We start from the raw sequence: 72,089 nt of genomic DNA, 5'->3' as shown, positions 1-72,089 counted from the left end.
GCCGTATGCACGGAGGCTCGAGAAGATCGGTTAGGTTAAGGCGACATGCCGACAAACCCTGGGTATTGTAGTCTGATGATTGCTTGGACCTGTTGCGTGTTGGCATTCCAGTCAGATAACTAATTGGGCTATAGTATTCCAATCTGATGAGTGTGAGCCTGTTATGCATGATAATGCGTTTGTTGTATCGGGTATTTTTGGGGAAACTCACTAAACTTTGATGTTTACCCAGTTGTTTATGTTTTCAGGTTCTATCGTTGATCGTGAGAAGGCGAATGCATGACTGTACACACTCATCAACAGTATTGAGGATTCCGCGTTTCTTATATTACTCTGATTTTTGATAAATGTATTTTGAAATAAACGTTTTTCTTAATAATGGATTTATAATTAATGAGTTTTGCCTTAGTTAAAAATGAAAATTTTTTGTTGTGAAAATGAGACGTCATACATAAACATCAACAGCCGCACACTTCATCAATGATTGTCCCACGTAAGATGTCGTGAAAAAAAACTAAAGAAATCATTCATAAGTACTGAATAAGTACAAAAACAAAAATGACTTATTTTGAAACAAAAAAAATATTAAGGACTAAATGTGTACAAAAATATTAAGGACTAAATGTATACAAAATAAGAAATATATCACCCTATTAAGTCATTTTTTCAGCTAACCTAGAGTAACCGGTCATAAGATTTGAATGTGTACAGTTTAACAAGTTGAAGGGGTAAATGTAAACGGAAAAAAAAAAAAAAAAAAAACTCAATGACAAAATGTATACAGATCGAAAAATATATTGCCCTTTTAAATCATTATCCCTAAAAAAAACTGACCTCCAAGATATTTGTTACGTTATGTAATAGGTATAAAAAAAAAAATGGAACTTGAGGAGGTCAGAAAATTTGGGACCAAAGAGTACATAGTTAAACGAAATACCATTCCCTTGGCCCTTGCCCCTTTGGGCATGAATTCATGCAATGTTCAATTTTTAATGAAGCTTTAACAAATCTCCCGTCATAAATGTCTCTTTTAAATCATAATTTGAGTTTTACATAGTAGTTGTAATTGTTGTTTCTTATAAAAACACCATATGTCATGAACCAATAATAACTTAAGTTGTACCAGAGTAGTTGAAATTATATCTTATAAAAACATCATGTTATAAACCAGTTATACTCATTCAACCTAATAGGTAGCTAGTTGTTTCTTTTGGGATAATGACTTAAAAGGGTTATATATTTTTGATTTGTATACATTTGGTCATTGAGTTTTTTTTTCATCCACACTTATTTCAACTTGTTAAACTATATACATTTAGTCCTTATGATCGGCTACTCCAGGTTAGCCGGTAAAAATGACTTAATAAGGTAATATATTTCTCATTTTGTACACATTTAGTCCTTAATATTTTTGTACACATGTAGTCCTTAATATTTTTTGTTGCAAACTAAGTCATTTTGTTCTTGTACTCATTCGGTATTTATGAATGATTACTTTAGGTTATTTCTCACGACATCTTACGCTAGACAATCATTAATGATATGTTTTGGGGCTTTTAATACTTATGTTCATCGCGATCTCGACTACTTGGTTACTTAAGTCATGTGTTCTGAACGTCATAACTTCTTCATACGGTCTCGGGTTATAATGGTTTTTATATCCATGCATTCATATTTTAGTCTACTACAACTTTCGTTTAGATTATTCCCGTTAAAAAGTAATATATTTTTACTTACGGTCTTTATATCTATACGTTTTCTTATGAATACATGTATGGATGTTTTTTTTATAAAATCGTAAGTAAAAATATATTACAGTTTAACCGGGACAATCTTAACGAAAGTTATAGTAGACTCAAAAAACGAACACGTGGATATAAAGATCATTAAAATATGATATCGTATGAAAAAGTTACGTCGTTCAAAACAAAATACCTAAACCAATCCATAAGACCTACGCAACCAAACAGTTGAGATCGCGATGGACATAAACATCAATAGCCCCAAACACATCAACAATGATTGTCACATGTAAGATGTCGTGAGAAGAACCTAGAGAAATCATTCATAAGTACTGAATGAGTACAAAAACAAAAATGACTTATTTTGAAACAAAAAAATATTAAGGACTAAATGTGTATACAAATATTAAGTACTAAATATGTACAAAAGGAAAAATATATTACTCTATTAAGTAATTTTTGTCGGCTAACCTAGAGTAACCAGTCATAATGACTGAATTTGTATAGTATAACAGGTTGAAGGGGTAATTGTGAACGAAAAAAACTTAGTGACCAAATATATATAAATTGAAAAATATATTACCCTTTTAATTCATAATCTTTTCTTTAATTATGTTATTTATAAAAAAAAAATATGTATAAAATAATAGCATTTTTATATTTGTGATCTATATTTTTCATTCCAATAAAATAATAGTGTTTTGTTATCTTGTGAATTGTGATCTATAACTGCATATGCATTTTGATATATTTTTACCAAGTATAAGTTTAAAAAGGTTAAGATACTTTGTTTGATAGATTTTTTTTATAAAATATTTATTAGCTTATGAGTTATTAAAATACAATTTCATAAAAAATGTTGGGATTATCTTAAACCTTAACAGATGTCAAAACGTAATAACCTGATAAGCATTTGTAACATTTGATCATGGTCGGTCCAAAAACGTATATAGGGCCCGGGACGAAAAAAAAAGCTCTTTAAAGACAAATATCATAAAGATTAAAAAAAATGTCATTTATTCTTCACTATAAACACGTACAATTAGCAATAACAAGCAAGTCAAATTGTTTATCTTTTGAGCTGGTTTGAGTTTAAACCAATTTTAAGCCCTAAAAATCATTTAAGTATATATATATATATATATATATATATATATATATATATATATATATATATATATATATATATATATATATATATATATATATATATATATATATATATACCATAGCCCAAAAATTTTGGACCTCCTAAAGACGGTCGTCTGAATTGTCCACCGTCTGGACCGGCTTTACCTTTGACAATTCTCTTATACATATAAAAAGACCAAAAACGACATAATAAAATGGTAAATTTGTATATTCATCGTCTATTAAAAAAATTGAAGAAAAAAAAAAGGATGTTGCGGTACATATAAAACTTATGGTTAAAACATTAGTATGAGTAAATTGGGTTTTCATGTATAATACAGTACTCACTTTCAAATAAATTAGAAGGAAACAACTTATTAAAAAATATATATTTAACTCAATAAATAGTTTTTATTTAATTACATCCAAACACTTAAATAAATATTATATAATCCGCTAACAAACAACAATAAATTAATAAATATATTAAATAAACAATCTAAAACGTCATTAAAGATGTTTTGATAATTGTAAGTATGCAACACAATTTTATTTCTTCAAATACGGTTTCTAAAACTATCAAAAAGCAGAAATAATAGTGTCCCCTTACATGACATCCTATTTTGCAATACACCTAATTTCAAGATAGTTTTTGATTAAATCAATGTTTAATATTAAATATTCACTACCAAAATGTTCAATTTGTAAGTTTTTTTTTTCATGGAATAATCATGAAATGCACCCAAACGGCCAAACCACACTAAAAAGGAAATATTTCCAAGCGTAGGCGGTAGGCCTACCCTCACAATGGAGTGAATGCACCGATGACTATCCTATTCCTATCTATCAAAAATCAATAACTAACTATATATAACTGTAGTTTAAACGTCGATAATATTTTACTTATTTTAAACGAAAATATTAATATGGGGAAGTTATTTCAATGAATTATAATACAAATATATTAAATCATTATTACTTAATAATCAAATATTTTTTATATAAAGGACAAATTAGAGGTTTAAATTAAAATTATCAAGAACGATATATGTTTTCATTCAATCAATCAAGGTCATATATGTCCATGCTCATTGTTCAATGAATCTGATGAGTCAATAGTGTTACACATAACATCATTTATTGAACCTAGAAAACTATGTGACATGTATGTGTTATTAATTTTCTTTAATTATTAGAATCCAATAAAATAAAAAATATTCTTGAAAATAAAAAATTCTAAGAAAAAAGAAAGAAATAAGGGGATTGGGAGTGGGAGTGGCATCAAATCATGGGGGTGAAAGTGGGAATGTCTATTCCATGGTGGGCGTTACTCCAATCACTGTGGAAAAAGTTATTTTCTTTTGCTTCCTCAAGTAAAGCTTCAATAATGGAAGACTTAAACACAACCCAACCAACCTAGTGGCCAACTCACCCTTGGACTTAACCATATATGGGAACCTATGTTTAGCCTACTTGGGAACCTACTTCTTTTTTTTAAATAATTTCTTCAAACAAAAGGTGTATTCATACATCTTTATGGAATGGGAACCATCTAAAAGGAGCATATTTGCTCTTATGAAAGGGTACATGGCCATGTTATGGGCATATATGCATATACTTTTTTACAAATGAAATATTGTGCTTGATGGTTTGGTCCATTGTTCAATTAAAAAATCTTGCTTTTTTATCTTTCTCATGTAAAGTATCTTAGATAGTTTTGAAAGATTCACATGATCTAATCATAGATTCATATAATTTGAATTTTTGCATTTATTCTATAGAAAAACAACATTTTTTTTCTTAAGTTTTGGTATTGTAACAAGGTTCAGAGGTGATCAGGATTGGTCTAAGCACATGTTGGGTATGCGACCGTACATGACCAGTGTTGTAAAGACACCTGAAATTTTAGTCTGTCGTTAAACAATTACTAATCTGTCGCACACTAATCAATTGTTATCTGTCGCTAACCCATAAATATCCGTCACTATCTGTTGTTAATCCAAAATTTTAGTGGATCATTTTATATTTTTCGCACAATGCCTTTAAAACAAAAGAATCGGATGCTGCTAGTTGCTATTGATTGTTATTGTTTTGCACATTTTAGTAGTTGCAATTCTTTTCATAAATATCATAAAAAAAATTTGTGATTTTATGTTTATAAGTTTTAGAAAAGACATGAGTAATATGGACTTCCGGAGACCATATTAAGGTTCAAGTTTTGGGAAGAAAATGTTAACTTGTGATTTGAAGGGTCCACATTACTCTTTTTAAAAGATCAATCAGTGTCCTTTAGAAACATGCTTTTTGAATGGGTGGTTTTTGACAAGCGATCGTTTTCTTTTGGCGTTGAAGGCATTAATTTACACGAGAAAATGATGGATTCTAATTCAAAAGGTCAAAAGATATAAAAAGTTTATGCTTTTAATGGTAAAGGTTAAAAGGTACAATCAAATCACTACAAAAACGCAACTCTTTGAATGAAGTACCACCAAATAAGTAAGCACGACTTTATTTGGGCTTGGAAGCGCAATAATAACCAATCCATAAATTTATTGAAATGTAGAGTTTAAACCTTTGTAATAGTTGGCCTTTTATACTATGTAGTATAAACTTTTAAAGCTGTAAAGGCTAAAAAGCCCAAAACCCCTGTCAACTGATTTCAAAATTGATATAATTGGAAAAAAAATTCGTTTTTAACTTTGGATTTTTGAGCTCAGCGACCTTCAAATAACTTTTACAATAAATCAACTAAAGAAAAAGTTTTGTTCGAATTTATGATATTAAAGTGTTTAGTTTAAAGAAAAATACTTTAAATCCAAATACTAATTTAAATAGCTTTTAAGAACTTTAAGAAGCTTTTAAATCTTTTAGTTTTTACATTTTATGTTATCTTACACCGTTCAAAAACTTATATTTATATTTGTCATACACTTCCATACAAATAAACAATAGTTTCTATTTTCAATTATTAGCTATTTTGTCGAACACGTCCTTTCTATGTGGTTACATTTCCATACAAATAAACAATAGTTTCTATTTCCAATTACTAGCTATTTTGACAAACACTTCCTCTATGTGGTTTTACATTTACAATATTAAAAGGTAGGTTTGTGAAATATAAGTAGGAGGGGCTTAGAAACACGAGACTCTAGTGACATTATGTTTATATGTAGATTGGTATTACTGGTATAACTTTCTAAATAAAAACATCATATTTTTTATATTTTATTAAAAGTAAAAAGCTTGTAAAGATTATTTTCAAAAGACCTGCGTCTTTTACATTATTCTTTATTAAACCAAAAGTGTTTAATTTACCAATTAAAACCACATTGCCTGAGATTTCAGTTTCCGTGTCACCTTCCAGTAATAAGGGATTTTTTTTTCAGAAAAAGTTCAAAGATAAGTGATCAACTAAATCAATTGTCAAAAACCACTGTCAAAACTCTAATTAAATCAAACGTTAGCCCTAAGATAAGTGATCCATTCGTTCTACAAGATATTGTATGGACACGAGACATGGATACGGATCAATCTCATGGTCCAAGATTTTGCATCTCGATTTCCCGATTTATGATAATGTCATTAGATTACAAATTGAACATGTCAACTTAGTCCCTGTTGGACCCAACATTATAATGTCAACATCAAATCACTGAAGAGCCCAAATATATCGTTTCTCCTTAAAAGGCGAAATGAACGAATAAACTTTGACTATATGATCATACCTTTTACTCATCATGTCATACTTGAAATTACACTTTATGACATTCAGTTACGAATGTGTTAATGCAAACTAATGTGTAACATATTTATAAACTATGACTTATATATCTTTGTTTTAAGAATTAAAGATATTATCATCATAGAATTACTCATGATTGAATCAAAGAAGTAATCTCTAATCGCGGGTTTAATCAATATTCAAAATCTCCATTTTTTAAGTACTCATGAATATTGCAGCAATCCCTATGCAATGTCCAATCACCATGGACAATCTACAGATATTCCATGAAAGTCTTAAATAAATACCTACTCTGTAAAGTACGACTAACTATGACATTTCAAATAAATTAATATTCAGGAAGTAAAATATTTATAGCGAAACATCGGAATAAATTAATTGACTATGGTACTCTTTGAGCATAAATAAATCTCTATTACTAATCACCATCCGGTTACAATTTATTGTTGTTACATTGTTTCAAAACTACCAACTAACTACTAAAATCTAGAATTTGATATCATCCCTTAGCCTAATGCGTCTAATATGCTTGAAGTGCTTGATCTTGCTTAAACCTTTTATGAGAGGATCAACAGGATTCTCTTCTAATTATACATGATTCACCATGAGTTTTCCTTATTCAACTTGATGTCAGATATAATAGTATTTTCTTTTAATGTTCCTTGATCTCCTGTGATCCTTCAATTCTTTAGTCAAAGCAACCACACCTTCGTTGTCGCAGAAAATCTCCATGGGATCTTGGATTAATGGAACAACTCCAAGGTCACCAATGAAATTCTTTAACCATGTTGCTTCCATAATCGCCTTGCTTGTTGTAATTTACTCTGATTCACAAGTGAAATCAGCCACCGTTCGTTGCTTGGAATTCTTCCAAGTCATTGCTCCACCATTCAATAGAAATAGCCAACCAGCTTGTGAATAACTATTCTCTTGATCCGTTTGAAAATTGGCATCACTGTAACCACTCACGTTAAGCTCATCTTTTCCACCAAAAACTAGGATCATATCTTTTGTTTTTCGCAAATACTTAAATATGTTTTACATTGTTGTCCAATGAGTTGTGTCACGATTTCTGTGATATTTTGCTAACCATGTTCAAAGCATAAGCCACATCAAGTCGAGTACAAGTCATAACATACATTATTGATCCTATAGTTGAATCATATGGGACTTGACTCATTGCATATATTTCCTTATCACTACTGGTACATTGGGCATGACTCAATTTAACAGTATGATGTATGGGTATATCCGCTTTCTTGGAATTCTCCATATTGAATCATTTCTATATTTTATCCAAATAAGTACTTTGGCTAAGCCTAAGAAAACGTCTATGTTTATCTTTATAAATCCTTATTCCAAGAATGTATGTTGCCTCACCTAGATCCTTCGTAGTGAAACATTTCTCAAGCCAAGACTTCACCTCTTGCAAGGTTGGAACATTGTTTCCTATAAAGAGTATGTCAGCAACATACAAAACTAGAAAGATCATTACACTCCCACTAGCTTTGATATACATGTAAGACTCGTCCTCACTTCTAGACAATCCAAACTCTTTGAACTTTTCATGGAAGCAAAGATTCTAGCTACGAGATGCTTGTTTAAGTCCATAAATAGACTTCTCAAGCTTACACACCTTATTAGGGAATTTGCAATGTTCAAAACCATATGGTTAAGCCATGTAACACCTCGATCCAGGTATTTTTCGTTTATACCCTTAGAATGAAATTACATTGCAAATTTGGTCCATTGGCTCACTAAGTGAAGTCGCGTGTTTTTGCCAAGTACGTTGGACGTACTCAGCGTGCGCAGGGCATATATGGGGGGTCAAACCCTAATTCTTAGGGTTTAAACCCTATTAAAACAACATTATCTCTTTATGACCTCTTCCCTCATCAAACTCCATCTCTCAAATCGTCCCTTGATAATCCTAATCCATTGTGTGAGCATTTTGATTTTGAAAGTGTGCTTTTGATGATCTTGAAGGAAGAAAAAAGAAGTGGAATCAACTTGGAAGCTCAAGGTATCTTGGATCCAGAAGTATCTTGCCCTCAAGCATCATTTGGAGGTACAAAGCTTGGATCTTTATGTTTTATTTGCTTAGATCTTGTTAGTCTAGAGTTTGTATGCAGTTTTGGTGTCGTAGTTTGGGCTAACGGAATATTAGTTACTCAAGGTCCTTGAAATGTAGTTTCCCATAGTTTAGAGCTCATAGATTCATAAAAATGAGAGCTTGGACACTCTCATCGAGCCATGTAAGAGTATTGGGACTTTGGTGTCGTAGTTTGGGCTAATGGAATATTAGTCACTCCTATTTTTACCCTCTTGGATGCATGCAAATGGATAAAGTCATAGACTTAGCTGGATAGGGTCTGTATCTTATAGATAGCTGAGTGCGGGTGAGGCCCGTATCTCGTAGCATTATTTGAGTATGGATATAGGACTGATTTATAGATTTGATTACACTTGTTGTCCATGTGATACTTGTGTTGGATTAGGTGTCTAAGCCCATAACTATAATTGGTATGTACTTGAATTGATAGCAGCACAGTCCTTTTGGGTTGCCCTCAAACCTAGCAACTGGACAAGGAAATTATGAAAGGAGAGATATTAATTTATTATAAATGATTTATTAATATGTTAAAAGATTAATATATTGATTATAAATCATAATGTTGAATTAATAGTTATCCAGAAATTAATTAGAATTAATTTTCGGGTTAAAAGTATTAATTATAAGGTGCAGGGACTAGTTTGCAATTATCAGATAGTTGAGTGGAAGGCTCCAGAACCTCCTTGGAAGGAGGTGGACGAAATCTATAGGGGAAACCCTAAGGATTTCGTCCAAGAGGTCTTGGATAAGGCCTTGGATTAACTTAGGCCCCAAGCAAAGGAGTATTAGGGTTTTCCCAAAACCTTAGATCCCTCAGCTATATAAGGAGCCTCCCAGCTCCTAAAATCGGTCACTCCTACCTTGGAAGAAACCCTAGGTCAACTTTTGCATACCCTACCCTCTCTCTCCTTCAAGTTTCCTTCTTGCTAGTTCTTGGGTGTGATTCCATTAGAGGCATTACATTTGTGGTGCTAGGCTTCCGAGAAGATCACGTTCAAGAGCCTCTCTCCTCTAGGGTTCTTGTTTGCAATTCAAATTTATATGTTCAATAGTTAAAACATAGATCCAAAGTAGGTTGCATGTGAACTTAGGAATTGTTTTCTAGTTTATTTGTTTTACCTAAAACCCATCAGTGGTATCAGAGCCATTGTTTTTTTAAATTGAATTGCTATAATAGTTGAATTGCAATTAGGTTTTATAGCTATTAAACCCTAAAAGGCCAAATTTTCGATTTCTAGGGTTTTTTTTGGATCAAAGGGTTTTTGAAAAACCCTAGCCTCCATGAACCCTAATCGAAATTAGGGTTAGGGTTTTGGAAACCCTAGCCTCCTCCCTTGATTTTTGAAATATGCTAGAAGAATTAGGGTTTCTTTGTTTTGGATAATAGTTGCCTTATTGGATAATTGAGAAAAATAAGAAAATTATCCTATCCCCATATTTTCAAAATCTAGAAGGGATATGGATTAGGATTAAATTAATTGTTTAATTTAATTAGATAATCCTTATAAGATTTTAATTAATTAAAAGTTAATTAATAGATAAATATTAAATCTAGTTATTTGGCTTATTTTAAATTTGAAATTAATATCGTAATTTTCGAAATTTATATATAAACCCTAAAGTTTTAAAAGTTTAAAACACACCTTATATATATATATATATATAATATATATATATATTATAATTAAAAGTTAAATATTATATATGTATAAGACTATGGTCAGTGAAATCGCTAGTATGCCTTATTCACGAAGCTAGTCTATAAGGGGGGTATAAGGAAACTGCCTATAAAATGGTAGTTGAATGGGTGTCCACTCTCACCCACCGCTTCCTTTATTGGTGGAGGGTCGTTAGCAGAATGGATTTGATAGGACAACTACATCTCATTAAAAGTATAATGTTATTAAAGAAAGTACTAGAACATTATTTTACAAAAATCCCAACTCTAGTTACTTTAGGAAAAATGTGAAAAGTATGCTAATCCTTGAAATTGCACATTATGCTTTATTAGTCGTTAGTGGAGCGTGTGTGTGGATTACCAGCACACTAATAGGCACTAATAAAGAGTAGTAATGGGTATCTCATAATTATCATGTTGATGGAGCGTGTGTGGTTTACCGGCACATCAATAGTTAATGATAAAGACAATGAGGTTACCAAACACATTTGCATGGTTATTCACATCTAATTTGTGATCCTCGGTATCCCAGGCACAAATAGAAGAGCATAATCCGATATTAAAACATGTCATTGAGTAGTCTCAATGTATCTCAAAAAGAATTAGGAATTTCACTTCGTTTATTTTGTTTGATGGTGGAATTGGTGAATTGTCATTCACCTACCTTTTTGAAATTTAAGCTTGGATCTCGGCATCCCATTTCTAAGTTGTAAATCTTCATAGTTGGATCCTAACCTTGATATGATATCTTTGGGTTATTATATTGATGTGTCTTGAAATCTAACTAAAACTATCTTTCTTTTCAGATGTCTACTCCTGGAAACACTTCTGCTTCATCCTCCAGCCACAACTCCTCTTTACTCAACATTTGCTCCAAAGTCGTTATGGATGGCTCTAACTATAATGATTGGATTCGTAACATCAAGATGGTGCTTGATTCGAGGACAAAGAATATGTCCTTGAAAAGGGGCTCAAAGAACTTGATGAGTCCAAAGCCACTCTTGAAAAGTATGATGCCTACAAGAAGCACTATGATGATGCTACCAAAGTGGCATGCATCATGGTCACAACCATGTCCCCAGAACTGCAAAGGTACTATGAGGACTACTGGCCTTTTGAGATGAACAAGGACCTTATGGAAAAGTACCATAAGTGAGCTCGTCAAGAAAATTTTGAAGTAGTCAAGTCACTCATGGCTTGCAAGATGAAAGAAGGGGGGGTCGGTTGTATCTCATGTGCAAAGAATGCAACACTACATAGAGCGTTTGGTCAAGCTCAGCATTCATTTTGATGAGGAATTGGCCATTGACATGGTCTTGAACTCATTGCCTGATTTTTATGGTCAGTTTATCTTAACTTACCATTTGAACAACACTGAGCAGACACTGGCCCAATTGCACAACCTGTTGCAGACTGCTGAAGCAGGGATGAAGGGTAAAAGTATAGCCTCCATTCCTACAAGTGCTCCTGTTCGAGCTATTGGACAGGGAAAGGGAAAAAAGAGGAAAGGTCCTCCTAAGTAAAACTGGAAAGCAAAGGTCCAGGTCGGGTGATCTAGCGGTGGCCCAAAGGCTAAGCCCAATGCTTCCATTCCCCATGTTTCTGATCCAAAGGAAGTTGTTTGCTTTTATTGCAATCAAAAAGGGCATTAGAAGAGAACATGCCCACAATATCTGCAGGATATCAAAGATGGAAAAGTGAAGCCATCTTCGGCAGGTATTTACACTATTTCTTCTAATAACTCATTATCTTCTCGTTCATGGGTCCTTGATACAGGATGTGGTTTTCACATCTGCTCTGATTTGCAAGGGCTAAAGGAAAGTGAGGAGATAGAGCAAGGAAGGATAAACTTGATCATGGGAAACAATAAGTCTTCACCAGTGACCAAGATCAGAGTTTATCAACTTTTGCTTAGTAATGATGTTAGATTAGATTTATTGAATTGTTGCTATTCGTCTGCGATGACGAGAAACATTATTTCATTTCATGCATTGTTCAGACAAGGTTTTAAATATTCTTTTAATGATTTGAATGGTTCAATTTCTGTTTATAAGAATGGTGTTTTTGTGTTTGAAGCTTTACTTTGTGATGGTGTGTATGAAACAGTGACTTGTGTTGATAGCATAGGAAATAGTGTGTTTAATATTGACTTGTCTAATAGTGTAGAAAAGACATGCTTATGGCATTGTCGTCTTGGACACATTAACAAGAAACACATAGTCCAACTCCAAAAGGATGGAGTGTTGGAATCATTTGACCTAAAATCAGATGATGTGTGTGAATCTTGTCTTTCGGGAAAGATGACAAAATCACCATTCACAGGGTCTTGTGAAAGAGGTGAAGGTTTGTTGGACCTCATACATACAGACGTTTGTGGACCCTTCAGATCAACCACAAGAGATGCTAATCGATTTTATGTGACTTTCACTGATGATTATAGTAGATATGGTTATGTATACTTAATCAAACATAAGTCAGAAACCTTTGAAAAGTTCAAAGAGTTTAAACATGAGGTCGAAAATCAATTAGGCAGGAAAATAAAGATACTTAGATCCGATAGAGGCAGAGAGTATCTTAGCATTGAGTTCAATGACTATCTAAAGGGATGTGGGATAGTCTCACAATTGACTCCTCCTAGGACACCACAGTTAAATGGTGTAGCCGAGAGGCGTAATCAAACCTTGTTAGATATGGTTCGTTCTATGACGAGTCATGCTCCACTTCCAATTCATTTATGGGGCTATGCCTTAGAAATAGCCGTCCACATCCTAAATCTTGTCCTAACAAAGAAGGTTGCCAAAACACCTCACGAAATGTGGACAGGGAAAGTTCCTTTGTTAGCACATATTAAAGTCTGGGCTTGTGAAGCTTTCGTAAGACGAGAGACTCACGACAAGCTAGCAGCAAGAAGTGAGAAATGTGTTTTCATTGGTTACCCAAAACAGTCTTTTGGATATTTGTTCTACAGACCTAGTGAGAACGTGGTTTTGTAGCACGAAGAGGAGTCTTTATAGAAAGACAGATCATATTCAAAGAGGACAGTGGGAGTACCATTGACCTTGAAGAGATTCAAGAGTCAACTAATGAAGGAACCTTAGATGACACTAGCACTCAACCAGAGGAAACAGTTCCTGTTGAACCAGTTGATAAATCATTACCTCTTCGAAGATCCACTAGGGTGAGTGTGCCACCTGAGTTGTATGGTTTTCATATTACTTCAGACGGTGACACATTCATCAGTGATAGGACACTGGTGAATTTAGATGAACCAGTCTCTTATAAGGAAGCAATGGCAGGCCCAGAGGCTTCCAAGTGGAAAGAGGCAATGGAAAACGAGATAAAGTCCATGTATGACAACCAAGTTTGGAATTTGGTTGATAATGCACCGGGTCGTAAGAAAGTTGGGTGCAAATGGATCTTCAAGAAGAAGACAAACATGGATGGGAATGTACACACATTCAAGGCTAGACTGGTTGCGAAAGATTTCACACAAACCCCAGGGGTAGACTATGATGAAACATTCTCGCCAGTAGCCAAGATTAAATCTATCAGGATATTGCTTGCCATAGCTACCTTTCATGACTATGAAATCTGGCAGATGGACGTCAAGACTGCTTTCCTTAACGGGAAGCTGGTTGAGGATGTTTACATGAATCAACCAGAGGGTTTTGTCGATGCAAAGTTTCCCAATAGAGTGTGTAAGCTTGAGAAATCCATTTATGGATTGAAACAATCATCTCGCAGCTGGAATCTTTGCTTCCATGAGAAAGTCAAAGAGTTTGGTTTCTCTATAAGTGAAGATGAGTTTTGTGTGTATATCAAGGCTAGTGGGAGTATAGTAACTTTTCTGGTGTTATATGTCGATGACATATTACTCATTGGTAACGACATTCCAACCTTGAACGAAGTTAAGTCTTGGCTTGGAAAGTGTTTTGCCATGAAAGACCTTGGAGAAGCTGCCTATATTCTTGGGATTAGGATATTGAGAGATAGAAAGAAGAGACTAATTGGACTTAGTCAGAGCACATACTTGGATAAGGTACTAAAGAGGTTTAGTATGGAAAATTCCAAGAAGGGAGAGCTGCCTATCCAGAGCAACAAAAAATTGAGTAAGACTCAATGCCCTAGTACAGATGAAGAAATAGCTGACATGAGTCGTGTACCTTATGCTTCCGCTGTCGGATCGATCATGTAAGCTATGACATGTACTCGCCCTGATGTGGCCTTTGCTTTGAGCATCGTCAGTCGATATCAGGGAAACCCAGGCAGAACTCATTGGATAGCAGTAAAGAATATACTCAAGTATTTGCGAAGAACGAAGGACTGGGTCCTTGTACTTGGTGGCAATGATACTTTGAGAGTAGATGGTTATAGTGATGTCAACTTTCAAATTGATAGAGATAACTTCTGTTCTCAATTTGGCTGGGTATTTCTACTAAATGGAGGAGCAGTTACTTGGAAAAGTTCCAAATAAGATACGGTGGCTGATTCTACTTGTGAATCAGAGTACATAGCAGCGAGTGAAGCATCTAAAGAAGCAGCTTGGTTGAGGAACTTCATCGGGGATCTCGGAGTTGTTCCAACCATCCAGGAGCCTATGGAACTGTTCTGCGATAATGAGGGAACGGTTGCCTTAACTAAGGAACCCAGAGACCATGGTAAAACCAGACATATCGACAGAAAGTACCATTTCATCAGGCATAGAGTAGAAGAATGCCATCTTGTTGTAAAGAGGGTATCATTTGAAGATTAGGGATGAGATTTAGAACTGGAAAACCGGACCGGAACCGGAACCGAACCCGTTAGAACCGGAATATATAGAACCGGGTCCGGTTCCGGGTTTAAAAATTGGCTTTATCCGGGTTCCGGGTAATCCGGGTTTGGGTCCATTGGGTCCGGGTAAACCTGGTCTAAAATACGGAACCGGTTTTTGGAACCGGAACCACTTTTAGGGCCGGAACCGGTTTTTGTGATACGTTTACAAGATGCATATCTTATTCGTTTCAACTCCAATTGACATACGGTTTTTTCCAACATGTAGTTTAGAGTTTGTACATGATTCTAAACTATAAATTTGTCATTTTAGTTTTATATTCATTGACTTACAGTCCTCAAAAGTCGAGATATCAAAGCTGAAAGTTTTTAGTTTTTTAGTTTTTTTGTATTCGGTGAAACTTTTAAAACATACATATCTAATTCGTTTGAAGTCGGATTGACATGTGGTTTTTTCCAACTTCTAGTTTACAGTTTGTACATGAGTTTAGACTATAATTTTGTCATTTTTGGTTTAACATTCAATGATTTACAGTCCTCCGAAGTCGGGATATCAAAACTGAAAATTTTCAACTTTTCAGCTATTTGTTTTTGTACTTTGTATTATGTGAAAATATTAACACAAGCATATCTCATTCGTTTAAAGTCGGATTGACATGCGGGTTTTTCCAAAGTGTATTTTAGAGTTTGTACATGATTTTAGACTCTAATTTTGTTAATTGTGGTTTTGTATTCAATAAGTTACAGCCCCCCCCCCCCAAAGTCGGGATAGCAATATGAAAATTTTCAAAGTTCAACCCACTAAGTAGTAAGTAATTACCAAAAAATTCCGGTTTTTTCGGGTTTTCCGGTTCTAAACCCACTTTATCCGGTTCCAACCTACCCACTTTGATGTTTCCGGGTTTTCCGGTTCTAGACCCACTTTACCCGGAACCATACCCGGAACCGAACCGGAATCGGTTCCTATATACCGGTCCGGTTTTCGGTTCTATAAAATCCCGTTAACCGGTTCCGGGTTTTCCGGGTCCAGGTCCATCCGGTCCGGGTTTGGACCCACTTTCATCCCTACTGAAGATAACCCAGTAGACCCCCTCACAAAGGGTCTGAGTAGGGCTAAGCATATTTAGCATGCTCGAAGCATAGGGCTGAAAGATGATATTAGTTTTAGTGGTTAGATTAGTCTAGTTCAGAAACTTGTTACAAAGTAAATGTAATTGGCTTTTGGTGATTAAATAATAAAGTATTATTTATGAGTTTGTTTATTGCCTTTTGTCAATTGTTTATTATTGTGTTTCATATTTTGCATGTTTTACTTTCCGAATAATATGATTGTTCAAACTCCACAGTCGCTCGTACTTTTGGAAGTAAGTAGTGAATTAAGACTGTCATGAATTGGATTGTAGATTGTCTAAGGATAGACATAGCAATAGAATTGCTGCATTGTTCATGAGTACTCAGAGAGTGAGATTTGAGTATTGGATATACTCACACTCAGAGTATTACTTCATGGAATTCATCACGAGTAATGCTTATCTATGATCTTGAAACATAGATATATGAGTTGTAATTTGCAAGTCGGCCATACATTGGTGATACGAAAACGCATCAGTAACTTGGTGTTATAAAACATATTGTCATGTATGGTTTGATGAGTAAAAGATACAAGCATATCAGTCAATGTTTATTCGTTCCTTTTGCCCTAACGAGAAAAGCAATATATGTGGGCCCCTCAATGATTTGGTGTTGACTTAAGTGTTGGTCCCAGCCAGGACTAAATTGATGTGTTCGATTAGAAGTCCTATATCATCACAAATCAGAAATCGGGAAACATAGAATCTGGACAAAGAGATTTATTGTATTCCATGTCTTATGTATAGGGATATCTAGTAGAACGAAGGGTCATGTGATCACTTATCTTAGGACACGTAACTGACTGGGTCAGAGTTCGGCAGTAGCTTTTGGAAGCTACAATTTGGTGGTCAAATTTAGAAGTCACACTAGCAATTATAGTTACAGACTTATCCAAGTGGGAGACTGTTGGATTAGGTGTCTAAGCCCATAACTATAATTGATATGTACTTGAATTGATAGCAGCACAGTCCTTTTGGGTTGCCCTCAAACCTAGCAACTGGATAAGGAAATTATGAAATAAGAGATATTAATTTATTTTAAGATTAATAAATTAATATAAATGATTTATTAATATGTTAAAAGATTAATATATTGATTAGAAATCATAATGTTGAATTAATAGTTATCCAGAAATTAATTAGAATTAATTTTCGGGTTAAAAGTATTAATTATAAGGTGCAGGGACTAGTTTACAATTATCAGATAGTTGAGTGGAAGGCTCCAGATCCTCCTTGGAAGGAGATGGACGAAATCTATAGGGGAAACCCTAAGGATTTCGTCAAAGAGGGCTTGGATAAGGCCTTGGATTAACTTAGGCCCCAAGCAAAGGAGTATTAGGGTTTTCCCAAAACCCTAGATCCCTCAGCTATATAAGGAGCCTCCCAGCTCCTAAAATCGGTCACTCCTACCTTGGAAGAAACCATAGGATGAATTTTGCATACCCTACCCTCTCTCTCCTTCAAGTTTCCTTCTTGCTAGTTCTTGGGTGTGATTCCATTAGAGGCATTACATTTGTGGTGCTAGGCTTCCAAGAAGATCAAGTTCAAGAGGATTATCAATTGTTTACTATAACAATTGAAAGGTATGTAACTCTTAAACCCTAGTTAATCAATTTCGAAAATATCCTCTCTCCTCTAGGGTTCTTGTTTGCAATTCAAAGTTACATGTTCAATAGTTAAAACATAGATCCAAAGTAGGTTGCATGTGAACTTAGGAATTGTTTTCTAGTTTATTTGTTTTACCTAAAACCCATCAACTTGTATGTATGTTTAGTAGTTGAGTGTGGGCGGGGCCCATATCTCATAGTAACTGAGTGTGGACAGGGCCCGTATCTCACAGTTAGCCGAGTGTATGTGGGGCACGTATCTCATAGTCAGCTGAGTGTGGGCGGGGCCGTATCTCATAGATAGTGGAATGTGGGCGGGGCCCGTATCTCCTAGATTATCCGAGTGTAGGCAGAGCCCATATCTCCTTGAGTGTGGGCGGGGCCCGTGTCTCCTAGTAGCATGATTATGTATATGGTTTGTGGTAGTTTGGGGAGACTCATTAAGCTTTGTGCTTACAGTTTTCAGTTTTGGTTTCAGATACTTCCGCTAGCAAAGGGAAGAGCTCGGGATGACTGCAGTGCACACACCATTTGTTTAGCCTGGGATGTTTTTACTATGATATGTGATATGATGAGATACTCTGATTTGATACTTTGACTTATGTTTTTGGGATGGAATGTTTTTGATAGAAATGGTTGTTTTAATAAATAAAAATGAAATTTTTGGTCGTGATTTTTAGGATGTTACATATTGATTATTATTATATATGTCGACATGTTATAGTTCGTTGGGTTGAGGTGGTCCTACTTTGTGTTAAAGACCAATATACCCAGGGCGGTCCTGATAGATTGAAGGCCTGCAAGGCGGTCCAATCAGGCCGAAGGTCGGGAGAGCGGTCCAGATAAGTTGTAGGCCCTTCGAGGCGGTCCATTCTAGCTGAAGGCTAATATATGAATGTTGTCTCTCACGAAAGACTCCTCTTTGAGCTACAAAGATCATGTTATCAGAAGGTCTATAGAACAAGTATCCAAAAGACTTATGTGGATAACCAATGAAAATACACCACTCGGCTTTGGATTCAAGTTTATCTTAGGTTCCGCATCTGACGAGAGTCTCACAACCCTAGACTTTGATATGTATGAGCAATGGAGGTTTCCCTCTGATACACCTCTCGACAATGGGATTAGTAACAACTTTAAGTAACTAAAACTTGGGCTAGTTTACTCGACAATATGGATGATTTGGAAAGCCCGAAACGATCTTATTTAAAAAAAAATTATGGTGCTCACCTTTGAGGACGACATATGATATCCAAATTATCTCGTATAAGTGGTTTAAGCATCGTGCTAATCTTAGTTATTCCAGAATGCTTAATGTTGTTCTCATACTTTCGCTTGTACTAATACTATGTAATTCTCGCTAGCACCTTACTGGTTGTTTATTTTTAATCATATTTCTGTCATTCTAAAAAAGGATATGGTCTCTTATTTTGAGAGGTAAATAAGTTTGTGTGATATTAGGTATATGTAACATCCCAAAAATACGAGCCAAAAATTTCATTTTTAAAACATATTCTTAGCAACCCTTAGAAATTAAACGTTCACTGATCATATCATTTCATAAAAGTTATCGCATGTCTTGAAAAACATTTCATAAAAACATAATAAAGTAAGAGTACAAATTCCCAGGAGGATCTCATAATGCGGAATACAAGGCGTGTGTGTGATGGGCCGCTACCGCGCCAACTCCTTCCCCTTCGAAGAAGAGGTACCTGAAACCAAAACTGAAAACTGTAAGCACGAAGCTTAGTGAGTTCCCCCAACATACCACATACCATACAATCACATATCATACATACTGCCGGACAATTCTGGGGTGCCGACCTACCCGGTATAGCCATTCTGGGGTGCCGACCTACCCGTGTCAAGCCATTCTAGGGTGCTGACTACCCGTCGGTCCTGACAACCGATCCTCGGGGACTATTTCACCCCCTACTGTTACTATCACATATATTGTAACATATTATCAGACATATCTGGGGAGTCCGATCTACCCTTCGGTCCTAACGACCGAACTTGGGGACTAATCCCCTCCTACTACCACTATCACATATAACATACCATGCCAACATACAACATATCAGGTAGTAGCAAACTAGATGATATCACAAATAGAATCATCTAACATATAACTCCTACTGGTGGGCCGACATTGTGGTCGTAGACCCACCGCTACTGGAATCAGACTGCTGAATCAGAAATCATCCGGCTATAAATCATAAACATAGGTTAGAGTCTCATTCACACCTTTAGGTCAGATGACTGACCCTCCCTTTGACCAAGGTCAACTCCTTATTCAAGGTCAACTTCCAGTTGACTAGACTCGCCGAGTCGTGGCACCGACTCGCCAAGTCCTTCTCCACTAACCTGGTTCCACTCTACAAGTCCCTTCTTCCCACTCACTGAATCGTCCTTAACTCACTACTCGGGACGATAGGACCGGCTCGCGATCCGACTCGCCGAGTCCATGAACAACTCGCCGAGTCCATGCGAGCAGACTTCCCACTCGCACCCAGATCCTAATCCGAACATCCTTTATGAGGATCTGGGGTTTCTAGGACTAACGGAACACGTTAGATTGCTAATCCTACGTGCAAACACGAAGGGTTGGACTTCTGACACTTAAAACCTTTGTACACAATAACAGTTCATGCAACTCGCCGAGTTTGAAGAATAACTCGTCGAGTACCAAGCAATCTTCATAGGACTCGCCGAGTTGTTCATCCAACTCGCCGAGTTTAACGTTCATCTTCATGGAACACGCCGAGTTCCACTTTGGGACTCGTCGAGTCCCTTGACCCATTTCCCATATGAGCCAAATCTGAGACATGCAACTCTTCAAAACCACAGATCTATGTTCCTAGGGCATGCCTAACACGTAAAGTTGCAAACTTTACATGCATGCATGGCCCTGTAAGCTCAAAAATGCAATTCCAAGCTCTTAAAGAGGTCATGCACTCCATGGGGTCCTCAATCACTTCAACCACAACAACTTTATGCTTCTAACACGTCCATAAAGTCTAGATCTGAAGTCCTTTCGGATTATTAAGCAAAAACACATGGAGTTTGGTGTTTTAGGGCTTGAAAACCACCAAATTGGGACAAAATGGGATCTAATGAACTAAAGATCAAGGTAGAGACTTTACTACCTGAATGAAAGCTTCTGCCAAAGTAGATTTCGGATCTACTCCCTCTCTTGCACTCTTCAAACTCTTCTTTTCTTCTTTTAAGCTCCAATTCCCTTCACCAAGCAAGAACTCACTCACAAGCACAATATGGGGGACTAGGGACTCTCACAACAGCTCTCTGGAAGTGTTAAGGACAAGGGGCCGAGTTAATGTGCTTAAATAGGGTGACAATGCTTGGGTTAGGGTTTTTGCCCAAACAGGGCCTACTCGCCGAGTCGGGAGACCGACTCGCCGAGTCCACGGCTCGGACCCCGTATCCCATCCCGCTCCTACTCGTCGAGTTGGTCCTTCATCTCGCCGAGTCCAAGGCAAAAATGCAAGAATTTAGAATTTAAAATTACAAGAAGTACGTACCGGGAACCAGGTGCTACAAATCTCCCCCACTTATTTCAGACTTCGTCCTCGAAGTCTACTGATCAATCCTGAAATAGCTCGGGGTAGTGCTCCATCATCTCTTCCACCAGTTCCCAAGTCTACTCTGATCCTTTCCAATGTTGCCGTTGCACCTTTACGAGTTCCACCCTCTTGTTCCTAAGATCCTTCGATTTCCGGTCGAGGATTGCGACTGGGCGCTCAATGTAATCCAGGCTGTCATCAACCTGTATATCCTCTAGTGGCACTACCGCTGAATCATCCACTAGGCATTTCCACAGCTGGGAGACATGGAAGGTGCTGTGGATCTGTCTGAGCTCGACTGGCAGATCCAGCCTATATGCCACCTTGCCCACCCGGGCTACAACCCTGAGCGGACCAATGTATCTCGGGCCCAACTTGCCCTGCTTCCTGAATCGAATGACGCCTTTCCAAGGTGACACTTTCAGGAGGACCATATCCCCGACCTGGAACTCCAGGTCTGATCGACGCTTGTCGACGTAACTTTTCTGACGACTCTGCGCAGTCTGAAGCCTGCTCCGAACCTGCTGGATTCTCTCGGTCGTCTTGAGCACCACCTCGGTGCTCCCCATGACCCTCTGGCCAACTTCACCCCAACATATCGGGGTCCTGAACCTCCGTCTGCACAACATCTCGAATGGAGGACGGTCAATACTCGCATGGTAGTTGTTGTTGTACGAGAACTCAGCCAAGGGAAGATAAGTATCCCAGCTACCACCAAAATCTAGCACGCATGCCCGCAACATATCATCCAAAGTTTGGATGGTCCGCTCGCTCTGACCATCCATCTGCGGGTGAAAGGCGGTGCTAAAATGCAGAGGAGTGCCCAACTCATCATGAAACTTCTTCCAAAACCTGGAAGTAAACCGCACATCTCGGTCTGATATCACTGACACTGGCACCCCGTGCCGCGCCACTATCTCCCTGATATAGATATCGGCCAACTTTTTGGCCGAGATACTCTCCTGGATTGGAATAAAATGGGCACTCTTGGTCAATCGATCCACGATGACCCAAATCGAATCTACTCCTCGCGCGGTCCTGGGAAGCTTTGTGATAAAATCCATCGTAATATCTTCCCATTTTCACAACGGGATGTCCAACGGCTGCATCTTGTCGTGCGGTCTGTGATGCTCAGCCTTGACCTTTCTGCAGGTCAAACACCGCTCGGCGTACCACGCCACATCCCGCTTCATGCAGGGCCACCAATAGTCTAGACGAAGATCCATATACATCTTCGTCGCCCCTGGATGAATAGAGAATCGGGATTTGTGCGCCTCCTCTATCAAGATCTGGCGCACGCCCCCGTGATACGGCACCCACACCCTACGGTGTAGTGTCAATAACCCTCGGCTATCTTAATCGAAGGAGGTGACTTGACCCACTATTTGCTCACTCTTCTGATGTTCCTTCTTCATAGCCTCCTGCTGAGCTTCCCGAATCCGCTCTAACAGTGGAGTCACCACCTTCATCCTCATACACATATCCCTGATCGGTGCCGCCTTACGGCTAAGCGCATCGGCCACCACGTTGGCCATCCTCGGGTGGTAAAGGATCTCGCAATCATAATCCTTCACCACGTCCAACGACCAACGCTGCCTCATGTTCAGATTCGGCTGATCCATGAGGTACCTCAAACTCTTATGGTCCGTGTAAATGGTACAACGAACCCCGTAGAGGTAATGCCGCCAAATCTTGAGGGCGAGGACCACCACCCCCAACTCCAAATCATGCGTCGGGTAGTTCGCCTCGTGAGGCTTCAGCTGCCTCGAGGCATAAGCAATGACATGTCCCCTCTGCATCAATACTGCACCTAAACCTGAGATAGACGCATCGTAGTATACCACAAAATCCTCCACGCCCTCGAGCAGGGCTAAGATTGGCGCCTCGCATAATCTCTGCCTCATAATCTCGAACGTTGTCTGCTGCTCAGGCCCCCATCGAAAGACCACGACTTTCCTAGTCAACCGTGTCAGGGGTACGACTATCTTGGAGAAATCCTGAATGAATCTCCGATAGTAGCCTGCTAATCCTAGGAAACTCCGAATCTCGAATGGAGACTTCGGAACCTCCCATCTCATCATGGCCTCCACCTTGGTCGGGTCCACTGAAATCCCGTTCTGGTTGACGAGGTGCCCAAGAAACTGCACCTCGTGCAACCAAAACTCACATTTGGAGAACTTGGCGTACAAGCTCTCCCTCCTCAAGGTCTCCAAAACCTCTATCAGATGCTCCTTGTGCTCCTCCTGTGTCTTGGAATAAACCAAGATGTCATCAATGAAAACTATCACAGACTGATCCAGCATAGGTCTACACACGCGGTTAATGAGGTCCATGAACGCGGCAGGAGCATTAGTGAGCCCAAACGGCATCACCACGAACTCATAATGGCCATAACGCGTCCGAAACGCGGTCTTCTGTACATCCTCCTCTCCGACCCTTATCTGATGATAACCTGAACGCAAGTCGATCTTGGGGAACCAAGATGCTCCCCGTAACTGGTCAAAGAGGTCATCAATCCTCGGGAGTGGGTAACGGTTCTTCACCGTTACCTTATTCAGCTCCCGATAATCTATACACATCCGATGTGACCCGTCCTTCTTCTTCACAAACAGGATCGGGGCTCCCCAGGGTGAACTGCTCGGTCGAATAAATCCCTTGTCTAGCAGCTCCTGCAAATGCGTAGACAACTCCTGCATCTCGGGAGGAGCCAACCGATAGGGTGCCTTGGCTATCGGAGCCGCACCAGGAACTAAGTCGATCCTGAACTCTATCTGACGCTTCGAAGGTATTCCAGGAAGCTCCTCCGGGAACACATCGGCGTAGTATCGCACCACTGGAACCTCGCTCACCGTCGCCTTACCCGCATCTCGGGTATCCATAACGTACGCGACATATCCCGCGTAACCCTGCTGAAGGTAGCGCCTAGCTCTCGCTGCTAAACATACTGTGGGTCTACGCTGTGGCCTCTCGCCATGGATCACCAACTCTCCCCCACTTGGGGTCCTGATCCGCACTAATTGTTGCGCGCAATCTATCACGCCCCATTAGGGCTCAACCAATCCATGCCTATAATCACCTTGTTCCCCTGCAAAGGGATGGGAACCAAATCCACCAAAAATTGTTCCTCAAATAACCTTAGGACACAATCCCTGAATATTGCTGACGCTCGCACCGATCGATCATCGGCAATCTGTACCTCTAAAGGGCAATCCAGCATGCCCGAAGACTCAGTAAACCTCTTGCTAAGCGCAAGGGAAACAAATGATTGGGTGGCACCTGAGTCAAACAACACTTGAACAGGAATATCGTTCACATGGAACGATCCTAATGCATATACACAGAGCACATATCAATATCATAACATCATAAAAAAATAGAGGGAAAGAATCATACCCGTCACCACATCGGGTGCGGCGCGATCCTCCTCGGTAGTCAGCAGAAACACCCCGCTCCTCACCACTAGAGCCTCTGCCTTGACCTACCGGCCATCTGTAATCCGTAGGGTAGCTGGAGTTGGCGCCTTAACCGGAGCTGATGCTATCAACTGGGGCCAATTGGCCTTCTTGTGGCCCCTCTGGTTGCAGTGGAAACACAGCAACTCCGATGTCTGGATCACTGGTGCAGGGGCGGTACAACCCTTGCTGAAATGCCCCATCTTTCCGCACTTATAGCAGCCCGACGATCCCAGCCTACATGCCCCCTCATGAGGCCTGTCGCATTTCTTGCAGCAGCTCGGTCCTGACTGGCCTTTCGGCCTACCATCTGGTCCCTTGGGATTCTTCCCCGAAGCCCCTCCTGCCTGTCCCTCCTCTGTCTTCCTCTTCCGAATGTGCTCCAGATCTATCTCTCTCTCCCCTGCCCTGGCAATCATAGAGTCTAGGGTAGGGCAAGCTGAAAAACTGACATGGTCCCGAATATCAGCTCGTAGCATGTCATGATAGCGGGTCCTCCTCATATCCTCTTCACCCGCGTACTGGGGCACCAGCAACGCCCTCTCCCGGAAATTGGCGGTGATCTCCGCCACAGTCTCCGTCGTCTGTCTCATATCCAAGAACTCCCTGGCCAGCTGCTGAAGCTCGACAGCCGGCACAAACTCTGCCCTGAACTTAGTCGCGAAGTCTGACCAAGTCATAGCCTCGACAGTCGAGGCTCCTAACAAGTCACCCACAGACTCCCACCAATCCCTAGCTCGATCTCGTAAACACCCTGCTGCAAACCTCACCTTCGACCCCTCATGGCAGAAGCTAATCATCTGTGCAGACTCAATGTCTGCAATCTATCGTCTGGCAGTTATGGGGTCCTTCGCCCCGTGAAAATACGGCGCACCACTACCCCGGAAGTCCTTGAAGGAAAGTGTGCGAGATCCCGACTGGCCAGATGCTATGCCGCTCCTGAATGCCCTGAGGCGATCCTCCATCAACTCCAATATCCCTTCCTTGATCGACCCAAAGATAATGAGGGTCGACTCAAGGATGCCTCTGGTGATCTCTGACGCGATGAACTCGCGTAGCTCCTCATCTACTGGCTCGGAACCTGATCCCGAACCCGATCCCTCTCCTGAACTGCCAACTGCTGGCCTCGAGCATAGTACCACCATTCTGAAACACATAAATAATAATCGTCAGCGATACCGATACCTCTGGAAGGATCACACCTACTACAAGTTCCTTGGTCTTATCTTGTCCTTCCTCAGTTCGCGTACGGATCCTCTGCTTTCAGTAGTACGGGCCCATACTACCTTCCACATCTATCCATACCTTCTCCAAGGATTGCCTTGACTCCACCAGGTCCCTTTCACTACTGCTGATCACTGCTATACTCATACTGGGCTTGCCCTAGGAAATCTCTAACTCCACCCTACCCGGTCCTCAGCTGCTGAAGGCCTCCTTGTAGTGCCAGTTAGCCATTACCTGAATACCATCACATGTGGTGAGGCTCAGATAATCCTTCGAGTAACAGACTAGGCTCTACAACGGTTAGACTCACACAAGAGCTGCGCAATAGAGCCAAATCCAGCACTCTAAGATTATTCAACCTTGATCACATGTGACGTGACGTATTCACCTAATGTCTTACTCCCATCACTCAGAGTCTCACGAAGCACAAAGCAAGCATCATTCAGACAAAAGGGAACAATCTCAAGAAAATCCATTCTCATAGCGAGAAACAAAACTAGCATACAGTGCTAAACTCATACTATCAGGCATAACCTAAACAGGCTATCCTACTGCTGTCTACTCAATCCTAGCATGCAGTTTTCATACACTGAAGCACATAAAACAAGCACATAAGGCATCACTCCTAGATCCTTAGTCCTAGTCCAGCATGTTGTTCTACTGAAACTGATAAACATAACATAAGCTTGTATGGGTACTTTGGGGAATACTTACTTAAGCTCGGCCGGTTGCGCACATCACACACTTCGTTCCTTCTTAAAACTCTTTACTTAGCTTTCTAGAAAATATTTTCTTCTTTAAAATCTTTTAATCCCTCGATTTGAGTTCAGACACCCCCGAAGGTGTGTCCGAATCCCTCAAACCAGGGCTCCGATACCAACTTGTAACATCCCAAAAATACGAGCCAAAAATTTCATTTTTAAAACATATTCTTAGCAAACCTTAGAAATAAAACATTCACCGATCATATCATTTCATAAAAGTTATCGCATGTCTTGAAAAACATTTCATAAAAACATAATAAAGTCAGAGTACAAATTCCCAGGAGGATCTCATAATGCGGAATACAAGGCGTGTGTGTGATGGGCCGCTACCGCTGTAACGCCCGTAGATCCGGGCTAGTCAATTTAGAGATAATAGGGGTCGAAAACGACTTTTCGACAAAAGATTATTTAGAATGAATAATCTTAACCAAGTTTTAGTATATGTTACAAAGTTTCCGTACATATAAAGAACGCCGAAATCCGAGTTATAACGAAGAAGTTATGATCCGTCGAAGTTTCGCGACGGAACCGACACAATACCGGGAAGCGTAAATAGTGAATTTACGATAGAGTGAGATTTAGCCTTAGCAATCTAAACAAAAGTCATAGAATACGTTAAACCGAGAGCGTCCATAAAAAGAACACCCAAATCTGACTTCGTATGAGGAAGTTATGATTTTTCTAAGATTTAGCATAGTAGTGCACAACCCAAAAATTCGAATTTTAGATCGGTCGATTTTCAGCCAAAATAATCTAAACAAGAAATGAAGATATCATTAATAGGAGTTAAACGATAAAAAGACAGTAAAAAACGGAGCTCGTATGCGAAAGATATGGACGAAGCTTAGTCGCTACTCTTCGAGCGCGATAAATTCGATACAGTTTTATAAATCCGAGATAGAATGAGAATTAGCCAACAGGTTCTAAATAAAAGTTGTAGTACTCGTAAATACCAACACGCGGATATAAATAAAGTCGGAAACGGAGCTCGTATGCGAAAGATATGGACGAAGCTTAGTCGCTACTCTTCGAGCGCGATAAATACGATACAGTTTTTGTAAATCTGAGATAGAAGGAGAATTAGCCGACGAGGTCTAAATGAAAGTTGTAGTCCTCGTAAATACCAACGCGTGGATATAAAGAACGTAGAAAAAGAAGCTCATACGCGGAAGATACGAACGAAACTTAGCGGCTACTTTACTATAAATTCCCTATAAATAAAGGGTGAACCCTTCATTATTTCTTCACACCATAAGATTTCTTTCTCTCTCTAACTTCTCTCTAACCTCCCTAAACCCCTCCCAAGTCTAGGGAACCTCCCTAGCACGAGAAGAAAGCCCCGGAGCGCCCGACGGCTCCGAGAAGAAAAGCTTTCGGCTCGGAAACACTGCTCCAGCGAAGCCCGGTTTTTAATAAAAACCTGTTGTAAGTGAGCTAGGCCTATACTATATTTAATATAGCTTTTATTTAATTATAGTAACATTGTTAGGACCTTAAAATAATTATTTGGGCTATTATTATGAGTTATATTGAGTGTTATTTAACGCTTATATAATAGTAATAATAGCTAGACTATTAATTAGTCTCGGCGAATAATAGACTAAACTCGACTTGTAATAATACTAGGTTTCGTCGAAGGAAATTATTTTTTTTAAGAAGCGAAGCGCTGTCTGAGTTCGGAATCACCACATTTTCAAGTGAGTGCATTGTCCCTTTCATCTTACACACAGATATGAAGTATTTTATATAAATTATGTGTTATGTGTGCGTATTATCTAAGTACTTGTTGTCTATGCTAGTTGAACAATTTTATACACGTTTTAAAGGATTTAAACTGTATATGTATTTTATATCTACAAAAATGTTGGGGTAAAACATGGGTAGATGTAATAGATGGAATATAAGTTGGACGATAAGTTGAGAGATTTTATAGACTACGAGGTGAGGGTGAGAGGTGAACGATGTGAGAAGCCTTTTCCCAAACGATGGCCCCGTCATTCAGCAGAGTATGGATGACAACCACAGACTATTCTAGACAGTCCATTGGAACACTAGCAGGCTCGCAACCTGTAAGTGTTGTGAACGATATGTTCACTCGGTGTACTCTAAACCCTGGCGATCATGCAGACTTGATGCCTAAACCCTGGTGATCATGCAGACTTGGTGCCAAAACCCTGACGACTATGCAGACTTAGTGCCTGTTGTATAAATTCTGGCGACTATGCAGACTTAGTGCATGCCTAAACCCCGACGACGATGGACTTCGTGCCAATTCCTTAGGAATGTATGAACGAGGAATGGTTGATTCTTAGGTTAAATCCTTAAGAGTAAAGAAGATAATGGGGATGGGTAATTGGGTTGATTGTTTGATTGTTTGAACATAATAAATACATTATTGTGGGTTGAAAACCCTATGTACTCACCAGGTTTCCCAACCTGACCCACTCAGTTTATTTATGTCACAGGTGTTGTCATGAAGTCACATTACACTGAGAGATTAAAGAGATGTAGATCACTAGTAAGTTCTGTTTATGCTTATGTTCTGTATTGACGATGACATCCCAAACGTTTTAAAAGAAGTAAAATACATTTCTTCGAAAATGTTTTGATAACGTATTTATCATGTTTTTCTGGGAACAAATTCCACAACATTTTTATGAAAAGAAGTATTCTGATTTTTATAAAGCATAAACAAAATCGGTCTTTTCTGGCCGTGAAAATGGGGATGTCACAGTTGGTATTAGAGCATTAGTTTAAGCGAACTAGGAATTTGTAGGAAATTTCTAGACTTAAACTTAGAATGCTAAACGATGATTGTGAGATAAGTGTTTGCTATAATTTAGACACGAGCACTAGTTTATTTTAGGAAAGATGCCTAAAATGTTTTATGTGCTAAATGATATGTTATAGCTATAAAAATGCCTTATATGCTCTTATTTGTTCGGATCTATGGTCTGTTGCCGACCGGATCTGGAAACCTTATGTGTTTAGGATTCTAAGCGTATGATAACGATATTAGAACTAGCATGTAACGTTTCAGAGTAATAAAAAGATTTATACGTCTATCGTAAATAAGATCTTTCCTATCTTAAATTCTCGTATCGGTACACCGAACGTCTGCTTGGGTGTACAAAACAAGAGGAAGATGACAACCTGAGCCTAAGAATGTGATGGGTCATACATTGGTCGTTGCGCCTACACCCAAACCTATCACAATGGCAGAAGTTCAGGAAGTGATGCGAACCATGATAGACTGAGAAAATAGAGGAAATGAAAAGGCTTATGATAATAAATGGTACCTATCGGAAGAGTGATATCATGCCTTTAGAATGCGTCTAATAAATAATACGTCTAGTACTGGAGAAGTACATGTTCGATTAGCAGAAAGAAAGATTTTTGGTATAATCCATGAAGTTATCCCATCGTCTGACGTTTCCATCACCAACCGAGTGAAGCAGAATTGATGATTAAAGATACGCATGGAAGAAATCCTAGTAGAGTCTAGGGAAAATTATATGATTGTTTGGACACATTTGTATGTGTTAAAATTGTTTATGTGATAAGGACTTGGAAAACTGCGAGATAGTACTTGGGACGAGTATGAGTAGGTGTAAAAGGTAGTAGATGCATATACTACCAGAAGCACAGGACTCACACTTGGATCAGGGAAAGTCACAAGGTTACCAAGAAGCCAATAATTGATTCCGTTTTATTCAAGCATGTCATTACCATCGTTTCGGTATTGACTAAGAAGATGATTGTTATTTCGACCCTAGTGGTCATATCAAATTGAGTCCGACTACGCTGAGTATGTTATGTGGTTTAGAGAATCAAGTTCGATGTAACATCTGACTTAAGACGGGATATTGAAATAAAAAAAATGATCTATAGAGGTATCGCGAAAAGTTTCTTGTAGCTAGAAATGCTACCTTTTAAGATGTGGTTATAACATGAAGGAAGGTATAGTTTGTTCTGGAAATTTGACTCTAAAAGACTCGAGTCTAAACGTTGCAACATATGATGTTAGGTCATTACAATACGACACATCGGTCCATGGTAGTAATCCTAAGACTGTTAAGAGGAAGAAGCAGTCTCCAGTAAGGATCGAGATTGTGACTTGAAGGTCATAATTGGGAGTCCAACGTGAGATAGGGAGCGGGTCCAAGATCGGGCACCGCCTGTAGTCAGGAAATCTTAAAGTTAGATACTCGTTCGAAGAAACATCAAAGTTACGGTTATTACTTAGGATGAAGAGATAACATATGGAGTCATCATGTGAGCCATGTTTCTTTGATGATTCCGGGACATAATCATCCTAAGGGGGAGATAATTGTAACACCCGTAGATCCGGGCTAGTCAATTTAGATATAATAGGGGTCGAAAACGACTTTTCGACAAAAGATTATTTATAATGAATAATCTTAACCAAATTGTAGTATATGTTATAAAGTTTCCGTACACATAAAGAACGCCAAAATCCGAGTTATAACGAAGAAGTTATGACCCGTCGAAGTTTCGCGACGGAACCGACACGATACCGGGAAGCGTAAATAGTGAATTTACGATAGAGTGAGATTTAGCCTTATAAATCTAAACAAAAGTCATAGAATACGTTAAACCGAGAGCGTCCATAGAAAGAACACCCAAATCTGACTTCGTATGAGGAAGTTATGATTTTTCTAAGATTTAGCATAGTAGTGCACAGCCTGAAAATTCGAATTTTAGATCGGTCGATTTTCAGCCAAAATAATCTAAACGAGAAATGAAGATATCGTTAATAGGAGTTAAACGATAAAAAGACGGTAAAAAAACGGAGCTCGTATGCGAAAGATATGGACGAAGCTTAGTCGTTACTCTTCGAGCGCGATAAATTCGATACAGTTTTATAAATCCGAGATAGAATGAAAATTAGCCAACAGGTTCTAAATGAAAGTTGTAGTACTCGTAAATACCAACGCGCGGATATAAATAAAGTCGGAAACGGAGCTCGTATGCGAAAGATATGGACGAAGCTTAGTCGCTACTCTTCGAGCGCGATAAATACGATACCGTTTTTCTAAATCTGAGATAGAAGGAGAATTAGCCGACGAGGTCTAAATGAAAGTTGTAGTCCTCGTAAATACCAACGCGTGGATATAAAGAACGTAGAAAAAGGAGCTCGCACGCGGAAGATACGAATTTCTCTTTAGTTAAAAATGAAAAAATTTATTGTGATTTTGGGATGTTGCACATTTACCACCCAATGTCTTTTAACCAGGCGCATGATCAACCAAAGTCCTCACTTGGTTATCGTACATGAACTGGATCTCGTTATCCATTGCCTCTTTCCGTTTTGCAGCCTCAAGTCCTGTCATTGTTTCCTTGGAGTTAGTCGAATCATCCAAATTTACTAGTATGTTATTACTCATAAATGTGTCCCCATCCATATTTATATGGAAACCATAAAACTTGAGCGACATACTAAATATACTAGATCGACGAAGAGGTAATGAATTGTCAATGGGCTCAACACGTTCATCCTCGGGTTGAGAGCTCGTGTCATCTAAGGTTCCTTTATTGGATGACACTTGAATTTCTTCAAGATCAATCATACTCTTATTGTCCTCTTTAGATATGAGCTATCTCTCACGAAAGACTCCTCTTTGAGCTACAAAGATCATGTTATCAGAAGGTCTATAGAACAAGTATCCAAATGACTTATGTGGATAACCAATGAAAATACACCACTCGGCTTTGGATTCAAGTTTATCTTAGGTTCCGCATCTGACGAGAGTCTCACAACCCTAGACTTTGATATGTATGAGCAAGGGAGGTTTCCCTCTGATACACCTCTCGACAATGGGATTAGTAACAACTTTAAGTAACTAAAACTTGGGCTAGTTTACTCGGCAATATGGATGATTTGGAAAGCCCGAAACGATCTTATTTAAAAAAAAAAATTATGGTGCTCACCTTTGAGGACGACATATGATATCCAAATTATCTCGTATAAGTGGTTTAAGCATCGTGCTAATCTTAGTTATTCCAGAATGCTTAATGTTGTTCTCATACTTTCGCTTGTACTAATACTATGTAATTCTCGCTAGCACCTTACTGGTTGTTTATTTTTAATCATATTTCTGTCATTCTAAAAAAGGATATGGTCTCTTATTTTGAGAGGTAAATAAGTTTGTGTAATATTAGGTATATGTAACATCCCAAAAATACGAGCCAAAAATTTCATTTTTAAAACATATTCTTAGCAACCCTTAGAAATTAAACGTTCACTGATCATATCATTTCATAAAAGTTATCGCATGTCTTGAAAAACATTTCATAAAAACATAATAAAGTCAGAGTACAAATTCCCAGGAGGATCTCATAATGCGGAATACAAGGCGTGTGTGTGACGGGTCGCTACCACGCCGGCTCCTTCCCCTTCGAAGAAGAGGTACCTGAAACCAAAACTGAAAACTGTAAGCACGAAGCTTAGTGAGTTCCCCCAACATACCACATACCATACAATCACATATCATACATACTGCCGGACAATTCTGGGGTGCCCGGCCTACCCGGTATAGCCATTCTGGGGTGCTGACCTACCCGTGTCAAGCCGTTCTGGGGTGCTGACTACCCGTCGGTCCTGACAACCGATCCTCGGGGACTATTTCACCCCCTACTGTTACTATCACATATATTGTAACATATTATCAGACATATCTGGGGTGTCCGATCTACCCTTCGGTCCTAACGACCGAACTTGGGGACTAATCCCCTCCTACTACCACTATCACATATAACATACCATGCCAGCATATAGCATATCAGTTAGTAGCAAACTAGATGATATCACAAAGACAATCATCTAACATACAACTCCTACTGGTGGGCCGACATTGTGGCCGTAGACCCACCGCTATTGGAAGGTAACTCACCTCGAAAGTAACTGCTGAAGTCTGCTTGCTAAGCGCCTGACTGCTGAATCAGAAATCCTCCGGCTATAAATCATAAACATAGGTTAGAGTCTCATTCACACCCTTAGGTCAGATGACTGACCCTCCCTTTGACCAAGGTCAACTCCTTAGTCAAGGTCAACTTCCAGTTGACTGGACTTGCCGAGTCGTGGCACCGACTCGCCGAGTCCTTCTCCACTAACCCGGTTCCACTCTATAAGTCCCTTCTTCCCACTCACTGAATCGTCCTTAACTCACTACTCGGGACGATAGGACCGGCTCGCGATCCGACTCGCCGAGTCCATGAACAACTCACCGAGTCCATGCGAGCAGACTTCCCACTCTCACCCAGATCCTAATCTGAACATCCTTTATGAGGATCTGGGGTTTCTGGGACTAACGGAACACGTTAGATTGCTAGTCCTATGTGCAAACACGAAGGGTTGGACTTCTGACACTTAAACCCTTTGTACGCAATAACAGTTCATGCAACTCGCCGAGTTTGAAGAACAACTCGTCGAGTACCAGGCAATCTTCATAGGACTCGCCGAGTTGTTCATCCAACTCGCCGAGTCTAAGGCCATCTTCATGGAACACGCCGAGTTCCACTTTGGGACTCGCCGAGTCCCTTGACCCATTTCCCATATGAGCTAAATCTGAGACATGCAACTCTTCAAAACCACAGATCTATGTTCCTAGGGCATGCCTAACACGTAAAGTTGCAAACTTTACGTGCATGCATGGCCCTATAAGCTCAAAAATGCAATTCCAAGCTCTTAAAGAGGTCATGCACTCCATGGGTTCCTCAATCACTTCAACCACAACAACTTTATGCTTCTAACACGTCCATAAAGTCTAGATCTGAAGTCCTTTCGGATTATTAAGCACAAACACATGGAGTTTGGTGTTTTAGGGCTTGAAAACCACCAAATTGGGACAAAATGGGATCTAATGAACTAAAGATCAAGGTAGAGACTTTACTACCTGAATGAAAGCTTCTCCCAAAGTAGATTTCGGATCTACTCCCTCTCTTGCACTCTTCAAACTCTTCTTTTCTTCTTCTAAGCTCCAATTCCCTTCACCAAGCAAGAACTCACTCACAAGCACAATATGGGGGACTGGGGACTCTCACTACAGCTCTCTGAAAGTGTTAAGGACAAAGGGCCGAGTTAATGTGCTTAAATAGGGTGACAATGCTCGGGTTAGGGTTTTTGCCCAAACATGGCCTACTCGCCGAGTCAGGAGCCCAACTCGCCGAGTCCACGGCTCGGACCCCGTATCCCATCCCGCTCCTACTCGGCGAGTTGGCCCTTCAACTCGCCGAGTCCAAGACAAAAATGCAAGAATTAAGAATTTAAAATTACAAGAAGTACGTACCGGGAACCAGGTGCTACAATATATGAATTTTCTAACTACTTAATTTGTTGGCAATTGGTTACCATAACTAGTAGTAATTTAATATTATGATATTCAACGATGCTAAGAGATTCACCATTCCTAATTAATCATTAAGGGCACTATAGCTCTCCAGATATAAAAATCACGGATTATAATTGCATCTTGTATTATGCGAATTGTTACTGAAAATCTGGTTCTTTTCTCTGAACGAAAACTGAAGATCTGTGGCGACAATGATCCTTCTTTCGTATTGTTTTTTTCATTATTTTCAACTTTATAATCAACTATCATTTGTTGTTGATTTTTGTTAAGATAGTCATTGATATTCCAAAGCTGTAAAACCATTTGAGAACTCAATAACTCATTAATATCTTAAATCTACGTAAAATGAGTTTAAAATTTGAAAGATGGTACGCCAAAACGAAAGGTTATCCTTGAAATGAAAAGAAAAAGGAAAAGAAAAAGGGAAAAAAGGAAAAATAATTAATAATGTGGGCACAATTTGGCAAAAAGTGCAATATGGGGGGTGGGGTTAGAAATTGAACACAATAGACACCATTATGATATGCGGTGGGTCAGCCGGTCAGGTAGTAAATTATAATAAATAATTCACATCTACTTCAATGCTAAGTTACCAACATACCATGCCAATTTTTAATCACCCCAAAGCTTGATGCTCGTATGAATAATTGCCAAAAAGATCATATAACATTTATTGTATTCTTATAAGAACATTGGTTGTCAAGTATACAACTATTAATACTTAAACTTGTTTTTATCTAAAATCTCAAAAGGTTCTATTTTTCAAATGCTTCAACTTCTTGATAATTATACTCATTTTGGAATGGTTTGACCTATTTAGGTGGTTTGCAAGGTATTGTATTGGTCTCTTCGGTGTTAAAAAAAACTTGGTGTGAGGTTTATCCTAGTTATCTAAAGAAAATTCTCTGTCAATGGTTAAGTTTGTTATCACCATACACTCATTGGAGGCACATGAAAATTCCACATTTGATCAACATTAGGGTTATTCTACATCATTGAGTTCAAGTAATAACCTGCCACATGAATCGTCCTATTTAATTGATTATACCACCTTTTGTCACTGTTTTCATTAAATTTGGCATCCAACATATGATTTCTTGTTTGTTTTAACGATTTTAATAGACATCATCTTTACATAGAGTTTATTTAGTGTTAAGCATATTTAGAAAAATAAAATTGAAAATATCCTATTAACATAATTTCATCAAATCAAGATCTGAATCTTTTCAAAGACATTATAAAATCTTAAATCAACTTATGTATAAATACTAGTTTCCCCTGAAAGGATAATTTACATACAGAAAAACAATAACTTTAGATTGTGGTTGGCTTGCATAATCTAAATTTATATTTTGAACCAATTAGAATGTAGTGTTTGATGAGGCTACTAAAATAAATTATAATCTTTTTTTTTTAATTGAATGCTTGAGACTAAAATAAATTATAATCTTGTTTTTTAAATGAATGCTTGAGATTACTTATTGATAGATGGTATGTTTGGCAAAACTAGTTGAAAGTTGGTAGTAATGCAATTAAAAAACGTTATGTTAATTTTATTAAGGCATGTCTCTGGAAATTGATTAAAAACGTTCAATAACTTTTTCTTAAATGTTATATGTAACAACTTTTATATTTGAAGGTTTTTTTTTGTTTAAATTAAAAACTAAAAACTTTCGCTTCCAAACAAAATTATTAAGTATTTGTTGAAGATAAAACTTAGAAACCGCCAAACACATCCAACTCATGGAGATTTTTCCACTTAAGTTTTTTAATATACCCGTATATCCTTCTATATGTAAATGTTGTTAAACATCATTTTGCTTATCTTTTTTTTTTTTTTTTTTTTCTAAATGTTATTTTACTTTCTCAGATTATTTATTAGTTTGTTCTTAAAAACTATCTTTTTAAACGGTTCAAACAAAGTTTCAATAAATTTTAATATTAAAACATATTTTAAGAAATTCTAATTAAATAATAAAAATTCTAGTGCTGTTAAAAAGAACTGAAATATAAACCATAAAAATAATGATAAAACCTACAACTCCACAAATAGGAGTGTAATAAACCCACAACCTTTTTCTATGTTGCAGCTCTACTTTTCAAAGCCCTTCACAATCCTTCTTTCACGTCTTCACCTTCTCCTTTACAATACAAAAAGAAACCATGGAGAATCCACGTCTCCAATTAATAATCATAACCTTTGACCTCCATTTCCGGTTTCTTCCTCATTTCCATTCCAAATTCTCTCTGCCATGGAACCCTCTGACATCGAATCCGTACTCCATTTCTTCAGAAAAAATCATCTTTCAGTCTCTGAATCCGCACTCATCGACGACATATTTGAGAAATCCCAGGTGGGTTCTTCCGATTTCCACAATTTTCTCTTTCCCCCATCACTTCCACCTCTCAAGATTCCCGCTGCTCGCTGTCTTCCTCCGCCACTGAAACCGGCGGAAGATCTTGCAACCTCCGATGCTTCTTCTGATCAAGAGTTCATCAGCTTGGGTTCTTCCACCACTGATTTATGCTCCTCAGGTACCCACCCAAGTCGCTGACTTTGTATTATTATAGCAATAGCTTAATCGATCGCCAATTTAATCTACATTACTTTGACTAAACAAAAAAACCAATTCTTTATAAGGTAGTCAACAATTAGACAATGTTCTTACCTTGGGATTGCTTAGATTACAAGCATTGGTAGTTTATTTACTCACTGTTAATTTAATTTCATTTTATTAACTACATGATTTCTGATTGGATTCTGTTTGACTACCCTTTTATGATTTAGGACCACAATCTATCTTGTTTGTCTTTATTGTCTTTAATTTTGATTCCTTAATTTCAGATTCTTGTTTGTCTTTATCTTTTATTGCAATTACCATGAAGATCAAGATCTTAGTTTCTTTGTTTACTAGAACATAAAACTTTGAATTCCGGATTTGGGAGCCTAAATCCTCAAATATTCAGTTGTTTAAGGTTCTGTATTGACTTGCTATCATCTAATTGGGCCAAAAATCAACTTTTTATGAATTCACACTTACTTTCACATCATGTCTTGACTTTTGTGGTCAAATTAATTATATTTGGGATCCGAAACTGGTTTAGACTTGTTTAAATTTAACTAAAACAAATATCGAATTGATGAGAAGGCTATTAGCAGTGTCATAGTTTCTATCTGTAGAATACATTAAAAAAAATATCAAATTTCGAATTTGGAAATTGACTTATTTGACAATGAAGGTTAAAACGTATAACTTTTTGCAGAATTCACAAACCCATATGGGATCAGGATTCCGACAGGGGCAAACTCTCACGCTTCATCAGATAGATTGTCTCAATTTGGTACAGCTCGTGATTACCATGAATTTGACATGCAAAATGACTTAAATTGGTATAAAGAGAAAGACGAAGACTACGCTATGCCTATGCCATCTTGCTTTGACCACTCAGATCCTTTCGGTCGTCCGACTGAGGACAAATACGTAACAACTTTAGATCAAAATAACCAAAACGAGAATCTTGAAAGGGTTCTTGATCCCTTATTAGACCCATTAGAGAAAACTAATCGTCTTCATAAAGTATGGCCTACCTCCATCGGGTATTTGAAAGAGGGCATCGAAGTCACAGAATATTACGAGCCTGACACAAAATCCACCACTTTATGTAGCGCTTTAAAAGGAATCGATTTGAATGATTTTCACGATTTTGTTGGGGATTCTAAAAGAACCCATGACTTTCAAGATAATACGGGTGAGAAAGATTTTGACTTTAACGTAAACAGTGATGGTGCTTTTGATGGAGAAATCCAAGAATTTTGTGATCGGGATTCTGCTAAAGTGGAAGAAGGAGAAGCCATTGCCACAAATGAAGACGAATATGAAGTGTTTGATTTGAGAATTATACACCGGAAAAACAGGTTAGTTTGACATGCTTAATTTTGCATGTTGTATGTGTATTGACTCGTTATGGAATTCGTAGGACTGGTTTTGAAGAGAACAAGGATCTACCGATTGTTTTAAACAGTGTGATTGGGAGTCGATATGTTGTTACAGAGTATCTTGGTTCGGCTGCATTCAGTAAAGTCGTTCAGGCACGTGATCTCCAGACAGGGGTTGATGTTTGTTTAAAGATTATAAAAAACGAAAAAGATTTCTTTGATCAAAGCTTAGATGAAATCAAGCTTTTGAAGCTTGTAAACAAGCATGATCCTGCAGATGAACGCCACATTTTACGGCTTTATGATTATTTCTATTTTCATGTAAGAAATTTGAATTCCATCATTTTATTAAAATAAAGGAAACTAGATGGTTATTTCTTGCATTTAGTTGTTTATTAAAAAGTTGCTTGAATTTTTTACAGGAACATCTCATCATTGTTAGCGAATTGCTACGTGCCAATTTATATGAATTCCAAAAATTCAATCGAGATTCGGGTGGGGAGCCTTATTTCACAATGACGAGGCTACAGGTTCTTTTATAATTTATAAATTATAATCATCACAATTCACAATCCTTTGTTTTTAATGATAGTTTTTGTAAATTCAAAATGATCAGGTGATAACAAAGCAATGTTTGGAAGCTTTGGAATACTTGCATGGACTTGGAATTATACATTGTGATTTAAAACCCGAGAACATTCTCATCAAAAGCTATAGCAGATGTGAGATCAAGATTATCGATCTTGGAAGCAGTTGTTTTCAAAACGATAAATTGTCATTATATGTGCAATCTCGTTCTTATAGGGCACCTGAAGTCATAATCGGTCTTCCATATGACCAGAGAGTTGACTTATGGTCTCTTGGTTGTATCCTGGCTGAATTATCATCTGGGGATGTATGTTCATCATCAAAAGCTTTAATATTTCATCATATTTTGAATCTTTTTTGGAATATTTATCGAATTTCATATCAGGTACTGTTTCCAAACGATACCCTTGTGTTCTTGCTTGCAAAAGTGATTGGAATGATCGGACCGATTGATAGTGATATGCTAATGAGGGGACAAGAAACAAGCAAGTATTTCACAAACGAGTTTGATCTTTATCGCATAAACGAGGTTCGTTTCTTTCAACCCTGTATGAGAAAAGACGTAAATGCCCTCATAGAAGAACTGGTAATTACAAAACTGACCTTGGGTGTCTGGTTTTGACTTTTGATGTATCCAGGAAACGAAGCAACAGGAATACATAATTCCACAAGAAACATCATTAGAGGAACAGATACAAGTTTCTGATACATTATTCATCGATTTTATTAGCGACTTACTTGAGATCAATCCAAAAAGGCGGCCAACAGCTACAGAAGCCTTGAAACATCATTGGCTCTCGTTTCCCTACGAGACATGATTCAAACTTTATATTTTGTTAAATTTAGTTTTCACTTTATAATCTTAATTTGTTTTTTGTTGTAGATATAGGCTTTAATTTTGTAACCAAGACAAAATATAGATAAACATAACCTATTTTTTAGTATTTTATCCATATAGCTACTAAACTATTGTTTTCTATTGCTATAATAGTGTGATAGAATGATGAAAATACTTGTTTCGTAATTTTCCAAATGGTTAGAGTAGAGATGCACAACGTACATACAACTGTCAGTGAAACTTAACGGAGCCTTGACGTCCGGTTATAATGTGGGTTGTCCAGTTGGTATCTACTGCTTTTTGAGTCGGATACCCCGTGAACTTTTTGTACCGGGACAGCTGGTTGGTTGGTATTGCTACGAAAAGTTTTGGATGTAAATTGGTCTTTCTGTAATACTTTAAAGTTCAGGGGCCAGAAGCGTAATAACAAAGAAGTAGGTAATAATGGTTGACTGGTAAACTAGTAGAAAGCAATAATAGAAAATTGTGTGGGATCCACCCAGTTATTAAAAATATTTTGTGGAATGATTGGGCACGTAACTAGAAGAGCGTCTTCTTAGGATACTCCTTTATCACTGGAAAAGGAATACATGCTCATTTTGGTCCCTAAGTTTTAATTTATTGTTAAAGACCGTTACCAGTATTTTGTTTTATGCAATTTGAGTCACTTGTAGGGATACTAACAAAACTAACCATTATAAACAAGGTTCATAACAATATAACCTAGATTTTTTTTAGATTTGTAAAATGGCCACTGATTCCGGAACACCACGTTCCAGACTCTTAAGGTATGTTATGGAGTTGCATAGAGGACTAGAGGTTGGTGAGATAAGTTTGCAGGACCGACCCTTGGGGGGGGGGGGGGGGGGGGGGGGTCTAGGATCCCAATTTAATATGTCGACATCTGTTAATAAGAAAGTCGTTTTATATCAAAAACTGAAAAACATCCCTGCACACTGGTAATACGTCAACCATCTAGTTGATTTACCCAAAAGTTTGATCCTTTGCACAATGTTTTTATCTTTTTTTTTCATCAATGTTGGTTTTCTTAATAGTCAATATTAAGTCGTTTAAAAAAAAGCATCTCAATTCATTTGGTAAGATGTCTTTCTTCGAACCAATTTACCAGGGTTCTATCCTATGGAACAACGCTTTTCTCTTTTTTGTCTCGTTGTTGTTTTCCTTAATAATCTATAATAAGTCGGTTTATGTTGTTAAACAAAATCGTCTTAACTCATTTGTTAAGATGTCCACTATTTAACTGATTTGTTCGTATTCGATCATGTGCAGCAACTCTTTTGAGGGGACTTTTTTTGGTTTTGCTCCGAGCCTCAAATATGTTTGGTTCAGCAGTCCTAACAGTACCAAAATACACATTTTGGACACAATTCCAAATGGTTTTCATAATATTTCAACGAAAAGTTGGTGATAGTGACATAAACTCATTCCATAGTCTGAAAGAAGAGACGTTCCGAACCGACATCATACATTTTTGATCGAATGTGGTACGTTCTAGACACACATTTTTTAATGATTTTCATATTCACCTTTTGTATTTGTTAGTCATTTCTATTTTTATGAATTATAAATACATATTATCAACTACAAATTATTTTTATATTCACCTTTTGTATTTGTATGCTTAATAATTCTATTTTTGATAATAAAGTTTTAAATACCAAAAGGATCTTTGGCCTAACGGTAAAGAGTGATTCTCTCAAATGAGAGGTTATGGGTTTAAGTCTCACAGGAGACATATATGTAGGGCCGGCCCAAGGCATGGGTGGCTTGGGAAACGGACCAGGGCAGCACACAATTGAAGGGTAGGAATTTCAGTCCAAGTGCATGTATAATCTTATCAGTCCAATCCCATTCTCCATATTCATTCCAAATCGGCACGATGCAGACAGTAACCTATGGCGGTAGCGGTAAATCGGAAATCAAATAACAACATATAAAGGCTAGTACTAGGTTACTAGCGTAGGAGACGAGGAGGCAATTGATTTTATCGATAATCATGCCTCAACTGTGTTGGAAGATTCATATCTCCAAGATGATTTCAGTTGGATTTTGGGTCACTTTGTTACTTGATCTATATTTATGTTAAGTTTTTTTGTGTATTCACACAGTCTTTTTATATGGATCGTTTTCTTTCAGATTTCAGATCGTAGATATCTTGGATGGAGAAATTTCTACAAAAGAGAACTTAAATAATGGAATCACTTCCCATGGCTTCTCCAAGAATCGCTAGTCTAGGGCGGCTTTGGGGTTCTATCATCAAAATAGTATACTTCACGATCAAATGGATGTAATTTAAATATTACTGTTCTTCATTGTTTTCCCTTTGTTAGCTAACCAGAAAGGTATTCACTTTACTCTTTATATATTAAAAAAAAACAATCATTAATATTAGGTAGATTCCTCTTCCCCCCTCTCGCCTCCCTATTTTGCATGTCTTTTTTTGATCTTTGACTCACTGTCTTATCTGATATTAGTTCATTTGGCAAGATAAACAAAAATCAGATATTAAACTGAAGTATTACAAAAATGTAGTTTTTTTATGTCTAATTTATCACCGCAGGTTAATGGAGGAGCCTGCATTCTATGGTAAATTAGGGTTGTCCAATCTTTTGGAGTTGATGGAAGAATGCTTGAGAGAATGTCATTTTCGGTGTGTGCTTTTGATTTATATAAACTAAAACATTAAAAACTTTACATCTTTTTTATGTATTTATCCATAATATTTTGTCCCACTATTGTTTGGAAATCTCACTGAAGATCCATAGTCTTCTTTCGACTTATATATTGTTGATGTTGTCAATTTAAGATTAATCATGGTAGATCCAAAGTTGATGTTTGGTTGTGTTGTCTGGTTGTCGTGTGTAACCAGGATATGTTGTTTGTTGCTATTTCTTGAAGATTTGGGTTTAATTATTATGGTTCTTTATCTCGTTTTATCATCTTATATCTTTGTATTATTTGATCTGCTTATATATCTAATGTACTTAGGTTCTCATTTAGTGGTTCTTATTTAATAAAATTTTATTTTCGTTCAAAAGAATTTGAATATGCTTATCCTAGTAATATACTCATATGTCTATTTTTGCTAAAACTTCTTAATAGTTGTTGTTAACAAGCATAAAGCTCTAGTCAATTTGGCACATTTTTTACAATCTGGTTATATTTTTGAATTGAAATGCTTAACTTTGGACATTCTAATGTGTTCAGTAATTTATATGCTATAAACATAGGGGCATATTTAAGTCTCTTTGCCCGGGGCAAAAAAAACCATTGGATCGGCCCTGCATATATGGTATTTAGAAGTAGGTTAACTAGTTTGCCGTTTCATTAAAAAAAAAGTATAGTTTTGAATTCATTTTCTTTGTTGGGTTAGTATTATAAAAGCTCTAAATTTTTAACGCGTAATTGGAAAAAACCCTGATATTTTTTTTATTTGGCCACAACTTTCTCGCAGAATTATCACTCTAGCCCACTTAACGAGTTCCATGGTTAAGTTGGTTAACTTTTTTGCAAAATTAGTCCTAAAAAGTTCAAATTTAGTCTCTGAGGTTTGAAAAAAATTACACCACATGGTTTTTTAACTTTATTTTCGTTTTTTGTATACTTTATTTATTTTCATTTTTAACTTTATTTTTCAACAATTTTTTTAAACCTTTTTACCATTTGTTTTCTGTTTTTTAGTGTATATATAGAGTATATTAGAGTTTGTTTTAGGTTTTTTCATATTTCTTTTCGTATTATATTTTATTTTTTTCACATTTTTATTTTTTTACGAAAAGAAATATTAACAAATCTAGAAAAACTCTAATATACTCTATATATACACTAAAAAATAGAAAACAAAAGGTAAAAAGGTTTTAAAAAATTGTTGAAAAATAAAGTTAAAAAATGAAAATAAGTAATATATATATATATATATATATATATATATATATATATATATATATATATATATAAAATAAAAAATGTACATATATTTATAAAAAAACTGAAAATAAATAAAATATACAAAAAACGAAAAATAAAGTTAAAAAACCATATGGTGTAATTGTTTTCAAACCTCAGGGACTAAATTTGAACTTTTTAGGACTAATTTTGGAAAAAAGTTAACCAACTTAACCATGAAACTCGTTAAGTGGGCTAGAGTGATAATTCTGCGAGAAAATTGTGGCCACAACAATAATAAAAAAAAAATATCAAGACTTTTTCCAATTACGCGTTAAAAATTTAGGGCTTTTATAATATTAACCCTTCTTTGTTAGATAAGAGAGCTTCCAAAATCGATGTTATTTAGAATGCTTGGATGCAATGCTCCCTGTATAGTATCGTTTTTATTATTAGTTCTAGTAATTGCTAGAACTTGAATATATGCATCTATAACCGTTAAAAAAAAAAACATATTATCAACTATGTACAACTAAAAACGAGTTCATAACCTCCCTATTTGTTGTCATAACTCGAATGAACCAATCCAAAAATTGTTACCCACATCAAGAAAGATGCGAAGGACCATTTTGAGTTTTTCTTTGTTGCTCTAGAATGCATGGTAAGACATACTCTAATACAACATTTGTTTGCTTGCAGTTACAATTTCAATAATATTGTTATGATTTATGTCCAATAATTTATAGGATCGGGCGTTTCTCAACTAAACCAATGATTTATACTAATTGCGTTACCAATGATATTCATAGGTTGCACCCATCAAAAAGGGGGAAAATGACTTAGGAGGGTAACTACCTCTTATCCGTGTTCACATATTGACGACTTCTTTTTTTTGTACATAATAAAGCAACTAACTTGTTTTAACTGTTTATATTACACCAATATTACCAGCTAATACCTATTTTAACCGGTAACTCAAAAGGAAAATGACTTAGGAGGGTAACTACCTCTTATCCGTGTTCACATATTGGCAACTTCTTATTTTTTGTACATACGAAGGCAACTAACTTGTTTTAACTGTCTAACATCCCAAAAATCATGACCAAAAATTTCGTTTTTAATTTAATACTAAAACCATAATTGTCAAACCATTAATTTAATACTCCGGCATCGGGCCTCGCCCGGTATCAGGCCCCGCCAGGCATCGAGTGCCGTTTGGCATCTAGCCCCGCTCGGTATACATATATGTGTCTCTTAGGCCCTGCATGTCTCCGCCCCCCCCCCCCCCCCCCCCCCCCCCGTTAAACACATACAATCATATAACATGCTAACACATAAAAAAAACATACTCTACTGTATCTCTATCCTAAGAAACATACTCTACTAATAATGAGATATGGAACTTCGTCCGTACTCAGCTAGTTCCAGTCAGGGCTTCAGGAGTGCAAGGTGAGTCTCCTCACTATGTGAATGGGTCTAAGGCCACAATCCCAACCCATGTAGTCTATGAGTAGTAAGACCCGGGGGTTAGCCCTAGACATTGTATGCTAGTATGTTATTCCAGACCAAAGTCTGATGTTGGACGGGTGCCCGATGAATGTTTGCATGTTAGGTTATACTTATTCTATGTGTGATACTTGTATGTGCCTGGTAGAGAGGTGAGTGTGGGAGAGATCCCGTATCTCATTACTAGCTGAGTACGGACGATGTTCTGTATCTCATTATTAGCAGAATATGTTTCTTAGGACAGGGATACAATAGGGTATGTTTTTTATGTGTTAGCATGTTATATGGTTGTATGTGTTTAGCGGACGGGGCCCGGAGACAGGCGGGGCCTAAGAGAGACAGATCTGTATACCGAGCGGGGCTCGATGCCAGGCGGGGCCCGATGCCGAAGTATTAAATTAATTGTTTGACAATTTTGGTTTTAGTATTAAATTAAAAACGGAATTTTTGGTTATGATTTTTGGGATGTTACATAGTTAAAACAAGTTAGTTGCTTTCTTAGACACAAAAAATAAGAAGTTGCCAATATGTGGACACGGATAAAAGGTAGTTACCCTCCTAAGTCATTTTTCCTTTGAGTTACCGGTTAAAACTTGTATTAGCCGGTAATATTGGTGTAATTTAAACAGTTAAAACAAGTTAGTTGCTTTATTATGTACAAAAAAGAAGAAGTTGTCAATATATGAACACGGATAAGAGGTAGTTACCCTTCTAAATCATTTTCTCTCAAAAAAGGGACTACTTACGTAGAATGTTCCTATTGTTGCTATGGACATAAACCATTAGCCCATGCCTCTAACCTACTGTGGGCATGCCACAATGTGTCGGAATGCTCCCACTATTATATTATAACAATATAAATAGTAAAAATGGTTAGATAAAAATACAAGGGTTTGAAAAGACATTCAATTTTACTGTATCCTAATTAAATTTTAAAATATTTGTATTAGTTAAAATTTTATTGTTTTCCAAAAAAACTAATTATAGATAGTTAATTATAGGTTGACTTTTTATAAAAATGATATGAGTCAATCATTGTTTTTCGAAAAAACTGATTATAGACTCAAATAAAAAACCTTAAAAATATGTTTAAATGGAAAAATATAGTGTCTTTTTAGCCAACCCAACACTAAATACAAATGATGATCCAAGTGAAAAAATAATTGAAATGAGAACGAAGCACAGATTAACCCAGGAGCACTTTCTTTCAGTAATTTACTCTAAAAGAAAATAAGTTATTATTTGATAAGCTATCAAAATAAAATCCATAAAGTTTCAAAAAGATATGATAGGCTCATGTCTCACAACTTTATATGACGCCAAATTTCATGTGTTCCACGGCTTTTATTCGTTAAAGAACGTAACAAATAAACCGAACAACACGGCAAACAAGGAAGAAAAGACAATTCTATCCCTGAACTCCGATCCCATCTCCACGTCAGCTTTAGCGTTTCCCCACTAAAGTATAGAAGCGCGTGGCTCTCACACTCTCCCCATCTTGTTCAATCCTTTCCTTGAGGCGCCATCGCCTTGACCACACCTCACATCCTTCTTATAATCTTATTCCATTCTATATGCATACAAATGCATAAAACGAATCATTACATATTTGTACATATATATACACAGACAGAGGCAGTGTACGACCCCTCGAATCCTTCGTGAAATCCTCGGTTCAGATTTCAATCTAAGTTACTGCGTCTGTGTGTTTTTCCGGCAGCTGGTGATGGCGGATATTAGCCAAGCAGCAACTGAAGTGTATGCGCAGACAAGGACCTTACAAGTATGGCGGTCACTGTTGAACTGGTTGACTTTCTTCTTTCAGATCTTTGTTCAGATCGTTAGAGGCACTCCTTCCGTTGCTTCCTTGATCAATTATTCTTCTTCGTCTTCTTCGGCGTCGTTCAAGCCTTTGCCTGACGTTGAATTTCCTGAATCTTCTCAACCGTCAACATTCTCTGCCGCTTCCGTTCATATTCCGACCGCTTTGGCTGATTATGATTGTTCGGCAAAGCTCACGGTACGCTTAGTTTTAGTTTTAATTTCGTATTAGTTTGTTGATTGTTCGTTTTGATTTCGTTACGACGGTGACTGTTCATCTCATTTGTGTTGATGTTTTATTGGATCGATGTGGTAGGTGTTGGCATTTATTTCTATCATGAGTGTACTTCAACAGCTTTACCTTGTTTAGAATACCAATTTTTTGGTTCTGCTTGAAGTTTTTGCATTGAGCTATACAACCTGAACAGAGGTTAAGCATTTATATGCTTATAGACAAACCTTTGATAGAACAGCAGCAATCCATTCCGTGGAATTAATGGATTCATTGTTTGAGAAGTAAAATTAATACCGTGATTAGGTTTGCTTGTATGGTATGAATTAGCACTAATTGATACCCAGAATTTAGTGTAGCTTAAGAAAATCTAGAATCTAACTGTGTGGCATTAAGGAAAGTGGTTACCCATTAAAGGTTTGTTCTTTTCTTCTCCCATCACAATCTTAATTGCTTTTGCTTTTTTGCTTTTTTGTATTATTAACTAGGTTGCCTTTGCTCCTTTAGGCTTTAGTTATGCTGTCTAACTCAAAGTTTTTCATATACTTGTATACTTAAGACTTAAGAGATAGACAATATGTGGGACCCCATTAGAGAATATGCAAATTGTAGTAAGAATGTTTAGTCTTGTCTCCCTTAACATCATGGAGAAAGATTTAATTCAGTGTTGATTAAAACATAACCTTTGAGGAAATACTAAGAAAGCTATTGGATTGTCTTTCAATCTGTGGCTACAGGTGGTTCTTGACTTGGATGAAACTTTAGTATGTGCCTATGAGACATCTAGTTTACCTGATAGTGTTCGAATGCAAGCTACAGATGCTGGATTGACATGGTTTGAGCTAGAATGCATAGCTTCTGAGAAGGTGAGAAACAGTTCTATTCATACATCAGTCTTAATAATCTTTTCATTATTCATATAAAGTTAACTGATAACATATTTGGATTTGAAGGAACATGATGGAAAGCCCAAGATCAACTATGTGACAGTATTTGAACGCCCTGGACTGCATGAATTTCTTGCCCAACTTAGCAAATTTGCTGATCTTGTACTATTCACAGCAGGACTTGAAGGTTTGCTTATGACTTTTCTTTTTCTTGAATATCTGATATTGAATTTCATCATCCTTTTGATTTATTGTTATTTTGATTTCTACCACTCCAGGATATGCAAAACCACTTGTTGACAGAATAGATGCTGAAAACAGATTTAGCCGTAGATTTTATCGGCCTTCAACAACTTCCACGTGAGTATAATATATTCTGATAATTTGTAGCATTTCTTTGTTCTTTAATGTAGCTTTGATTTTATACTCATGGGGATAGTCTGTATTGATCTCTGTTTAAAATTCACAGGGAATATAGAGAACACGTGAAGGACCTTTCTTTTGTATCAAAAGATTTTTGCAGGATTGTTATTGTTGACAACAATCCATTCAGTTTCTTGTTGCAACCAGTGAATGGAATCCCATGCATACCTTTTACAGCTGGACAACCACGTGACAACCAGGTATCTACATCATAATTGCTAAATGCAAGAAATAACAACATACTTTCATTTATTTGGATGATTTTGTTATTTCAAAGTAGAATGCTGTTTTTTGCATACAAATCTTATTATGAATGATAATAGTTTACTGAAAAAGATACATAAAAAATGAACACAGCTTCTGGAGGTGCTCCTTCCTCTTTTGAAGCAACTTTCAGAGCAGAGGGATGTAAGGCCAGTGTTATACGAAAGATTCCGCATGCCGGAATGGTTTCAGAAACACGGAATCCCCGTTTCCAATTCCACCTGGTAAAGAATGGTATTTGTATTTACTTGAATCCATGCATTTTGTATAGCTATTAGCCCCATTATATATATATATATATATATATATATATATATATATATATATATATATATATATATATATATATATATATCATTTTGTATACAGGAGAAGAAGATTCTTTTTTGTTATTGTTTCCTTAATTTGCACCAGATGCAGATGCATTATCAAATTCGTATTCTTGTTGTAATTTGGTATATACATATACATATATATATAGTTTGGATTTTGGAGGGTGTGGTCTTGGTAGCGTGGTCTTAATTATGATTTGAATCCCATTTTAGATGAATAAAGGAGCCATGCACCCAAGTAGACATGGTGTTAAAGAAAAGATGTTCTCTTAAATCTAAAGAAGCAAAATGATAATTTGCTTCATGTTATGCGCCTCTTATCTTGTCATTTTAAATGAAGGGTCCCCAACAACACATGATTAAATGATTAAACGAGTACGCAACTTTTTCCACCTTTTGATTTGTCCCCACCAATTAGTTTACATAGAGGACAAAAGCGTACTCTTCTCTTGGATAGAGATGCACCAACACTATTTTTAGCTCGGTTTAAGTCCAGTCCTAAATGATATACAACCTTGTGCTATTTTAACCCTAATTTTATTTTTTGTTTCTTATTTGCCATTATATTTTAGAAAACGTTTCATTTTCGGGTCCTTAGCTAACGTGTTGGTTTCATATTTTTCTTAGTTTGCATTTAGGTCCAACATTTACGTATGAGGTTGCATTTATCCCCAATATTTTTTTTGTTCTCAATATGCCATTATTTTTTAGAATGTTTTCATTTTAGCCATTAGTCAGTTACAAATAGGTATTTTAAAACGTAATAACTTAAAATGAAAAAGAAAAAAACGAAGGCAAGAGTCAAACTACGACTTTTCCTTGAGGGCGAGGAGTATTAGCTAATAAGCCTATGATTCTCTTTTTTGTATAATTAGTGTTTGTTGTATTTAATGTAGTAAACCAAGACATCTGATAAACGATGTAACATGTTAGTTAATCTTTGAGCCAATAAAAAATGTCATTTCTTTGGTTTCTCAATAAATATGTCATTAGAAATATTTGGTTTCTCAACAAATATGCCATCAGAAATAACAAATTGTTTCTTAGATGAGATACGAATGAATTAACAATTTTGATTTGCTTAAAGATTAGCATATTATATTGTTTATTACATGTTAAGGATTCAAGACTTACATTTGGTATTTTTCTTTCATTTTAAAATAAATTTGTACATTAAATACAACAAACACTGATAATACAAAAAAGAGAGTCATTACCTTACTAGCTAACACACCCCACCCTTCAAGGAGAAGTCGCGGTTTCTTTGGTTTCTTAACAAATATGTCATTAGAAATAGCCAATTGTTTCTTAGATGGGTTATGTATGAATTAACAATTTTGATTGACTCAAAGATTAACATGTCATATAGTTTATTAGATGTAACATACTCAGAACTTATATTATAAATTTTCCTTCATTTTAAGATACAGTGTGCATTAACTACAACAAACACTGATAAAAAAAAAATCATTGACTTAGTAACTAACACGCCCCGCCCGTCAAGGAGAAGTCGCAGTTTCGACTCTTGTCTTTTCCTTTTTTTAATTTTAAGATATTACGTTTTAAAATACCTGTTCGTGATTGGCCAATGGCTAAAATAAATTTTTTTCTAAAAAATAATGGCAAATGAGAAAAAAAATATTGGGGCTAAATACAAACTCATATGTAAATGTTGGGACTAAATACAACTTATATGTAAATGTTGGGGCTAAATGTAAACTAAGAAAAATGCGAAATCGACATCATGACTTGTTGGTGACCGGACAAAGGCACGAAAATAAAACGTTTTCTAAAATATAATGGAAAATGAGGAACAAAAAATAAAATTGGGACTAAAACAAAATAAGGTTGCGTATATAATGATGTGGGGTTGTTTGATATTTGCTTATTGAGCTAGTTTTAATTGAGAAATGTGTAAGAGTTAGACACAACCTTGAATTGGCCGAGTAAGAGACATATCAGAAGAGTCATGATCGAGTTAAAGACTTCTAAATATAATAGCAAACGGTCTGACTCGACAAGTTAGACCCAAACTCTTATCAGGCCCAATAACAAATATATCAAACACACTCTTAGTCTCTCAGTCTAGTTTCAAGTAACGACAATATGTTTTCATCATGACGTATACTTTTACAAATAATATTAATTTTTGTAAAAGATTTTTATATAATGCTATAGTGATTTATACGGCTACAAATTAAAAAACATCCAATAACATCTTATTCACTTTGATATAATTTACAGTCCCAAACTACATATATAAATTAAAAATCGGAATATATATATATATATATATATATATATATATATATATATATATATATAATTTTTCAAATTTCAAGGGGAAATCTCCAATAAGGTTTCAATATTTTTGGTCAGTTAATTCTGACATTTATTTTTTAAATAGATAAATCTCAATTATATATTTTTATATGATAATATGTCATTTTCTGTTGTAAAAAATAATAATAATAATAAGAGTTGTTTCGTTAATTTGGGTCAAATATAAAATAATTGGGACTTTTCTGTTCAAAAAATAGAAATTTTGATTAAACCATAAATTGCCCAAAGTATTTCGGAGATTTTCCATTTTCAAAATATGTAAATATTTAATTTTCAATCATTAATATTGAATATTTATTGTGCTTAAACGTTTATGTGAAAAAATTAAATTTAAATAACTTCTATAGTAAAAAAAATGTCAACTGAGAATATAATTGTTAGTTAGCCCTTTAAAAGTTGGTTGTTTGAAATCAATTGTGGTCGAATTGCATTAAGTTGTGACAACTAATGTTTATTACCCAATTATTTAAAGGGAAAATTTTATAAAGTAGTGGTAAGTTCAACCTTTTTATATGGATATGAATCTTCGTCCATAAAGAAAAGATCACAAAAAATGGTAAACCGTATCATTGAGCGACCCACATCAACCCGTCTCAAGGCGTATATTGGAGGTCAATCATTAAATACTAACAATATTTTGAGTTTGCCAAGATTTGAACCCTGGACTTCCTGTGTGGAATTTCACTCAACCAACTCCCATCGTTAGGTGGCGGGAGAAAAATCATAAGAGAAAAATGGAGGCTTCAAAAATATGAATGTTGTGTTTGACATGTTGTAGAACATTATTGGATAGAAAACCAAGCACATCTTTTAGGAATTTATTGGGAGTGATACCGATCATTGAAAAATTAAGGTAATGAAATCAATAGGAAAAATCATAAAGAGAAAAATGGAGGTTGCAAAAATGTGAATGTTGTGTCGGACATGTTGTAGAACACTGTTGGACAGAAAAAGAAACACGTCTTTTAGGAATTTGTTAGGAGTGATACTGATCATTGAAAAATTAAAGGAATGAATATTACCATGGTTTGGGCATATCAATAGGAAAAATCATAAGAGAAAAATTGAGATTGCAAAAAAGCGAATGCTTTTCTAGACATGTTGCAGAACATTGTTGGACAGAAAACCAAACACATCTTTTAGGTTGGGAATGATGACGATCATTCAAAAATTAAGGGGATGAATATTACAGTGGTTTGGACATATCAATATGAAAAATCATAAGAGAAACCTGGTGGTTGCAAAAAAGCAAATGTTGTTCTGGACAAGTTGTAGAACATTGTTGGATAGAAAACCAAACACATCTTTTAGGTTGGGAATGATGACAATCATTCTAATATTAAGGGAATGAAGATTCCAGTGGTTTGGGCATATCAATATGAAAAATCATAAGAGAAAAATGCAGATTGCAAAATGTGAATATTACACTAGACATGTTGTAGAACATTACTGGACAAAAAACCAAACACGTCTTTTTTAGGAATTTGTTGGGAGTGATACTGATCATTGAAAAATTAAGGGAACAAAAGATCAGAGTGGTTTGGACATATCAATAGGAAAAAACTAACGAGTGCTTTAGAAGAGTGGAGATGGTCATAATCAAAGGGGAGATGAGGAGGTTGTCCGAGAAGGAAGTGTGAATTTAAGGCATATACGAGCAGGAAGTGTGAATTTAAGGCATATAAATGGACGGCTCAACCAAATTAGGGGCTCTAAGCAAACAAAAAAATTTGGGCCCTTTAAGTAAGCAAAAGTTTCGAACTTACGACCTTTAGTTTTATAAACTAGTGTTTTACCACCAGACCAAGCTTCAACTTGTATTTGTAACCCAAGAAATGCGTGTATATATACATATATAATAGAATAAACTTTAAAATTGGGGGCCCTAAGTCATTGCTTAATTTTGCAAAGGGTAGAGCCGGCCCTGGGCATATACTTGTGGTTTTTGTCATTCCATTCTAAGGCACTTCCATGTTCACAAGTATATTACTTCTAACTATAAGTACATACACTATAGGAACTTCTTTATGACAATTAGTGCAATTGAAATATGACAAACAATAGTGTAAACATACATCTTAGGCTTTTACATTCCAAGGGTTCAAAAGTTCGGTTATCATGTTTACCGTTATCATATAACATACTAGGATACAAATATGACATCATATAATATACAAAAAGAGTTTATTTTATAACCATTTTCTCTAATGTCTCCCAAACTAGGTTGGTGAAGGCTCGGTCTATAGTGCGAGTTTTTAAACGAATCAAAGGCATTAATTGTGTGACATGGCCAGCCAATGCGTTATGTAAAAGCCCAAAGTACCTTTTATGGGTGTGCATCTTTAACTCCAAGGCAATAATGCATTTAAATCTATACCTCAAAAACAGTTTTATTAATACCTGAGTCGTAAAAAGAAGTAATAAGTATAGAAACAAACAAAGAAAATAACATCAAAAGAATGTAATAGTAAGCAATAATTAATGATAAATATTACCATAATTAAATATAAAATGCATTTATTATAAGATATATATTATCATAATTAAATGTAAAATGTATTAATAATCTTCATAATAAATAAATAGAAATATTTTTCATAATTAAGACAGAAAATCTCATAGTAATTATTATGATAACTTGCATTACATTATATGTACTAAAAAATAATTGTATTTCTTAGTAAAAAAAAGCGGCAAAAGAAACTTTAGGAGGTATTTTAAAGATTCATAAAGTAGTGGGACCATTAATGCTCCATATTTCAAGCGAAACGTATTTAACAATCCAATTGTACACCTAATCTTCCCAACACCATTATCATATCCCCAATTGTGTTTTCCATACCATTTTCTTTTTTCAAGATTGTCGTTTCACAAGCTCATAAACAAACCAATCTGGTAACACTTTTCGACATGTTGGTTTTCTTTCATTTGTTAATTGATTTGTAACTTATATTGTAATTTCTAGGGCCATATACATAAAAACTGTCTTTTTTAGAGTCTAACTTTATACTTTATTTCGATCAATTAAAGTCAATGATTTTTTTAAAGAAATTTTATACTGTGATCAACATAAAAATCCATTTCTAGTTTACCTAGTGTTAAAAATGAAACCTGCATGGCATCATATAAATAGAATCTGACTCTATACAATGGCTTCTCATTACATGTATGACATGCATAACCTGCTATTTTATATAACATATGATGCCATCGATATCACAATAGTTGTAGTGGAAGTTTATTTCAACAATGTTTGATTTTAAGTGACCAAAATAAAATATTACGGTTAAACTGTAAATTTTATGTATATTACCCTACTTTCTAACGGTAAGATTTAAACTCGAGAAGTCATGTTATCAACACGTCTCTTGATATCTAGATATGTCACCTTAGCTATTTTAAAAGATTTAAGTCTTGATTTCAGCTTTTACATCAAATGTTTTGATTTTATTGTGAAAATATTACGTTAAATGATACTTAAATTACAATAGAGATTGATTCCTTGGATGTATAGAAAAAGAGGTGGTCTAAAGGTTAGAAAACAAGCTGCCAACTTATGTGCACAGAATTGTAGGCCTTTCATGTGCATAGTAATGATGGTTATGAGGAAAAAGTGTATGTATGTAACATGCTTGGTCTTGCATTTGGTCTTGAAATGGTGGTATACGAATGAAAATAATTATCTTTCAAAACTTGAGTATTATAATGAAAATATTTTTCATTTATTTGATATTATATTTCAATCTTTATTAGAATTTAATTACATCCCAGGGTTCTCTATGTTTGTTAATAAAATTAATTTCGCTCAAACATTTATTTATATCAAATAATATATTAATATAATTTTAAATAAAACTTATAAAATAGAATACAGTATCATATTCTATTATCTTGTATCTTTTATTTCTTTATTATTTTATTTTATTCATCCAAACAAACCATTAAAATTTATTTTTTTATTTGTTTTGTATAATTCAAAGTTACAAATTTTTCTTTTGGGTAAAACACTAAATTATGCAACTATTTATTATATTTTTCTTTTTAATAATTTTATAACAAATTAGCCTAGCGGTATTAGGATTTGATGAAAAGGTGTCCAACTAAAAATTGAAACTTCAAAGTCTTGTTAGAGACAAAATATATAGATTTAAAAGTATGATAGTGAGTCCGTGTATAGTCGTTCTAATTTATTTTATTATTTTATTTTGATTTATTATTTATTTTATTCATCCAAACAAACCGTTAAAATTTATTTTTTGTTTGTTTTGTATAATTCATAGTTATGGATTCTTCTTTTGGGTAAAACACTAAATTATGCAACTAGTTATTATATTTTTCTTTTTAATAACAAATTAGCCTAACGATATTGGGAGTTGAGGGAAAGACGTTCATCAAAAAAATTAAAGTTCAAGTCTTGTTAGAGAAAAAATATGTCGATTTAAAACTATGATAGTGAGTCCGTGTGTAGCCGTTCTAATTTTTTCTTTTATATAACAAATTAATTTTCTGATCTATTTGTTTAATCATATTGAATTCGCTACCAATATATTAGTTTTTTTTACCATATTGATTGCATATTCATAAATTAAAATATTATTAAACAAACTAATAAAAGATCTCTAAATAAGTTAATAAAATATATAGTTTCCTTACACGAAAACAATAAATAAATGGTTCCTTCCATTTGAACCGGTATTCTATATTAAATGCCTTTTTTTGTTGTTTAATGCAAAGTACATACAAACAAATTCATTTAATTTTAAAGTAGAAAAACTCTATGCACGATTGAATTATATAAACTTTCTACACCTACTCTAAGCTTATTGGTTTTCTAAGAAAAGATATCCATTGTTTAATTATATGAAAAATAAAATAACAAACGTCTTGAAAAGTCAAATTGTATAATATTAGAAAACAAAAGCTTTATTCAATTGGACCACCTAATTAATACTTATGAAAATGAATTTAACATTTCTTTATATATATACTAGGTGTAAGACCCGTGTATTATACGGATTGATTTAAAAAAAAAAAAAAAACATTAAAGTGTAAAAAGAAAATATCTTTAATGTACAACTTTAAAATAAGAAAATAATAATATATTTATTGCAATTTAATATCATATATATGATATTTAATACTTTACATATATAAGTATATGACTTTGATTTTAAAATTGAAACAAAACAAAAAATTGACAAGTGGATAATATTTATTTCAAAAATACCATAAAATGACAAATGTCAAAACTCATGAGAGATTAACATGTGGCAAAACAACATTCATCTATATATATATATATATATATATATATATATATATATATATATATATATATATATATATATATATATATATATATACTAGTTTATAACTCGTGGAAACCACGGTTACAAAATTAATTAAATATTCATAGTAAAAAATTCAAAATTATTAATCAATTATTTTATATAAAATTTTAAATACGTTATTAATTAAGAGATTTTTTTATTAGTTATGTAAAGTTGTAATTGTTGATTCAAATAAATATGTGGAATTAATTTATCATATATATTAGACTCTTTTTATTTGTGAACTAATGAAAACAATAATATAAAATTTAAAATTTAAAATAAAAAATAAATAGATTGACAAATAACATCACATTAATTAGGAGGTTTAATGAATTTAAAATAGAATAATTAATAGAATGACAAGTGGCATCATATTAATTAGGAGTTCTAATATTATGACACTTGACAAAATGACTACTCTTTTATTAGTATATATATATATATATATATATATATATATATAAAGAATAATTTTGCTTTCCAGTAGAAATGCAAATGAATCGAGCAAGAAGTGTTTGTGCTCCTTGGTTTAATTTACCTGACTAAGGGGGTGTTTGACTTAGCTTTTCACAGCCAAAAGTTCTTTTTGAAAAAGAAAAAAAAGCAAAAGATGTTTGGCAAACTAGTTTTAGAAGCTACTTTTGAAGTTTTTACATAAGAAAAATGAACTTTTTGGAAAAGTCAGGAAATCCTGACTTTTTGTAACTTTTCCAAAAAGAACTTTTGGGGTTTGAAAAGCTAAGCCAAACACCCCCTAAAAGAAAATGAAAGGACATGAACATGAACACAAAAACAAAATGGATTTTTTTTGTTCGTTAGTTAAAATAATTACCTCTTTCGTGTCAGTACATTTATCTTCGTTAAGATATTAAAAAAGTAGGAACGGACAAACATAAATGAACATAAGCGAAGATAAATAAATATAAATATTCAAATAAGAACAATACCTAAATAAATAAATTTAAGAGAAATTGAGTAATCAAACCACAATTTGTGTTCTAGTTAACAACAGTAACCAAGTTTTTTTTTTTTTTTTTTTTTTTTTTTTTTTTTTTAAGTAACCATTTAGTTTGGAAGGGGCCATTTCGGACTAGAAAAATGACTCAAGCCTAATATTATAGCCCAATGGTATATATAGGAGACTCACACACAAAAATACAGAATAAGCATTCCGAATTTTGCAATTCCGAAGTTCGTTATACCTATATTTTGCACTGAGTTTTCAGCATGGATTTGTCAAACCAAGTGAATTATATTCTTTAAGCTACTTACATTTGAGTTTGGAAACAAATATACGTATTTCGGAATGCGTAACACCATAAATTTTCAAATAAAATTTCATTTTAAAATCACAGAATTCTCATTAACACAATTCACAAAACCCCAACTATCAAATTATCAAAAACACATATCCATAATTGTTTGAATAAAAATCCAGGATCCTCTAAAACATAACTTCTTCTCATGTGTACTCAAGTCGGCGCCTTCCCGTGATCCTAAGAAGTACCTGAAACACATAACACAAAACACGGTAAGCACGAAGCTTAGTGAGTTCCCCAAAATACCACACACATCTCATTAGCCTCTCACGACTATATCTTGAATAAGACCCTCCGGTTAATGTGTCTCAGTGGAACCCTCTGGTCCTACAACTTGGGCGGACCCTCCGGTTCTAAATCAATAAAGCTCGGAATAATACACAACATAAATCACAAAGACATAATGTGAGATATCACAATATTCAATATAAGCACACAAGACCCTTCGGTCACACAAAATTACCACTCAAGGTAAGTATAGTGAGAAGACTCACCTCGTACGCAAGCAAATAAACCACGTACACAAATCACCGATCTAGCATTCGCCTAACACATACGATAATTATCTATAATTAACACTTAAATCACAACTCGAAATAAACCAAAGTATTTTCTCTCTCTAATCTCTTGAGATGGGTAAAAGACCATTTTACCCCTCCATGGTCTCCATAGTTCCTGCCTTGACCAAACCCTAAAGTCAACCGAAGTCAACAGTCCATGTTGACCCGACTCGTCGAGTGCATCTATGTGACTCCTTGAGTCCCCTCGTTCCTTCAGAAATGTCGCGAAAATCCAACTTAACTCGTTGAGTTGTCTCATCAACTCGCCGAGTTACTCATGCCCAGACTCGTCGGGGAAAACCCTAGCCGGCTCGTCGAATTGGCTCATCAACTCGTCGAGTCCCTTAAGTCTATTTTCTCATTCAGACGTTTTAAGGCAGAGTTACAACCCCAAACTCTAGATCTAGCCTCCCAAGGCTGAGATACCACGTAAAGCTGCAAGCTTTACGTCCATGCATGGCACTTAGGGCTTGAAATGCCAAAACAAGTTCCATTTTGGGTTGGATGCACAAAAGCTTGCCTCTAGCTCAATAAAGCTCAGATCTTTGGGCTCACAAGATCTCCTACAGTCCGGATCCGAGGTTTCAAACTCAAGATATGCTCAAGTGACTCAATAACAAAAGATGGATGAGAGAAAACCCTAAAAACTCCCTAAACTAAGATCTCACAATGAAATGGTCAAGATAGTAGCTTTTTACCTCCACACAGAAGCTAATCACTGAAGAACACTGGGTCTGCAACCCCTCTTCGATCCAATCCGCAATGCTCTCCAAATCTCCTTCTAAAGATGCACAAGAACACTCAATTTAGCCTCTCTCTCTCTCTCTCACACAACGAGTGGAACTGGTCTAGGGTTTCTCACAGAGCTCTAAGGTGACAAGGGTGGAGGAAAAGAGGGTTTAAGTTCCTTTAAATATGACACAAACCCAAAAAATTAGGGTTTCCTCTCACAACGCCAACTCGTCGAGTTGGTCGTAAAACCCAGGCGGCCAAAATCCTTCTCTACTCGTCGAGTTGGGGCCTCCAACTCGTCGATTTGCTCAGTCAAAATCATATAAATATTATGCCTGGGATTCGGGCTGTTACAGAATGCCTAGAATACTCCGGAATATGGTGAACTAGTCAGGATTATCCATTTTTTGCATGGTTTTTTTCATCGGTTATGAATGATACTTCCCTACCCACTCTAAGAGCTTCCTTTAACCTCATGAGGAACCATGTAAAATAATTTAGATTATTTTCCACGGCCAGACCAAATGTTATAGGGAGGGTCTGATTATTCCCGTCAATAACAACCGCTACGAACATAGTGTTTAGGTAGTCCCTTCTTAGACATACATTATCTATGAAGATGACAGACAACAAACAACCTATGAATGCATGGAGTTGTGTTTTTTTGGGAACACAAAACAATTAGTTTAGATGTAGAAATTATCAATTTTAAAGAAACAATAGAAATGTGGAAAAAAATATACCATGCATCTAATAGCCACAAAACAAGCTTAGAAACGATCCATCACATTAGTTTTGATGTGAGTGTAAGTATGGAGGTTGGTTCGACTAAGGTTGTGTAGGTAAAAATACAGATTATTAAAGTTTTCTCCGTGCTCACTCTTTGAGAAACTCATCTTTAATCGTTTATAAGAGATAAATACGGATGATCGAGAGTAAACGTCTAAATACACACACACACATAGACAAACACACACACACACACACACACACACATATATATATATATATATATATATATATATATATATATATATATATATATATAACGACCAAAAAATTATAAGGTAAAAATTTTATTTTTAGTTTAATCAAAACACTAATTATCTTTTTACAAACATTCAAAGGTATATCATAATAAAACAGTTATCAAAGTACAATCCCAAAATCGTCAAGTTGGTGAAACATGGGTGGATGTGTTGTGATCAAGTCGGACCCTTCCCTTTCGAACTGGAAGTACCAGAAACCAAAAACATAAAAAACCGAAAGCACAAAGCTTAGTAAGTTCTCAAAAATACCACATACCATACATATCATTAGGCCTAACTGAGGGGTATATTCCAACCTAATAAGCAAATATGAGCCCCGCCCTGGGGCCTCACCTTGGGGTATGTTTCAACCCGATCATGTCATAATGGGCCCCGCCCTGGGGTATATATCAACCCAATAAACAAATATTGGCCCCGCCATAAGGTATATTTCAACCCGCACATGCAATAGTAGGCCCCGCCCTGGGGTTTATTTCAACCCGAGCATGCAACACCTATAAGCCACATAACATCAATCATACCATGCAAGAGTTATAAAGACAGTTAGCATATAACAGATCTTAATGGGTCGGCATTGGTTTCTTCGATCCATGGGTACAGTGAGGAGACTCACCTCAATCTGAGATAACCAAGATATACACAATGCTGCTACCGAAAACCTCACACTGAGGTTAACCAAATATCATTAATCAATAATTAAGGTCAATTCCCAAAATCCAAGGTCCAATCCATATCCTATCCTTCCAACGGGTAAAGACCATTTTACCCTTCACATATCGGACCCAACATCTCATGGCCCAACCCCAAAAGACCCAAGGCCCAAAATGAACTTCTCAAGAGTACGCTCCGCATACCGCCCGCCGTTGCACAATGTACAAGTCACCGAAGCAAAACTCGAGGAATCCATGCATTACGCTGAGTGCACTCCTACGTACGCCCAACGTACTCATCAGAGGGCCAAAACTCAACCAAAGGAGCTTAACCTCTTAAGACTAAAATGTCCACCTTTCATATTTGCTTTTAGCTAAGATCTTATTCCATGAAGTCAATTGTTTTAAACCATAACATGGCTCCAAGAGGTTCAAATTCTAGATCTTACATCCTACTTTCATTAAATGGCCAACAACTCATGCATGGGTGAACTTCAACCCCAAAGATCCGATTTTTTATCACAAAAAAAGAGTAGAAATGATAAGATATGAAGTCTAAAGGTTTTGGAGTAACTTCTACTCACAAATTCAAGCCATGGGACCAAAACATGCTTATATAAAAACCCATAACTAGATCTACACTAAAGAACCATAAAGTTTGAAGCTTTATACCTCCAAAAGATAGATCAAGATGCACAAGGTCTGTATCCACAAGCTCCAAGCTAACTAATACTTCTCTAATGATCTCCTTCCTATTCAATGTGTACCAAAAGCACTCCAAATCACTAAAAATCCCCAGGAATGCTCAAATGAAGGTTAGGGCTTCGATTTTAGGGTTAATGTTAATGGAGGTTGAAGATAATGTAACATCCCGATTATTGAATAAATAAATAGATAAAGATTTAGAGCTCCAAAATAAATAATATTTAGCGGAGTAAGGGTGTCGGGGAGCCAATTGATGTAATTTTGGATTTTTGGGGGTTAAAAGTGTAAGTTCACGATTTAAATTGTAAAGAGTTCAGAGGGCAGGGGCTATTTGGTAAGTTTTGGACCTTAATTGTAATGAATTTATGGAATCAGGGGCTGCAAGGTAACTATTGGGATTTAATTGAAGAGAATTATGGAAGTACGGGCTAAAAAGGTAAATATTGGGTTAAAGTTGAAGAAGGTTTCGTTGGGGAGGGCTAAAATTGTCAAAAGGTCCAAAGTTTCAAATGTCACGGGATTAATTCCGTGTTTGTTTTCCCTCTCACTTGGAGGAGGGTAACCCTAAACCTAAAGTGGAAGTCGCCGCCACCATCATGTAACCTCTCTTCAGCCGCCGCCATGAGAGGCTCCAAGACCGCTGATTGCTGCCTTATCGTTGAAGCGTCGTTGAGCACCATCTCCTTGCTGCTATCGGAGACGTAAAGGATCCCGAGGAGTCACCGAGACTGGCGGCTTCAGCCGCGTTCTTCGCTGCACAGGTCTGGCTTAACCTGAAGGCACTTAGTAAGACCACCAGCCACCCACCTTCTTTCTTCTTCTTCGTTTCTACCAGTTGGACGTCGTGGGACGTCGCCACCTGCTGCCGGTGACCTTATGGTTACGTTTATGCTCATTTCGGTTATGGCAGCCGCCGGTGAGGGTGGCAGAGTTGTGTATGGTCGAGTACATGAGTTATTCTCGACATTTGTGGTGTTATATGAGAATTATTGGACCGGAAAATCAAAAACCACCACCTCAAGGTGGTGGCTGCCACCTAGCTTTGCCTTCTTCCGCCATATGCCGCCACCAGCCACCATGGGAGGTGGCTGTGTGCGCGTATATTTTATGTTTAAGGTTGTTTATGTTGGATTAGTGTCTAAGTCCATAACTATTTTGGTATGTACTTGACCCGATTATGAGCATGGTCATTTTGGGTTGCCTTCACCGTAGCAATATGTAGGATGATTTAAGGAGAGAAAGGTTTAAATATGATTTATTAATATATTATGAGAATAATATATTAAAGGAGAAATCATATTGTTTAATTAATATTAGTCAAGAATTAATTGATAATTAATTTTGTGGCTAAAAGAGATTAATTAAATTTAGGGGGCTTGATTGTATTGGATAATTGAGTTATTGGGCTAAGGAATGCTAAAGGAATAAGGGGTGAACGAAATTATGATGGGAGCCCATCATATTTTCGTCCATGGCCTTATCCAGAAGGTTCCATGGGCTGCTTAGAGTTTAAGCTGTCCGTTAGGGTTTTGACTGAAACCCTAGCAGCCCACACAAGTATATAAAGGACCCCTTAGGCTCCAAAAGTGTGGAACTGATTCTCTAGGGTTTCTAGTCGTTTTTGGCAGCCTCCTTTCTTCTCCTCTTCATCCAAGTTGCATAAGGTGTTTGTGACTCCATTAGAGGTGCAACACTTGAGGCACTAAGCTTTCTAAAGCCAATCCAAGCAAGGAATTGATTGTTATTGCTATATAACAATCAAAGGTAATTCTATAAACCCTAATTCAGTTTACAGTATGTTAGATCTAAGTTTATTAGTCTTGGATTCAAAGCATGTACAATAGAGAAACCTAGATCCAAGCATTAGGGTTTCTATGAGCACATAGGATTGTTTCTTATGCATAAAACCCATCAGTTTATGCACTCTTTGGGCCGGAACCACCACCACCGTTAGAAATGGTGGTTGCTGCCCGGAGCCGCCGCCGACCACCACTGCCTGAGGTGGCAGTGGGTGGTGTTGACCTAGTGGAACCCTTATTAGCCCAATTACTTAATATTGGATGGGGTTGGCTCGCTAGAAACCCTAATTAGGGTTTAGAAAACCCTAATTTTGGGTTGGTTGATTTGGGACTATTGGGACCCGTGTTTGGACTAGTGAGCTGAAGATAAAACCCATGACATTTTTATTATATGATCTATAAGTGGAATAATGGACTTAATGGGTTAAGTGAGAAATACTTAACCATAATCGTCATTTTATGTGAAAACCCTAATTTTTTTACTTGGGCCTTGTGATTGGGCCTTCCTATTGGGTTTTAGTATTTGGGCCATTGATGCGCCATCCAAGAGCGGTCATGTGGACTAGAATATTTAGATGGGCTTTAGGGTAAGGCCCATATAAGGGTTTAGGCCCAATTTGGAACATTGGGCCATGGTGGGCCCAATGGACTCGATTCATATATGGACGAGGTTGGTGGACCATGTTTAGACCTAATAATGTGAAGGTTGGTCTTAGATCCTAATGGGGTTATTTGTGGATTTGGCTTAGTGATAGAAGTCGGAGTGTAGCAGCAGCATTTATAGGATCTGTTCGCCACCCGTGGTGAGTCTTCTCACTATACATTACCTAGAGTGGTAACTATGAGCAGAGCGGAGGGTCTTATGTGCTATGTGTTAATTGTGAATATGTGTATTGTGATATATGTATGTTATGTGATATAGACCGGACCGGAGGGTCCAACGATATAGACTGGATTGGAGGGTCCAACGATACAGACCGGACCGGAGGGTCCAACGATATAGACCGGGCCGGAGGGCCCAATGATACAGGACTGGAAGGTTCCACTGAGACACACTGACCAAAGGTTCATATTGTAGCCTTGAGTGGCGTATGTGTTGTATGTGGTATTTTGGGGAACTCACTAAGCTTCGTGCTTACCGTTTTGTGTGTTATGTATTTCAGGTGTTTCTCATGATCACGGGAAGGCGACGGTTCGATTGTACACACGAGATAAAGAGTTATCTTTTAGAGGATCCTTTTTCCAACCAATCTCTATCGGGTCTCACTCGCACTATCATAATCATACAGGACTCTCCCACGGGTCTCACCCAAACGAGCTCTGCACAAGCCTACCTCGCCTCGAACCCAACGATCTGCATACCAAACAAAGAATAATCCTCCAAAAAGTTGTATGTCTCGACCCAGGCATGCACTGATCCTCTTTCAGCCCAACGACCACCTCTACCATGGCCTACCCCAGTCTGATGAAGGCTAAGACTACATCACATACTTACATCACTTCCCTGACAGCCTATCATCCTTGTGTATGCTACATCTACCTCGTAGTCTTACAATACTCCCACAACTGCCTGTCAACCTCGTGAATGCTACGGATGCCCCGTATTCTTAGAAAACTTCCATACTACCATGATCCTGGTTCATGGTCTTGTACTTCGTCTACCAAACCAACCTACGATCAACCATGTGTCGAACCACATTGTCTATATCCCAATCAAGAGTTCGGGTTATGCCTCGTACCCCAAAGACTTCATCAAACAAGAACAGGTAGAGAGGCTCTAACACAACCCTCAACCTGGATCCATCCACATGTCTGCTATGCATTACTACGAATGTGCCAACCTGATGTTTGAAAGCAACTGCACTCTTAACCTTGCGCAGACTCTATCCAGACTGCCAATTGAGTTGGCTTCCCTTCCGAATAGGATGTGGAACCACCTTGGTTTCGCACCTTATTTCATCCTTGGAAATCCAAACGATTATCCCTTACTTGGATCTAGCTACACACTGCCAAACTGTAGCACCTGGTTCTTGGTACGTAAATCTTATTTGAGTATTTTCCATTTTTAGCCTTGGACTCGGCGAGTCATAGGTCCGACTCGCCGACTAGAGACGGGACCCGGGACATGTTTAAGTTGGTAACTGGGCGAGTCCATATTCCGGACTCGGCGAGTTGTTCATACAACTCGGTGAGTCTCAACATAAGTGTTCATCGGATGAAGATGAACTCGGCGAGTTGTTCATACAACTCGGCGAGTAGGATGAAGGACTTGAACATCAGTTTGGAAGGATGAGGAGGAGAGAGGATGGAGGATACCAAAACTCGGCGAGTTGTTCACTCCTCTAATGGTTCACAAACACCATAAGCAAGAGGGTGAGGAGGAGAGAGGATGGAGGCTACCAAAACTCGTGTGAAACCCTAGCAAGAAGCTTAGCCACGTTTTTGGTCATAAGGGATCTCTTTATATAGGAGGCAATTAGGGTTATCTAACAAGGAAACCCTAATTTGGATGCTTAAGCCCTAAGCAACCCATGGAGCCCTTTCCTTAAGGCCTTGGACGATTTCATATGGGATTCCCCCATAGAATTCGTCCACCCCTTAATACAAGGCAATCCATGGCCCAAATTGCAATTATCTTGTAATTACAATTCCAGTCCCTTAAGTTTAATTAATCTCTTTTAGTCACAAAACTAATTACTAATTAATTATTGACTAATATTAATTAAACAATATGATTTCTCCTTTAATATATTATTCTCATAATATATTAATAAATCATATTTAATCCTTTCTCTCCATAATTCATCCTATCAAGTTGCTTTGGTGAAGGCAACCCAAAAGGACCATGCACCATCGGGTCAAGTACATACCAAAATAGTTATGGACTTAGACACTAATCCAACAGTTAGTTTTTCAGCTTGCCCCACCTTGGACTCCATGATTGCCAGGGCGAGGGAGAGAGAGATATTTGGAGCACATCCAAAAACGGAAGTCAGAGGAGGGACAGACAGGAGGGGCTTCGGGGAAGAAGCCCAAGGGATCAGATGGTAGGCCGAAAGGCCAGTCAGGACCGAGCCGCTGCAGGAAATGCGGCAGGCCGCACGAGGGGGCGTGCAGGTTGGGATCATCTGGCTGCTACAAGTGCGGCAAGTCTGGTCACTTTAGCAGGGATTGCACTGCTCCATTAGCAGTTATTCAGACGTCTAAGATTGCTGTGTTTCCACTGCAACCAGAAGGGCCACAAGAAGGTCAATTGCCCCCAGTTGAAAGTTTCAGCGCCAGTGAAGGTGCCAGCTCCAGCGACCCTGCGGATCACAGATGGCCGTCAGAGCAAGGCAGAGGCTCCAGTGGTGAGGAGCCGGGCATTTCAGCTGATCGCCGAGGAGGCACGCGCCGCACCCAATGTGGTGACGGGTATGATTCTTTCCCTCTATTTTATTTTTATGATGATATGATATTGATATGTGCTCCGTATGTATATGTATGCATTAGGATCGTTCCATGTGAACGACATCCCAGTTCAGGTGTTGTTCGACTCGGGTGCATCCCGATCATTTGTTTCCCTTGCGCTTAGCAAGAAGTTTCATGAGTCTTCGGGCGAGTTAGATTGCCCTTTAGAGGTAGAGATTGTTGATGATCGATCGGTGCGAGCATCGATGGTGTTTCGAGATTGCGTATTGCGTTTGTTTGAGGAGCGCTACTTGGTAGGCTTGGTTACCATTCCGTTGCGTGGGAACAAGGTGATTATAGGCATGGATTGGTTGAGCCCCAATGGGGCGGTGATAGATTGCGCACAGCAGCTAGTGCGAGTCAGGACCCCAGGTGGGGGAGAGTTAGTGATTCATGGCGAGAGGCCACAGTGTGGACCTACAGTCTGTTCGGCAGTGAGGGCTAGACGATACCTTCAGCAGGGATGCGCAAGATATGTCGCGTACGTGATGGATACCCCGGAGGCGGGTAAGGCGATGGTGAGCGAGGTTCCGGTGGTGCGAGATTTCGCAGATGTTTTTCCAAAAGAGCTTCCTGGGATACCTTCGGAGCGACAGGTTGAGTTTAGGATTGACCTCGTTCCTGGTGCGGCTCCGATAGCCAAGGCACCGTATCGGTTGGCTCCTGCTGAGATGCAGTAGTTGTCTACACAGCTGCAGGAGCTGTTAGACAAGGGATTCATTCGACCGAGTAGTTCACCCTGGGGAGCCCCGATTTTGTTCGTGAAGAAGAAGGACGGGTCGCATCGGATGTGTATAGATTACCGGGAGCTGAACAAGGTAACGGTGAAGAACCGTTACCCACTCCCGAGGATTGATGACCTCTTTGACCAGCTTCAAGGAGCATCTTGGTTCTCCAAGATTGATTTGCGTTCGGGTTATCATCAGATGAGAGTCAGGGAGGAGGATATGCAGAAAACCGCGTTTCGGACGCGCTATGGCCATTATGAGTTCGTGGTGATGCCGTTTGGGCTCACCAATGCTCCTGCCGTGTTCATGGACCTCATGAACCGCATGTGTAGACCGATGCTGGATCGGTCTGTGATAGTCTTTATCGATGACATCTTGGTTTATTCCAAGACACAGGAAGAGCATGAGGAGCATCTGAGAGAGGTATTGGAGACCCTGAGGAAGGAGAGCTTGTATGCCAAGTTCTCCAAGTGTGAGTTTTGGTTGTGCGAGGTGCAATTTCTCGGACACCTTATCAACCAGAACGAGATTCTGGTCGATCCGGCCAAGGTCGAGGCCGTGATGAGATGGGAGGTTCCAAAGTCTCCATCTGAGATTCGAAGTTTCCTAGGATTGACAGGCTATTATCGGAGATTCATTCAGGACTTCTCCAAGATAGTCGTACCCCTGACGCGGCTGACGAAGAAAGTCGTAGTCTTTCGGTGGGGACCCGAGCAGCAGGCGGCGTTTGAGACGCTGAGACGGAGATTGTGCGAGGCGCCAATCTTAGCCCTGCCAGAGGGCGTAGAGGATTTTGTGGTATACTGTGACGCGTCCATTTCAGGGCTGGGCGCGGTACTGATGTAGAGGGGGCATGTCATTGCCTATGCTTCGAGGCAGCTCAAGCCTCATGAGGCGAACTACCCGACTCATGATTTGGAGTTGGGGGCGGTGGTTTTTGCCCTAAAGATTTGGCAACATTACCTCTACGGGGTTCGATGTACCATCTACACGGACCACAAGAGTTTGAGGTACCTCATGGATCAATCGAATCTGAACATGAGGCAGCGTCGGTGGTTGGACGTGGTGACGGACTATGATTGCGAGATCCTTTACCACCCGGGGAAGGCCAACGTGGTGGCCGATGCACTTAGCCGCAAAGCGGCGCCGATCAGGGATATTTGCATGAGGATGACCGTAGTGACTCCCCTGTTGGAGCAGATTCGGGAGGCTCAACAGGAGGCTATCAAGGAGGAACATCAGAAGAGCGAGCGTGTGGTGGGTCAGGTTTCCTCCTTCGATTATGATAGCTGAGGACTATTGACACTACACCGTAGGGTGTGGGTGCCGTATCACGAAGGTGTGCGCCAGATCTTGATAGAGGAGGCGCACAAGTCCCGATTCTCTATTCATCCCGGGGCGACGAAGATGTATAGGGATCTTCATCCAGATTATTAGTGGCCCTGCATGAAGCGAGATGTGGCTTGGTACGTCGAGCGGTGCTTGACCTGCAGGAAGGTCAAGGCCGAACATCAGAGACCGCATGGCAAAATGCAACCGTTGGACATCCCGTTGTGGAAATGGGAAGATATCACGATGGATTTTATCACGAAGCTTCCCAGGACCGCGCGTGGAGTGGATTCGTTTTGGGTCATCGTGGATCGATTGACCAAGAGTGCTCACTTTATCCCAATTCAGGAGAGCATATCGTTCGAGAAATTGGCCGACATCTATATCAGGGAGATCGTGGCGCGACACGAGGTGCCAGTATCGGTTATCTCGGACAGGGATGTGCGTTTTACTTCCAGGTTTTGGAAGAGATTTCATGACGAGTTGGGCACTCGTTTACATTTTAGCACCGCCTTTCACCCGCAGACGGATGGTCAGAGCGAGCGGACCATCCAGACTTTGGAGGATATGTTGCGGGCATGCGTGTTGGATTTCAGTGGTAGTTAGGATACCTATCTTCCCTTGGCCGAGTTCTCTTACAACAATAGCTATCACGCTAGTATTGACCATCCCCCATTTGAGATGTTGTACGGTCGGAGGTGCAGGACCCCGATATGCTGGGGTGAAGTTGGCCAGAGAGTCATGGGGAGCACCGAAGTGGTGCTCAAGACGACCGAGAGAATCCAGCAGGTTCGGAGCAGGCTTCAGACTGCTCAGAGTCGACAGAAAAGCTACGCCGACAAGCGTCGATCCGACCTGGAGTTACAGGCCGGGGATATGGTTCTCCTGAAGATGTCGCTGTGGAAGGGCGTCATTCGATTCAGGAAGCGAGGCAAGTTGGGCCCGAGATTCATCGGACCGTTCCGAGTTGTGGCCCGGGTGGGCAAGGTGGCGTATAGGCTGGATCTGCCAGTCGAGCTCAGCCAGATCCACAACACTTTCCATGTTTCTCAGCTGCGGATGTGCCTAGTGGACGATTCAGTAGTAGTGCCATTAGAGGATATTCAGGTTGATGACAGCCTGAATTACATTGAGCGCCCAGTCGCAATCCTCGACAGAAAGTCGAAGGACTTGAGGAACAAGAGGGTGGAGCTCGTAAAGGTGCAATGGCAACACCGCAAGGGTTCAGAATGGACTTGGGAGCCGGTGGATGAGATGATGGAGCGTTATCCCGAGCTATTTCAGGATCGAGCAGCAGACTTCGAGGACGAAGTCTAAAATAAGTGGGGGAGATTTGTAGCACCTGGTTCCTGGTACGTAAATCTTATTTGAGTATTTTCCATTTTTAGCCTTGGACTCGGCGAGTCATAGGTCCGACTCGCCGAGTAGAGACGGGACCCGGGACATGTTTAAGTTGGTAACTCGGTGAGTTCATATTCCGGACTCAGCGAGTCACCGCTGTTGGATGAAACCCTAAGTTTCAGGGGTTTGCACCCTATTTAAGCCTCATGTCCGCCCCAAGCCAGCCCCCATTCACCCTCAGAGCCCCCAACCCTCGTTCAAAGCTTATTTCTTAGAGAGTTTGAAGCATTTTTTGTGTTCTTGAAGGTTTTGAGAAGGAAGTCGTGTAGATCAAGAGGAAGGGAAGGAAGCCAAGCATCTTAGTGTTCTCTCAGTGATTCCTTCGAGGTATAACCCGTTTTCCCTCTGTTTCTATGCTTATTACTCCATTAAGTCTTTCTTGAGCCCTTCCCCAAGTTTGGTTGTGCATTGTTGGATGATTCAAGATGTTTAGCCTTTAGATCTAGACCCTATTCAGTCCCTGGAACATGGATCTACTGCCTTTATGGACCCATGTTGCTTGTACACTCTAGATCTACCCCTTTTAGTGCACTTTAAGCCTTAAAAACCTTATTGGCGATGATCTACACGTAAAGTTGGAAACTTTACGTGTAAACCAGGCCCTAGGAGCCCAAATTTGTGGATAGCATAAGCTGGATTCAAGCA

General features: G+C 37.5%; 2 protein-coding genes across 2 annotated transcripts; both read left to right on the top strand.

Moving 5' to 3' along the window:
* The first annotated feature begins 37,176 nt into the window (after positions 1-37,176).
* On the top strand, positions 37,177-40,825 carry LOC111901273 (uncharacterized). The gene is made up of 7 exons (XM_023897131.3): positions 37,177-37,847; positions 38,577-39,228; positions 39,291-39,570; positions 39,672-39,779; positions 39,866-40,144; positions 40,223-40,366; positions 40,476-40,825. The coding sequence occupies exons 1-7, from the start codon at positions 37,565-37,567 to the stop codon at positions 40,653-40,655; spliced, it is 1,926 nt and encodes a 641-aa protein (XP_023752899.1). The 5' UTR covers positions 37,177-37,564; the 3' UTR covers positions 40,656-40,825.
* Positions 40,826-47,589: 6,764 nt separating this feature from the next.
* LOC111901274 (uncharacterized) lies at positions 47,590-50,213 on the top strand. The gene is made up of 6 exons (XM_023897132.3): positions 47,590-48,107; positions 48,878-49,006; positions 49,094-49,214; positions 49,306-49,387; positions 49,497-49,650; positions 49,808-50,213. The coding sequence occupies exons 1-6, from the start codon at positions 47,814-47,816 to the stop codon at positions 49,940-49,942; spliced, it is 915 nt and encodes a 304-aa protein (XP_023752900.1). The 5' UTR covers positions 47,590-47,813; the 3' UTR covers positions 49,943-50,213.
* Positions 50,214-72,089: the final 21,876 nt, after the last annotated feature.

Source organism: Lactuca sativa, chromosome 2, assembly GCF_002870075.4.
Source record: "Lactuca sativa cultivar Salinas chromosome 2, Lsat_Salinas_v11, whole genome shotgun sequence".
Lineage (NCBI taxonomy): Eukaryota > Viridiplantae > Streptophyta > Magnoliopsida > Asterales > Asteraceae > Lactuca > Lactuca sativa.
The sequence above is the reverse complement of the archived record's forward strand: the minus strand, read 5'-3'. Positions and strand labels throughout refer to the sequence as shown.

Excerpts from the sequence above, each read along its gene's own strand:
- LOC111901273 (XM_023897131.3), top strand. The coding sequence starts at position 37,565 with ATGGAACCCTCTGACATCGAATCCGTACTCCATTTCTTCAGAAAAAAT. Across the intron at positions 37,848-38,576 it reads CACTGATTTATGCTCCTCAG|AATTCACAAACCCATATGGG; the intron begins GTACCCACCCAA and ends AACTTTTTGCAG. Across the intron at positions 40,145-40,222 it reads CTGAATTATCATCTGGGGAT|GTACTGTTTCCAAACGATAC; the intron begins GTATGTTCATCA and ends ATTTCATATCAG.
- LOC111901274 (XM_023897132.3), top strand. The coding sequence starts at position 47,814 with ATGGCGGATATTAGCCAAGCAGCAACTGAAGTGTATGCGCAGACAAGG. Across the intron at positions 49,215-49,305 it reads ATTCACAGCAGGACTTGAAG|GATATGCAAAACCACTTGTT; the intron begins GTTTGCTTATGA and ends CTACCACTCCAG. Across the intron at positions 49,388-49,496 it reads CGGCCTTCAACAACTTCCAC|GGAATATAGAGAACACGTGA; the intron begins GTGAGTATAATA and ends TAAAATTCACAG.